Source organism: Lethenteron reissneri, chromosome 9 (assembly GCF_015708825.2).
Source record: "Lethenteron reissneri isolate LAM-NWPU_2019-01 chromosome 9, ASM1570882v1, whole genome shotgun sequence".
Taxonomy (NCBI): Eukaryota; Metazoa; Chordata; class Hyperoartia; order Petromyzontiformes; family Petromyzontidae; genus Lethenteron; species Lethenteron reissneri.
This window is the reverse complement of record NC_083787.1, coordinates 7,892,822-7,964,910: the sequence shown is the minus strand read 5'-3', so window position 1 is coordinate 7,964,910 and position 72,089 is coordinate 7,892,822. Positions and strand designations below refer to the sequence as shown.

The 72,089-nt window shown below is 47.1% G+C and overlaps 1 protein-coding gene across 1 annotated transcript; it reads right to left on the bottom strand.

The window, feature by feature from the left end:
* Window positions 1-32,269: 32,269 nt before the first annotated feature.
* On the bottom strand, window positions 32,270-65,219 carry LOC133340330 (iroquois-class homeodomain protein IRX-3-like). The gene is made up of 5 exons (XM_061548474.1): window positions 64,066-65,219; window positions 43,635-43,892; window positions 39,434-40,428; window positions 35,800-35,860; window positions 32,270-32,723 (listed from the first exon to the last, which is right to left on the bottom strand). Exons 1-4 carry the CDS (start codon window positions 64,480-64,482, stop codon window positions 35,848-35,850), a joined length of 1,683 nt encoding a protein of 560 aa, XP_061404458.1. The 5' UTR covers window positions 64,483-65,219; the 3' UTR covers window positions 32,270-32,723; window positions 35,800-35,847.
* Between the last annotated feature and the right edge of the window lie 6,870 nt (window positions 65,220-72,089).

Below are 72,089 nucleotides of genomic sequence, written 5' to 3'. Positions count from 1 at the left end.
CCACACACACACGCACTCCAAAGCAGCGTGTCCCTCAGGCTTAAGGAATAAGAAAGTTGAGCAGGGTGGCAGTGAAAAGACAGCTCTGTGACCTCCCCCCCCCCCCCCCCTTTGATGGAATTAGCCACCCTTCCAAAAAAGCCGCCGCAATAATACAGGCTTTGCCTTATTAATTACCACTCCGGGCGCTGATGTTCTGCTTCCAAGTGTGCGTCTTCTGTGGTCGTCGGCAAAGATTCACACCCCGGCACGGACCCACAATGAAGGCGCGGCGTCCCTTATTTAACCAGGTGAGCCCTCACCCCCTCCACCATCACCACCACCACCACCCCCGTTGTGATTCAGTGTCTCCCTTTGTCGGCTCGACCTGCGTAACCGTGGTGAAGCAAGGAGCGTTAATAATTGGATGTGGTTTTTTTGCTTGCGGGTTCATTAAAGTAAATAACAAATAAAATTCTGGGTTGAGACTTGGCACTCAATGGCAAACGCCTAAGAGTTGGGAGGACATCGCACCTTTTATTGTTTGCGTGTTTTTGTTTTGATGATGCTTGTTATTAAAGTACGCTTGTGACTTCTAGGTAAAATTAAAATATGTAATTTTACGTTTTCATGTGTTTAAATGCCGCGCTGAAATGTACACTGTTTATAATTTGCACGTCTGCGTACATGATTGTAGTTTCATCGTTTTTTTTTCGATTGTCTTGCTTGTACCTTTGCGCCTATATTTCTCCCTGAATTTTATTCCAGGTCTCCCTTGCGGAAGAGATGTGTCTACCGAGTTGACTTGCCTGCCTTAAATAAGTTGCTGTCAAAGAGTGGAAGTGTCTCCCTAATGAAACAGGCATGTGGTGGTGGTGCTGGTGGTCATATTTTCTGGTGGGACTGAAGTGGTTGAAATTCCATATTATTCTGGTGGGAGGCACTTCATACAGAGGAAAACATTTTTCAGTTTTCCACAAAGTAGTACTCATTTGACCAATACAGTAGCAGAGGGATGATGGGTTGAGTTAATGCCTGGCCAGGATGTGAACTCTAACTGCGATGTGAGCGGTCTTCATCAGTGCAGCCCGAATGTATGGATGAGTTCTATACAATTTACATCGATAAAGGTGACATGTCACAACTCTCTGACACCACGCACATCTCACGTGAGTAACCTACAGCAAGTCAACAGATCTGTGCGTGAGATCCTTCAAAGCTCTATCTTGCACAATCACTGGACTGCACTCTAAGGAATGAAAACTAGTGAGTGCTTTAACGGAGTGCCCATATTTTTATGTTACATATTCACAGTTTATCCTAAAAGTTTGGATAGGCCCGATAATGAAACGAATTTCAAGTGTTTTTTTTCTGCACTCATGTACAGTATTCCCTCGTTATTTGCGAGGGATGCCTTCTGGATATGCTCATGAATAGCACATTTCGCGGATAATGATATTTGCCTAGGAAAACCAAATTTTATAAAAATCAAGTATCTTAAATAAATACGTAAATAAGCTATTGAATACATGAACAATATAACAACAACAAAAATAACTATTGGTTATAATAAACGTCAAAGTATTCAATGATAGTGTATAAATAAACTTATCTTCATCTCATCACTTTCTTTCTCTCTCTCTCTCGAGATGCGGAAATCGTGTAGAGAGAGGTTCCAGGTGCGATTCGCGGAGAGCCAGAACACGTGAATGGCAAGTTCGTGATTAACGAGGGAGTACGGTCGCCATTGATGACCTGGGCCGATACCATTGTAGGCGTGTCAGGGGAAGGATTCCCACCAATAGGAGGAGGACTGGGACGGTGACAGGAGAAGGGGGAGGAGCAAGTGAGGAGATATAAGGGAGAGAACGGGCAGGAAGAAGAGGTCGGTTGGTGGGAACGAGATTGGGACGGCTGGGGACAGGTGTGGATGGGAGGAAAGGAATAAAAGACGAACCTCCTACGACCTAGTGTCGGCTCTCCTTTACAACATCACCCCCCCCCCCCACCCCCTGACACATGACGCTCTGGTGAACATTCTGTGGCCCTTTTCGATTTAAAGCTTTCGTGACTGCAGGGATTCATCTTCTTGGTTCTTTCGGTAAAGTCACGTAGAATGGAAATAATAAAATAATACAAATAAAACATAACAAAATAATTCTCACGACGTTTCGGCCACAACGCAAACAGCCGTCTTCAGGTGGAGAACAGGTCTGTCAAGTGGACAGAGTCTGTCAAGTAGACAGACCTGTTCTCACACCTGAGGACGGCTGCTTGCGTTGTGGCCGAAACGTCGTGAGAATTATTTTATTATGTTTTATTTTTATTATTTTATTACTTCCATTCTACGTGACTTTACCTGAAAGAACCAAGAAGATGAATCTCTGCAGTCACGAAAGCTTTAAATAGGAGTTGAATCATCGGGCTCTCTGAGTATTGTGTTCGTAAGAAGGACTCTCGTTCTGTGCCTCCACATATGAATAAAAACAAAAAATACTTGATTAACCTATTGGTTTTCCAGACCAATATTATCAAGCAGCATTTGTTTAAGTGAGCAAATTCATGATCAGCTTTGAACGTCTGGGTATCAATCAGCAGACTGATTCCTTGCTGCATTACCAGCTGTTATTGACAAGAGCACTCCGTATGAGCTCTGGTACTCCGTTAAAAATAGACTGGAACTCATCGATAACCTCTTACCACGGAATCTCTCTCCCACTTCAGCAAAAACATTTTCTTGCTTTGTTTTTTCCCACCTGATGACGATTGCTTCTGTTGCAATCGAAACGTCGTGATTTATTTTATTTTATACCTACGTGACTTTAGCGAAAGAACCAAAGAGTATAAAATATAAGTGTCAGTGAGTTAAATGTGGACGCGTATACTGTGGTTAATCTTGATAAATACGGCATGGCGTAGGCTTAAAATAAAAGACTGCAACGTGGGGCCAGGGAATTCACATCAACAAAAGTCACTTACAGCAAGGTCACAGAACCAAAATTAAATAATTCTCCGAGAAACACAAAACTGGATAACACAGCAGAATATGTGCACCCCGGGCAATTGTTGAAGGTGAAGTGGAATCAAAAGTATTGCATAGAGGGGCGAGCAAGAGCAGGCATCAATGTGCCAAGTACGTGGGTTCTCAAAGAGTGCTTCTTGACTGTCATTACATATGGATCGGAAACCTGGACTCTAAATAGTATGCAGAGAAGCGTTGAGAGATGCATGATTGAAATTACACGAGAGAGAGAGAGAGAAAGAGCAAGACATGGAACAGGAAATTAACACAAATCAAATGAAGAACAGTTTAATAGAAATGTCTTTGGCCAGGACACGTAAATAAAAGTTCTGGCAGCAGATTTAAGAGACTGGTGACAGAACATCAGCAACATAAGAGAAAGCGCCCAAGAGTACAACCGCCGTGGAGATTGATCTATAAGATCAGCTCATGAGCAGGGGTGAGATGGACCATGAGGTGTGGCGAGGGCATGGGACAGTTTCATCGAGAAGTAACTACGTCATGACTGATGATGATTTCCAGCGTTGACCTTGAGAGCCCTCACCTTGCCTTCGATATTGAGATGTCCAGCCTCTTTTTAGGCCTTTCGAGTAAAGGACTGAATCTTGACTTAAAGCTGTCGTGACTGCATTAATTCATATTTTTTGTGTCTTTCGGTAAAGTCACGTATATAGGTTAAAATTAACAAATGAATGTTAATTTTATTTTTTATTAATTTGAACCTATCTACGGGACTTCACCGAAAGACCCAAACAAAAGTAAAGGTCTGGTCAAGGTGTTGATATTCCCAATCGTTGGTCTAGGCTTTCAATGCCCCAGGCCTTTGCTTAAGCCTTCAGGTCTGGTGCCAGGCGTGGTCTTAAGAGTCGCAGCTTTTACCTTGGAGTTGGCCTTGAATGGAGCCTTGATGAAGCCTTCAGTCTTGTGGCCAGTTGTATGAAACACCTGAGGTGGTGTTGGCCCTCGGTTTGCCATTTGGAGGTAAGTGAGTTCAAGGGAAGTGGCCGCCAAAGTAGATGAGATACAAATATTTTATTATTATTATGTATATGAGTCATGTGCTCTTGTAATGTGTGCAACGTCATGGTGATTGTTATGGTTACTAGTGCCATTCGAATTTGTTGTCTGCACAGGGAAAACTACTTCACCAAAGGCGTTTCCATTCCTCGTTTTTCAATATTTTATCGAATCTTATTCCGCACTCTAGATGCTCTATTTTGCAATACGTTTCTCTAATCTTAATGTTCCCTTTAGGTTAAATATTTCATTCATAATTAAGTAAAATATTGTACATTTTTGTTTATTTTTTGACTTTTTTCAATGCTGTATTTATTGTATTTATAATCTTCATCTTCTTGGTTCTTTCGGTAAAGTCACGTAGAATGGAAATAATAAAATAATAAAAATAAAACATAATAAAATAATGTATTTATAATGTTTATGCGACCTGTTGCAAGCGTTGTGTTTTTAATGTTACAGTTGTTTTGCTGTGTTGATTAAACCCCATTCAAGAGCTTCTTAGCCCACAGGGCAATGCGAAACAAACTGTTCAAACTGTTCAATGGGGAGGGAGAGAGAGAGAGCACTTCCAAGGAGGCCGACCACGGCGGAGATGGAGCACTGAGATCGGCCGACGGTGCAGGGGCAAGAGAGGGATGAATCAGAATCAGAATATTTATTGATACTGCACAAATCCGATGAGCTGTGAAGCTCTTCTTCACATTCTAGATTTGAAGCTTTCGTGACTGCAAGGATTCATATTCTTAGGTTTTTTCGGTAAAGTCACGAAGGTAAAAAAATGTAATTAATAAAAGTAAAATATAAAATAAAAATTAAAATCACGACGTTTCGGAGGCAACACAAGCTTCCGTCTTCAGGTGGAACAGTCACAGCACTTGATACAGCTATCGTGCTGTGACTGTTCCACCTGAAGACGGAAGCTTGTGTTGCCTCCGAAACGTCGTGATTTTTACATTTTTTTTATTTTACTTTTATTAATTTTAATTTTTTACCTACGTGACTTTACCGAAAAAAACCTAAGAATACTCTTCTTCACATGTCCAGGATGATGGTACTGCCGTGGTGCTGTACTGTGAGGGATGGCGAGGGTGTGGAGAGGCCTTCATCGAGCAGTGGATAGAGAATGGCTGTTGACGATGACGAAAGGAGGACGTTTTCACCTCTGTCAGTTTTGTGCAATGCCAATTTCCCTTCTCGCCTGCAGGTACGCTGTACGCTTAACACATTGAAAAATTAAGTGCAGTGGTGAGTGGGAATATGTGCAGATGTTTAATAACTCATTACAAACATATTTTTAAAAAATCCTATTCTTGTTCCATTATATATCTTTTTTATTTTTGTATATATTTTTTATCGGTATGTGTATGTGTCCTAACATAACCAGTGAAGTGCTCATGCGTTGCATATTGCATTTTATATATAAATATTCATATTTCCAACTAATGTGCCTTCAACAAAGATGATAGGTTGATGTGCAAATATATTTATTCGGCTTTCTTTTTCGGAAAATTGTCAGAAGTAATTTAGATAAATCTGTCAATTTACAGCAGAGAGCGCTAGAAATACTGCTGCCACCGTACAGATGGTATTTCTGGTTAATGCAGCCCTGTGAATTTACTGCAAACATTATTTTAACTGCGATAAAACTATACCAAAGTTCATACAATTTCTACAGTAAAATCGCACAGTTTATGTATTACTATGAGCTGGAAACAATGTTCTTTTGTATGATTAAGGCTAAGCGACATAAAGCTCTACAGGAAATTAAAGCGTAATGATTATAAATTCCCACTTAAAATTATTGTGTTCTTAAATAATCGACAATGCATCATTCTCCCGGGTTGCCTAGCACAGTGCAGCTCACATCAAACTATTTCCTTTCTGCGTGTTATTACGGCAGTACATCCAGCCATGTGGCAATGTGCAAGTTCACATCCCGGTCAGAGTTAGACTCAGCCCATCATATCCCTCTGGGGTCGACGACATGAGTACCGTTTTGTGGACATTGGTTGCCCTGTTGAGACAGCGACTCCCACCATAGTAATGTGGAATTTCCACCAAAGAGTGCAAGTTCAAATCTCAGTTAGTGTTAGACTCAGCTCATGATCTCTCTGTGGAAATTTAAATGAGTACCATTTTGTGGGATCCCAAAAGTGGTTGTGCTGTTGATGACCACCGAAGCAACAAGGAATCTCCACCACTGACTCAAGGCCACCAATGCTCATTTATTTTATTTTTCATTATTATCACAGTTTCTGAGCACAGGCCCAGAGTTCCAAAACAGCCAGCAAGAAACATGCAGCCAGCAACAAGACGCATCCAGGACGCAAAGAAGAAAAAAATGGTTGTGCAGATTTAAAACATCTTTCCTACCGCAAATGCATCCATGTGTTCGGGAAGCCTCAAAGAGACACGTGTTTTGATGGAGACTTCCCAAGGCTCCGTTAGCATCCTGTAGCCGTAAAGCTGAACATGCCATGCTGTGCAATGTGTTTCTAAGGTGTCTGCAGTTCTCTGAAGTTTAAATTTGGCTTAGGGGGTCTCTGCTTGGCGCGACAGTGCTGGCCAGGTCTTGTAAACAAGTGACACACCAGTGTTAGCAGACATCATCATCGGAAACAGAGAGAGATAGAGAGACGCATTACATAATACAGCAGTGTGTACCTATTAACACGGCCGTGATTGTTACACAGAATTGTCACTCTGCAAGCACGTGTTTCTATGCATGCCAGCATGAGTATAAGAAGCGGTATTAATGGAAGGATCCATCTTCTTGGTTCTTTCGGTAAAGTCATGTAGAATGAAAATAATAAAATAATACAAATGAAGACAGTGTCTGACAGACCTGTTCTTCAGCTGAGGACGGCTGCTTGCGTTGTGGCCGAAACGTCGTGAGAATTATTTTATTATGTTTTATTTTTATTAATTTTTTATTTCCATTCTACGTGACTTTACCGAAAGAACCAAGAAGATGAATCCCTGCAGTCACGAAAGCTTTAAATCGAAATGGAAAGATCGTTACACGTCGAGCCAAAATCTGCGACGTGGAGTTTTACCGTCAAACATTCGGTGAGTCCACTGTGCTTCACACGACAGATTGTTCACTGACATTGGCAAGGTTAAAGGCGCAGCCCTGCAATGTCTCGCTCACGACAATGATGGCGGAAGCGCCCCCCCCCCACCCTCCACTGCTACGGTGGAGCTCTGTAGAGCCTCTGTAACGGATAATTTGGCCTAATTTTCCTACACTGGTCAAGCTTCTTGGAAGAGTTGGGATTACCCACGATTCAGCAAATAGGATGAATAGATATTCTTTGGGTCTTTCGGTGAAGTCACGTGGACGGGTTCAAAGAAAATTTAAAAACGACGACGTTTCGATCACAACACAAGCGATCGTCATCAGGATCGCTTGTGTTGTGATCGAAACGTCGTCGTTTTTTTGTTATTTTTTAAAATTTTCTTTGAACCTATTTACGTAACTTTACCGAAAGACCCAAAGAATATGAATTCCTGCAGTCACGAAAGCTTTAAGTCAATATTTAATATGTAACTCGTATATGTGTATAATCACATTACTATTATAACTATGATGTTTTACGATTAAAAGTATGCTACTATACTCCGAACTTAACTTCTCAGTCGACATTTTCTGCAATGCTGTTCGGCTGGAAGTAGGGACAATTGGCGTAAGGGACTATCACAAGAGTACGAGGAATGTCCATCCATAATTACCTCGTATTATTAAGTCCAATATTTACCCTATTATACTGTGAACTTTCTTAGGACTAAATAACGCGAATTGTAAATGTTGTGGGTTTACTCTCCAACACACCGGTGTGCTAGATTCATATTCTTGGTTCTTTCGGTAAAGTCACGTAGAAGGGAAATAGTACAATAATAAAAATAAAACATAATAACATTAAATTCTCACGACGTTTCGGCCACAACGCAAGCAGCCGTCCTCAGGTGAAGAACATGTCTGTCGAGAAGGAAACCAAGAATATAGTCACGAATCGGCACGTTCTGTTTACGTGACAAACCTTACTAATTGGCTGCATCGGGTGGTGGCGGGTTTAACGACACATTTATATATTTGCGCGATCTTACCCAAAAACCCCTCTATTGTGGACAAATACAGCGAGATGACCTTCACAATTCCCCGATCAGCGTTCTGGACCGATTTTGCTGCAATGCAGCACAGTTGACGCTGCACTATGCACGCGATGGTCCACGTGTCTTGTGACCCTCAGTTAATGGACCCCTATTAATATTCCCTTTGCATATTCATTTCTGTTTTAAATGACCTTACTTTTAAAATAATATTTTTTTACAGAATTCAATGGGGGGGGGGGGGGGGGGGGCGGGGAGGGGGGGCACAAGACACTTGGACCACCCTGTACAATGTTAAATACCTCGCCTGGTATGCAGGAGGTCGTGGGTTCGACACTGACGACTGTATATTTGGAGTTTGCATGTTCTCCCTGTGGTCGTGTGGCTTTTTTTCAGGGTCTTCCGGGTATTCCCTACACATTTAGAAACACGCGTTTAGAGTATTGAGCTGCTATAAATTTGCACATGATAAGCCACTTAGTCGAGATATTGTTATTGGCCAGGTCACTAGCTCAGTAGGCCTTACCTGGCAAAATAAAAATAAAATCTATTTTTTAAAATACAGTTTTAAACTATACTGCATAACGCATATATCAATTATAATCACTGAAAGGATATATACATAAACCAACGTAGTCAATCTCACAGTAAACCTAAAGAGATGTTATTTCACGAGCGCGGCAGCATTGGCCATCAGCCTTAAATTCATGAAATTGGTAAAAGTAGTTAAAACTCCATATCTACAAAAAGAAAAACCCCGTTACTAGCTATTGAGCTGATAAAATGTCATGTACTGAAAATGCCCACACTGATATGCTTTTACTCGTCAATATTCATGCAGCGCAAATCAATTCCTCTGCTAATATTTTCTATTACTAGTATGATGTAAATTACAATATTACTATGGAAATAATAGCAAATTATAATTATTATGATGCAAACAAGATACAGTCTCTGCTCCTTGCTTCACAGTGGAAACGCTTATGACCAGACTCATAGAATGAGCACCTCGTGTTTACCTCCTGTGATGGGTTCTGCGGTTTCAAAAAAGAGTCTTTCTAAGTCCGTTTCAGTGCTTTGACACATACTTATCTATTATTAATATTAATAACAAAACCCATGGTTGTACATTCTCTGCGTTCAAATCTCCCGTTGTTTTTTTTTCTTCTTAAAGATACCGTCATTTAACGGTATCTTAAATCTTCACTTAAAGCATTCGTGACTGCAGGAATTCATATTCTTTTTGGTCTTTCGGTAAAGTCACGGAGATAAGTAAAAAAAAACTTCTCGACAAGTCCACTCGAGTGCCCTCTCTCATTGCTCCGATGAAACGGGGGGGTAGGGGGGGTGCGTCATTGCCCCCGAAACGCGAGTCCATTGTAAACCCGCGCGGACGACGAAGACGGCGGCGGTGCGACCGCTTGTCGTGGTCGCCATGCTCGCTCGCCACCGCACAGCGAAATCCGTTCCGGGCTCATTGCTGCGTAAAAAAATAAAAAACCACCCCAGCAGCCTCGCTGTTCCCGCGAGCTGAAACCAACGAACGAACGACGACGAAGACGACCACTACTATGCGACGAGAGCGCTGTTTGTCCGAGCAAGTGTGAGAGGGTGCTAAAGCGGCGTGCTTTAAAGAGGGCCGCTGGTAAACGCGGCTCCCGTGCGCTCTTAGCCCCTTTAAAAAAAAAGGGCCCAAGCGATTTAGCAGATCAGCGCGGGTATCCATCCCCCAGTCGGCCCGCCCTGGTGCTGGGTTGTGTACTCAGTGTTGCGAAGCAGCGTTTAATATGTGCCCCCCATGAGATCCTTAGCGCTAGGCCCTCTGATGGAATTAGGGGTCGGATCAAAATCGGCTTACTTCTAAAGCAGTGGACACTGAGTTCAAATTACCTTGCCTTTTTTTTTATAAGATACAGGATTCAACTTTATTTATTCGGAACTTTTTCTTCTGAATGTGGTGACTCTCTATTTTTTTTATTCTCCCTCCTGGGATAAGCTGAGTAAAAAAAAAGAAAAACAGGCATTTCTTTTTTTATTTATTTATAAAAGCTTTTCATTCTCACTTCAGATTTTCCCTTATCCTCTGTGGATTTACACACCCACCCAGTCGTCAATCTGTATGCCTGCCTTGCCTGCGATGCTTCGGACCAGACAGAAGCCAAACGAGGAGGGAATATCGCTCACTTATTCACTCATTTCATTTTGTTTCCTTAAATTGCGACGCTATCATGCTCAAAGCATCCTGAGAGAAAACCCTCGCAAGGCTATTTTTTACCAAAATATGCAAACCTGAACGTTATCTTTAATTTTTTTTCTACATTTGACTATTCATACAAAAATATATACATTCTATTTAATGGTATATACACCTTCTTGGTTATTTCGGTAAAGTCACGTAGAAGGGAAATAATAAATTAATAAAATAAAACATAATAAAATTATTCTCACGACGTTTCGGCCACAACGCAAGCAGCCGTCCTCAGGTGCAGAACAGGTCTGTCGGGCAGACGACCCTTGGCTAATCCACTGCCGGATGAGGGCCTCTCCATGCCTTGTGGGGGGGGGGGGGGGGGGTTATTTGACCGTACTTCACCATGATGGCTATATAAAAAAACCTGCTGTTGAAGAACAAGTCTGTCGGATAGACCTGTTCTTCACCTGAGGACGGCTGCTTGCGTTGTGGCCGAAACGTCGTGAGAATTATTTTATTATGTTTTATGTTTATTATTCCCCCTCTATGTGACTTTACCGAAAGAACCAAGAAGATGAATCCCTGCAGTCACGAAAGCTTTAAATTGGTATATGCGCATTACGAGCAATTACACCAACAATCCCAAACCGTACTAGATGTGTGTGTGTGTGTGTGCGGGGAGCGGTGGGGCAGTGGTTAGCAAACTGCGCTACAACGCCGGTGATCCGAGTTCGATTTTTGCTCACGGCCAATATCGTTGATGAATATCTGAATCAGTCCTGTCTCTCCCCTAGGTCGACTCAGCCTGAAATTAGTACCTGATGTGTATGAAACATCGGTTACTGGGGAGACAAAGGCAGCCAGGCGTGGTGTTTGCCACCCACTCCCTCGTGTGCCTTCATAGGTGCTCGCTGACTGCACTTGCCCCAGCAGTCCGTTAAAGGCTTTCAGGGGATCTTTGTCTTTGTCTCAGGAAAAGTAGGAGGGGGTGGACCAGCCTAAACTCTTCACGTACAAAGAGCCAAATACTTTGAGAGCACTGATCAAATGTTTGTCTCAGTCGTTGTACAAACGTATAAATATGTTGTTGCTGATGTTGACGCCAATTAATGTTTACATTGTTGTTGTGAGATGGCTGAATATCTGGAGGTACTGGAAGCTATACATTTTATGCATTGTACGGTTATTGCTGAGTGCATGCAGTACAAATAGACACAAACGGCACTACGAACACAGACACCTAAGTTTGATTCCAGGCCATGGCGCACATGAGTGGCGAGTGACCAGCGTGGTGAAGTATGGTGAAAAAACCTCCATAACTGACATTGATTGGCAGGCCCGAGTCCAGCCGCTGCTTTAAAAAAAGACAAAGATCGCTGTAATATATAAATTAATATGATAAATAAAATATGTTATTTTTGTATAAGTTTATTCCTGGCTGTTCGGCGATGCGTGTGTATGTATTGCATACACACGCCTGAGTGGTCACACCAATGAAAGCACCACCCTTCTCTCGCACATTCCACGTAAACACAATTAAACACACGACAACAACAACAAAAGCTGCCACGACAAAGACTTCCCCGCCTCTACTGGACAGCTATGAAGAAGAGCTTCGTTTCTCATCGGGCTCCTCCAGGATAAAGACAGATTCCGATTCTGACTCAAAGACCTTATAGTCTTTAACAGACTGTCTCAGCAAGCGCTGTCAGCGAGGACCGATTAAGGCTGGTGTGATGAAGGCTGGTGTGATGTGGTCTGACGAAGGCTGGTGTGGTGAAGGCTGGTGTGATGAAGGCTAGTGTGGTGAAGGCTGGTGTGATGAAGGCTGGTGTGATGTGGTCTGACGAAGGCTGGTGTGGTGAAGGCTGGTGTGATGAAGGCTGGTGTGATGTGGTCTGACGAAGGCTGGTGTGATGTTGGTGTGATGAAGGCTGGTGTGGTGAAGGCTGGTGTGACGAAGGCTGGTGTGACGAAGGCTGGTGTGATGAAGGCTGGTGTGGTGAAGGCTGGTGTGACGAAGGCTGGTGTGACGAAGGCTGGTGTGGTGAAGGCTGGTATGATGAAGGCTGGTGTGATGTTGGTGTGATGAAGGTTGGTGTGGTGAAGGCTGGTGTGGTGAAGGCTGGTGTGACGAAGACTGGTGTGGTAAAGGCTGGTGTGGTGAAGGCTGGTGTGATGTTGGTGTGGTGAAGGCTGGTGTGGTGAAGGCTGGTGTGATGAAGGCTGGTGTGATGAAGGCTGGTGTGGTGAAGGCTGGTGTGATGAAGGCTGGTGTGGTGAAGGCTGGCGTGATGAAGGCTGGTGTGATGAAGGCTGGTGTGGCACACGAGGAGGTGGGTGGCTAGCATCACGCCTGGCTGTTTTTGTCTTTCTAGTGGCGATGTTTACACGTCACCAACACACAGAGACAAATAACACAACATGTGTACACACCATTCTTGATCTGTACTTGTATTGCCGTTAGTGCAATATCATCCTGTAAAACCTGATAATTTTAAGGAATAATGAAGCTAATATGCGTGCAGTAGGTATGCACAACTACGTGGCGGTGTGGCTGTGGGGGTTCATAATCGCCATGTCAGAGCATTGAGCCGGTACTCATGAGGTCCTGGCTTTGAATCCCAGAAGTCACTCAAGATTATGCCGGGTTCACAATTGCGGCGGTGAGTTGGTGTCCCAAATGGAATGTTTGGTGATCAAGAAAAACGTAACAGCATTTTACAAATATGACTTCGCTAAATGTATAATAATTATAGTTTCGTTTTTTTTTGTTAATCCAATTTGTGAGTTCGATTCCTGGATGGAGGTGAACTCATTTTGTGGCTAATGAAATGAGCACCTCCTTGTTGGAAGTCACCAGTATCAAGTTATTTCGTTTATTTAACCAGGTGTGAACTCATGAGACCAGGATAGTCTCATTTCCAAGAGTGACGTGGGGCATTAGTATGCCAGTAGGGGGCTATGATTGCTATGTATAATTCCAATTTATATTTTTTTGAGTAACAATTTAGGAACAGCGGTCATACAATGATCAACCTGGCCCCTGCTCCTGCCATAGGAATGTGGAATTTCCATTGGTGGTTCAGCTCCAGCAATATAGTTAGTATGAGTACTACCCATTGCTCATTGGACACTCTTTGAATTTTCAAGAGGGTCCCTTTTTGGGGTGTTTGGTTGAATCCTTCTTGAGTGTGGGAATAAATCCGAGAACCCAAAACCAGAATCGACACATAAAAGAGAGGAACACTTAACAATCTGGATACACAGTTCGATCATTTGACTTACAAATTAAGTCAAACTGCTGTCAATCATACAATTGATAGGCAATGGGCAAAAAAAAATCGGTTAATATTTTGCCATCAATTTTTCGTGTCAGCATTTAACGCCACTACTTTTATTCAAACATATATTCGCCTTAAAGCTTTCGTGACTGCAGGAATTCATCTTCTTGGTTCTTTCGGTAAAGTCACGTAGAAGGGAAGTAATAAAATAATAAAAATAATATATATTTTATTATGTTTTATTTTTATTATTTTATTACTTCCCTTCTACGTGACTTTACCGAAAGAACCAAGAAGACATATATTCGCCACCAACGATCACGGCTCCCCTTTCTTTGCCTCCCAGCAGACTTTTCGCCCCCCCCCTCACCAAATTCACGTGGATCCCCGCCATCCTTTGCCCCTCCACCCCAGCATCAAATGCAACGCCGGCATTGTACCTCTCACAAGCCAATTAGGAGCAGACGGCAATTGGACATGACTCTAAGGGGGTCCGAAAACGTGCGCCTGATGGATGGTGCCCAAGTTAATATTGTACGTGTCACGCCTGCCATATAGAATGTGATACATTTGCCACCGCAGGGGTATTCTCAGCAGCGCAATCTACATTATTACTCAATATATATTGCCTCTTTCTGCCACTCACTCAATATCGCTCCCAAAAATATACCGCATAATAAAGAATAATATTGGCTCTTCAAAAATGCATGAATTTTCGCTCTCTCTTCTTTTTTTTTTGACTCGTTGCTCTGAAATACTGGTGCTTATCTGGTGAGAGATACAGTTTTGCGTGTGTAGCAGAAAGGGAATCTGATTAAATGTGTTTATTGTCAGTGTTTGAATGATTTTTTGCAGACGCGGATGCGGTAATACATATTGATGTGGATGTGCGTGGGTGCGTGCATGCCTGCACATTACAAAGTACATACCCCTATGGTAGCGTAATATCTATACATGCATATTTCATAGTGTATAAGTGTACATATAGGGCAGCGAAGGCGCAGTGGTTAGCGCACTGTGCCACGAAACCAGTAGTCCGTGTTTGATTGTCAGACGCGGCTATCGGTCAGTGGCAACCGATGTCCCGAACTGGTTCTGGGTGGAGCCCCTCGGCCCTAACCCTCAGTGACCAGAGTGGTTAAGTATGGCATGGAGGGGGGCGGGGGGAGGTGGCGGTGGGGTGCTTCATTCAGCAGTGAAAGTATTTGCATGTTCATTTATATATAGAAAAAATACATCATGATTATATCGAATAGGATGTCTTAATCACAGAAATGTAATAATGTATCTGCTCCATAAGAACAAAATATGTTATAATATTAAGTAGTATCGCATGAACGTGCTTTAACTCTAATTAAATTACGTGAAATAACGACCGCATTGTTACTGCTTTTTCGCTGTAGTAATATGTAACTATTCTTTGGGTCTTTCGATAAAGCCACGTAGATAGAAACATAATTTAAAATAATATATCACGACGTTTCGATCACAACACAAGCAATCGTCATCAGGTGACAAAATATAGAGGAAGAGCTGCTGCGGTAGGAACAAATATTTTCATGTTCATTTTAATTTTATTATTTTTATTCTATCTACGTGGCTTTACCGAAAGACCCAAAGAATATGAATTCCTGCAGTCACGAAAGCTTTAAGTCAATATTTAATATGTAACTCGTATATGTGTATAATCACATTACTATTATAACTATGATGTTTTACGATTAAAAGTATGCTACTATACTCCGAACTTAACTTCTCAGTCGACATTTTCTGCAATGCTGTTCGGCTGGAAGTAGGGACAATTGGCGTAAGGGACTATCACAAGAGTACGAGGAATGTCCATCCATAATTACCTCGTATTATTAAGTCCAATATTTACCCTATTATACTGTGAACTTTCTTAGGACTAAATAACGCGAATTGTAAATGTTGTGGGTTTACTCTCCAACACACCGGTGTGCTAGATTCATATTCTTGGTTCTTTCGGTAAAGTCACGTAGAAGGGAAATAGTACAATAATAAAAATAAAACATAATAACATTAAATTCTCACGACGTTTCGGCCACAACGCAAGCAGCCGTCCTCAGGTGAAGAACATGTCTGTCGAGAAGGAAACCAAGAATATAGTCACGAATCGGCACGTTCTGTTTACGTGACAAACCTTACTAATTGGCTGCATCGGGTGGTGGCGGGTTTAACGACACATTTATATATTTGCGCGATCTTACCCAAAAACCCCTCTATTGTGGACAAATACAGCGAGATGACCTTCACAATTCCCCGATCAGCGTTCTGGACCGATTTTGCTGCAATGCAGCACAGTTGACGCTGCACTATGCACGCGATGGTCCACGTGTCTTGTGACCCTCAGTTAATGGACCCCTATTAATATTCCCTTTGCATATTCATTTCTGTTTTAAATGACCTTACTTTTAAAATAATATTTTTTTACAGAATTCAATGGGGGGGGGGGGGGGGGGGCGGGGAGGGGGGGCACAAGACACTTGGACCACCCTGTACAATGTTAAATACCTCGCCTGGTATGCAGGAGGTCGTGGGTTCGACACTGACGACTGTATATTTGGAGTTTGCATGTTCTCCCTGTGGTCGTGTGGCTTTTTTTCAGGGTCTTCCGGGTATTCCCTACACATTTAGAAACACGCGTTTAGAGTATTGAGCTGCTATAAATTTGCACATGATAAGCCACTTAGTCGAGATATTGTTATTGGCCAGGTCACTAGCTCAGTAGGCCTTACCTGGCAAAATAAAAATAAAATCTATTTTTTAAAATACAGTTTTAAACTATACTGCATAACGCATATATCAATTATAATCACTGAAAGGATATATACATAAACCAACGTAGTCAATCTCACAGTAAACCTAAAGAGATGTTATCTTGTAGACAGCCGTCTAGGTTGTGTGTGGGTTGTGTGCTCGTGGGCTGTCTCAAACGAGTTAAAACAAACTTTCAAGTACATTGTATGCGTCTTGTCGCAGTACGCTCGCATGCCATCACTGCGAGCTGCGCGCCTGAACGTCAATTCAAAGTGGCTTTCTCATTATCCAAGCTTTCAAACTTTACGCCCGGGACCCACAAATCTAGCTTCGCATCCACACGATCCATATCGGTGCCTTCGGCAAACCCACGCCGACCAGGGCGACAAAAGTATGGTAGAATATCCTCCGTGACCGCCAAGGTGTGGGGGGCGGGAAGTGGGAGTGTGGGGGGGAGGAGAATTATCCAGCAGTGGATGGAGCAGGGGACCTTCGCGTACGAACCGGCGTTCGTCGCGTCCCGTCGTGCAACGCCAAACCGAGCGCGCTTCCTTTGAACGGCGCAATCCACGCGAGAGGCGTTGTCAGTGCTCGTTTGGTAGCAGAGAGCCCCCCTCCCCCCCCCGTCTCCTCTGACTACGAGAAGACGGAGCCAATGCCCAGGGCGAGGCAATGGGCAGGGTGTAAGAATTTAATCACGCGGTTTTACGATTTAAATGAGTAGCACATCGCGGATTCTCCGCACTGTGGTGGCAGTGTAGCTTCAACACGGAGCACTCTCCTGCGTTGTGAACGCATTCCAATCCACGGGTTGGAAGTGTTCGAAGCGTCAAGCTCTGTTCGTCCGTCCCTAACGTGGGGGTTCACGTAGACACGGCCCAGCAGGGAACTAAACTGCCCTGTAGATTCTAGATTTTAAGCTTTCGTGACAGCAAGGATTCATATTCTTAGGTTTTTTCGGTAAAGTCACGTAGGTAAAAATTTTAAATTAATAAAAGTAAAATAAAAATAAAATAAAAATCACGACGTTTCGGAGGCAACACAAGCTTCCGTCTATATACAAATACTGTGTTCCTGAATTTCTCTCACTTGATACAGCTATCGTGCTGTGACGGTTCCACCTGAAGACGGAAGCTTGTGTTGCCTCGGAAACGTCGTGATTTTTATTTTATTTCACTTTTATTAATTTTAATTTTTTACCTACGTGACTTTACCGAAAAAACCTAAAAATATGAATACTGCCATGTAGAGTTGCGTTGTTGTTGTTGTTGAGGACTCCTCACCCAAGCACGGAGAACCGGCCACATTGGCCCAAACGGTTGTCCCGGCCCTCTCCGGCAGGGCCGGCCGACCGAGCCGCGTTGTTTCGCCGTGGCCTACGGACGCGCCGCCCTTCCTGCTGATTGCGCGTATGTTGAACTTCTTTTGCACCGTACGTAGCCGACCGTGCGAAACAAAACCTAAACGAAACTACATTTATTACACGCTTTCTTTGACCTCACTCTGTCTGTTGTTGTTGTCGTTGTTGTATCCTCAAATCTTGTAACTCAATTGTAACCCACTTCCCAATGTGCTATCGTCTGCAAACTTGGTATACTTATGTCATACTGATGACAATACTATATTCTATCATAAAAAAAAAAATTACATTCTTTTTTATATGTTGTGTTTCGGCTTGGGTCTAATTGTCCACAGTCAACTGACGTTGGCTGTAATTGGCCACGGTCCCTTACGTTATGGCAAGCTTCGGGGCCACTTCCTGGAGTCGTGGAGTTCTGCCATTACTAGTATTTCATAAAAGCGTGTTTAAAAAAAGTTATTTTTAATATTACTTATTTTATTTTACCAGGCAAGGCTCACTGAGCGGCTATATCGCGACTTTTCATAAGTGGCCACAAATGAGAGCTCAACGAAGTGGCTTAACGCGATGTGAAAATGAATATCAGCCAAATGCTCGACACACATGTTTCTCAAATGAGGAAGGGTACAAACCGGAGGGCCCCGATAAAAATCCACGCGACCACGGGGAGAAGATGCAAACTACAAATATACAGCATCAGGGTCTGGATCGAACCCACGACCTCCTGCATACCAGGCGAGGTAGTTAACATCTCGCCACCACAGTGCTAATCGGAGGTGCGGGATTAGATACCTCCAAGGCTCAAGGCGATTTGGGAAGCATGACAGAATCCATGCGTATGCAGAGTTTTTCTTTCCTTGTTTTGTTTAGAATGTACGCACCTCGAACAACATGTGTGGTTGGTCCAATAGTTTCACCGTTGATACCCACGCTAGAATTACGCTTCCACTGCTGCTCAGAAATCATGGGTTCAAATCCCAGGTTCCACGTTTCCTTTGTGTGGCGAGTTCGATGTCTCAGCCCAGTCACTCATTGCCTGTGCACGTGGTCACATGCAGAGACAGATATCAAATAATCCCCCTTCAGCAGAGGTCGCAACCGGGTACCCGATACCCGTACCCTATCCGATACCCGGCTACCCATACCCGGCCAGGTCTCGGGTACGGGTACCCGTTTGCGACCCTGGTGCGGCCGGGTACGGGTACGGGCAGGCCGTGAGTCACTGGTGAGTAACCATTTGTCACTCATTTCGGGTAGGGTACGGGTATGGAACGGGTACCCGTACCCGGCCGGGTACGGGTACCCGTACCCATTTGCGTCGCTGGTGCGGCCGGGCACGGGTAAGGAATCAAAACCCGTTTGTGACCTCTGCTCTTCAGCCTTGGGGATTGTAGGCCCAAGTGCTGGGCGCTAACACCTACAAATGCTGCTACGGCAAATGAGGGAATGTCGAGGCGAGGTCCGTGCCCAGCCACCTTTGTCTTCACAGCGCGCTCTTTTCGCACCACATCAGGTGCTCGTTTGATCACACGTCTCTAACGTTGGTGACGAAGATCACATGGAACGGAATAATGGTCAATTTAGAGCCCAACCAACTATGCGAGCAAGGCTGATTTAGGAAAATGTTTGTTCTACCGTGGGCCATCGAGAAACTACTACCCCGCAGAATTTGTAGATTGTGAAAAAAACCCAACAACATTGTATTGAGTGGACATTGATACAGTCACCCAAGCTCCCACAAATCGATAGCAATAACTGTAGGGAGCCCGGGACACGTTCAGATAGCACTTGCCACTGGTGATGAGTATGGCCAGCTATCGAACCCTGTTTGCCAGAATACTAGAGAAGTCCACTAATCACTGCACCACCTCTCCCCCCCTTCTCCATCCCCAGCAGCCCCCCCCCCCCCGCCACTCACACACTCTCACTTAGATGGTATTTTTTTTCCCTTATACTTGGTGCAGTCAGACCCAGCAGTAAAAGCTTATTCAGCAAATAGGCTGAATAAACTTTCAATATGCAATTATTTGTCACGCAAATAAATATTATAGTGATTTCCACTTCACTGAGTCTCATCACTGAGTCAGTGCAGTGCTTTCCACTGCACTGAGCCTCCTATCCAATGTAGCTGGGTAAAGGTGCAGCCCTGAAATGGCTTGCTCACGTCACTGCTGGAAGAACGACCGCGACTAGAGGAGACTCGAGAAAAAAAAATCTCTCTCGAGTGTACCTTGGCCTACTCTTCCACACTGGCCAGACGTTTTGGAAGAGGTGGGAGTCCCCACACCTTAGTTCACGATGCATGACCTGCTATTTCTACTGCTGAGTGGACAGAGGCATCGGGGGAGAGTTTAGAAATCAGCACCATTGTTTCAACTTCCACGCCGGGAGATCAAATCAGCGACTTCAGGATTGCAAGGCCAGCGTGCAGACCATTAAACCACTGCAGATTGTTCACATAGATGCTAGAAAATTAAACAGCGGCAAATGTACTGTACAGCTTAAACCAATCGCACAAGCAAGCCTGATTTCCGAAAAGTTTTTCTACCTGGACCACATACATCCTAATCCAGAAGATTTTGCAGATAATGAAAACTCATTTGATCCAGAGAAATTGATGTAGTAGAATATGTGCCTTGTGTACTCATGCTTCCTCTTGTATTTTTGTTGTCATTCCTGTTTATATGTGGGGGGCGGAGATGCGGCCCAGAGGTTCACGGCTCGAATCCAGCAAGCCGCCCCGGTTATTACCATGGGTTTATTTACCGTGAAAAATACGACACACCTCATGCACGTGCTCGCCGATGTAGCAGGATGCACCGGAGATGTCTCGGCGGTGGCTCAGTGGGCTAACGGCAGGCGCATGCCAGCGTGCGTGCCAGTGTGCGTGCGTGTGTACCCACCGAGCGCTGCAGACTGTGATCCTGGGCTTGATCTTGGGTTCAAGTTGTCACATTCTAAGAAATCGCTCCTTTCAGAGATGAAACCAGGTTTTCAAAACGCTGTCAACATCCCCTGCAATACCGACACATTATCATTATTGTAGCGTCGTTGTAATTTATACCGCTCCACCACCACCTCCTCCCCAACCTCCTTACTCACAGAGGGCCCCATGATGTCTATCTCAGATCAAGAGGGTGTAAGATGCAACAAATGTGCGCTAATTATCTTGATGAAGATGAAGCAAACAGTTCTAATTATTTTTCCACTTACATCCAAGGCAAGCCCTTTCATTGCTCTTGGATGTTGCCTTTCGTGTTCAGCCGTCAAACATGCGCCGAAGTCATCTGGGCCGATCGTGGTAACGCTGACGGGTGGATGAACACACGGTCAGGACAGACGGACGGACGGACAGATATACAGACAGGCTGCTGGACGTATAGCCGGCTGGATGGATGGACAAACACGCGAGTGGACAGAGACGGCTGAACCATTATGGAGGCAAAAGGTTAGGCTTCTCTAACGTGCATAATTTGTCATGAATACAATTGTAAATGTGTTATTCGTGCCATTCTCTTAGCACAGGGATATCATGAATGTGCTGTGTTTCACAGACGGATATAGTCTGCCAGTAACGGACAATGTTGCTTTGTGTAATTCCACTTGAGTAATTTGCAGGTAATTTTTTTCAACTTGGCAAATTGGCCTACTAATTTTTAACGACGTCAGTCAGACCTTTAACGTCCACTGCGCAGCGGACGACGTGTATTGGAATGACTAATGAATACATCCGCAGTATTTACCAAGGGCGGCCAGCCGGACTTGGAACCGCGAACTATCTGCAACAAGTGGCACACGCTCTCCCGCCGGGCCACATCTCTGTGCTACCAGCAAAGCCATTGGGGGCAGCCTCCAAATACGCCAGCTATTGCTAAGAAAGAACTTAGTCACCAGCGATGAGCTGTCACCGAGCGATCAGTATGCTCAGTACTGAGCCAGTGTAGCGCAGAATTGGCAGTTCATTTCCCACAGCTGCTTAATAATTTCTTGGTGGAAATTATGATTTATTAAATGTATCGTCCGGATGTTCAAAAAGCTGCAAATTAATTAGCAACACTTCATTAAAGTCAGCGTGAGTCACATTTTCCAATATTTGAAGAAACTGCCATCGTTTCAAATGTAAAGGTGCAGCCCTGCAATTGCCTGCTCATGCCACTGCTAGCGAACGGGGCCTCCACTACGGCGAGCTCCAGAGAGCCCGTCTAGTAGGGTGTTTTGGTCTACTCTTCCATCCTGTCCAGATTTCTTGAAAGACATACAATTACCCACATCTTACCCCACCAAACACAACCTGATGATCGACTAAATACGGTGCACCCATTTGTACTTCTAGGGGGACAGAGGAGGTGTGGGCTGCGGGGGTGGGGGATTTAACAATCTGAACTCTTTGTTTCAACCACCGCGCAGGGAGATCAGATCGTACCGGCGACACCTGGATTGCAAGTCCAACCCGCATGCTGACCATTACACCAGCGGCAGCCAGCGTCCTTCCATCGCGTGAACGGGTTTCCAATTATCAACGTGGGCTGTATCACAATTGATCAACATACGAAGAAGCATCGATTCGTTTAATGGACTGGATTTGCCAGTGTGAATGACTTTTTTTCCCCCTCCGGGAACACACTCGGGCCAGGACATTCCTTCCCTCTCCTGGACACACAATCGCAAACTGCTTTTTTTTGTTGCACATTAACCTCGTTGGCAGGTTGGCCAAATGCAGGACGAGGTGTTTCGACCGTCCTCTCCCCAGCTCACGCGATTTCACACACAACGTGTTAAATGGAAGCAGATCGTGGCACAACACAGTTTTATTCCATCGCAAAGAGCGCCCTTTATTCGCGGACCAGATGTTCGGTTTTGGCGTCGATTCGTTTTGTCTTTAATGTGTGATCGGCCGTTGTAGCGAATTAAGATTTTTTTTTGGGTCGCCTTTTAAGTTTTCTGCTTGTTTTTGTATCCCAATTTAAGTCATGTCCAGGTCACGTTCACCCATGTAAGAAGATGCTGTTACTTAAAAAATAGTACAATTTGTGGACGAATTGTCCAAAAGTAATGTATCTATCACCCACACTCCATTTTTGAGGATGCGTGAAATCTACTTGTCAGCAAAGCGCAGGCAAACACACCAAATGCGATCATTTAGACGGGAACGTGTTGAAGCCCGCAGTTATCGTCTCGTCGAGGTGAGATGGATGTGCCAATCACAAAGATCGTAGCGGCACAACGATCCCAGTGCAGCAGTTTCCCATAAAACGAGTCACGTGGATATCCTGCGTCCCTAACTTGTGGAATTTGTTGTGGATCGAGACTCACAAGCGGCGTTTGTTCAGAGTGCACGTTGTTCTCTTCCCAGTCAAATTTACGATGTTGTTCGCTAAACTCCGTGTCATCCAGAAATATACCGAAATATACCTATTCAGCATCCATAAAAGAGGGTTGTTTTGGGTTAGATCGCGTAAATATATAAATGTGTCGTTAAAACCCGCCACCACCCGACACAGCCAACGAGTAAGGGTTGTCACGTAAAACAGAACGTGGACAATTCGTCACTAGTACAGCACACCGGTGTGTTGGAGAGCCAAGGCACAACATTTACAATCTGAATTTTGATTTAAAGCTTTCGTGACTGCAGGGATTCATATTCTTGGTTCTTTCGGTAAAGTCACGTAGAAGGGAAATAATAAAATAACACAAATATCAAACAGTAAAAATTCTCACGAAAAATTTCTTGCTGTGGATTTCACACCTGATGATGATTGCTTGTGTTGCAGTCGAAACGTCGTGAGAATTTTTATTGTTTTATATTTATATTATTTTATTATTTCCCTTCTACGTGACTTTACCGAAAGAACCAAGAATATTTACAATCTTGAGTAGCTACTAATTACAAGGCCACGTGTTAAACCTATTTAGCAACTGACCGCACATACCGATGAATAAGAAAAACAACGTAAAAAAGTCCACATCTTCAAATGTACTGCGAGGCACTGGCTAATCTATGTGGCTGAAGGCTCCACAGTGTTAGGGGCCGTCCATAAATGACGTCACGCGATTTTGGACGATTTTTGACCCTCCCCCCCTCAGTCACACGGCGTCACGAAAAGTCAGACCCCCCCTCTAATATGACGTCACAAAGCTCTGCCCCCCCAGAAAAAAAACATGCTTCAAATCGCTTTAAACTATTGTCATTGTAGTGCGTATTTAATGTGGCGCTGTACTCTGATGTTGTAGGAGAAAACATTTATTAAAAAGTCTATTTAATTAAGTAGAACGTGTTGTCTGAATTTATTTAAAGTTGCGCATTTTGATGTGACGTCACATTTCTAAACCCCACCCTCCCTCTCGTCACACATCGTCACAAATGTCTGACCCCCCCCACCCCCCCTAGGTGCGTGACGTCATTTATGGACGGCCCCTAAGGAGCTGAGTCGACCACCAATTGGGATTTGAAGCGGCAACCTGATCGTTTGTGGGTGTCGAGCGCTTTGCCAACAGCGCCACGTGGTCAGACATCCTGACCGAGTGAGTCTTGAGACACTTGCGAACACTTCCTGCATAGTTAATGGGCCGTGAGGAGTACTACGTCGTATAGTACTGTACTGTGTTGTAAATACAGAACAGCAAAGTCGGATATCCGCCCGGCCCAATTATCCGCCCTCCCCCTAGTGCGGCATTCGTGTGCCCGGTGTCAACTGTCAATCCACAGATGTCCCACATATCCAAACTTTTCACATATCCGCCTACACCTCAGCCCCGAGCGAGTCAGACGCGTGTGTGACGTTGTTAATGCGCTCAAACCGGAGAAGGGAAAACGTAGCGAGATGCATTCCATTGGAATGGCACGGAGAGACAGGTCGATTGTGAATCAAGGTCCGCATGGTCGGTGGGTAGGATGCGTGGCTACAAATAATAATGATTGCCGGCGGCGGTCAAGGCCAATTGCAGAGTGGCAGCCCGAAGGATGGGGATGCGCCCGAGAGAACCCTCCGTCAATGCAGCCACGATATCCGCTCACGAGGAGAAACAAAATGTGGGTTTCCACTGAGATTGACATTACTTACCGAAGCGCGAGAAATCGGGGCTCGGAGAACGTTCAACAAGTCACTGCCGCAACAATAATGGCCCGAGCAGAGAAAGGGAGAGAACGAGAGAGAGCCGAGGAGGGAGTTTGGGGAGCTGAAATGAGAGACGCAGGACAGATGAGAGAGACATTTTCTCTTGCCCTGCAATTGTCTGCTCACGCCACTGCTCACAGAAGGGCCTTCACTGGAGGGAGCTCTAGAGAGCCCCCCCCCCTCTAGTGGGTATTTGGCCTACTCTTCCACACTGGCCAGACGTATTGGAAGAGGCGGGGGATACCCACAATTCATCCTAGCACATGCGCGATCTGCCGATCGACTAACTGTGGGTGTCCACATCTATACAGCTGGGGTTTGAGGGGTGGGGGATTGAAACTCCCTGCCGCGCCGGGAGGTTGACTCTTGCATCCAAAACGTGAGAGCTTCTCATGGAGACCGCGCGGCTATCAGAGGCTGTCCCGTGTGCAGCCACGTGACTTCAGCTTCATCGCGAGCAAATAAAATAGATTAGAGAGAGAGAGAGAAAAAAAAATCCCCGATGGGTAAATGAAACAGGGATATTTATCAGACCGGTTAGTGTAATACAATACAGACTTTAAACAGATTGATACAAACACAGTTCTGGAAATAAAGCATGCATAACGTCGGTGGAAAATAAGGTAATAAATAAAAAAGCAATCACATGACATGAAGCATTGTGTAGCCTTGAGCTGTGTGTTGCTGGCGAGACGGCTGACCTGTTATAGAAATAGATTTTTTTTCTTCTGAAATAATATCACATCAAAAATATCATCGTCGTCATCGTCGTCATCATTGGTAATTATTAAAGGGCACCGTCTGGTGTAACTTGACCTGCTTTTAAAGGGAGGGGTATGCGCAGCTCATGGAGGGGGGTGGGGGTGGCAGCATGACCCAGCCGATGTTAAACAAACTTTAAACAAATGTTAAACGCTACGCAGAATGGGTAACGATGCGAGATCCGCCTGCGTATTGCCGTCGCGTGTTCCGCTCTGGCTCTCATCCGCTGTGTACACGAGTGGGGGCGGCCTGCTACTCACATCGCTTCACGGCCACTGGTGTCAAATATAGCAGATGGAAGTGAGGGGGGCTAAGCCTTCCGCAGGGAGGGGGGGGTGTGTGAGCATCCTACGGACCCCCAACACCAATACCATGCCACCACTCCTGGTCATCGCTTCCTTCATTTTGCCACGTTCAACAGTTGTTGAAAACTTGACATCAATCCTTCTGATGTACGCACTTAAATGCTATCTTGCCATCTGGTATCCCAGATTCAGATTTTTTAAATCCTGGATAGAATCCCAGCGTCGAATATCCCTCCATCTGATATCCCACCATTTTGCGTCCCATCATCTGGTATTCCACCATCTGGTATTCACCATCCGGTATCTTACCATGCGAGTTCAGATCCTTTCTCTTAGCTACTGACCAAACCATTCTGCACGCTGCATTGAGGCCTTTGTTAAATTAGGGATGCATATTATTGAAACAATAAAGTGTCTACTCATTGTGCATTGCCTGTAGTCACACTCGGATCAGGCACGTGGTCAAAGGAGATAGAACACAAGCTGAAAAGTGCACAAAGCAGCACGGAGAGATGCGTGTTTGGAATTTCACAGAGTGACAGGATGGCGAGCACGTGGACCGGAAAGCTGACAAGCAGGCTGTGCACTTCACCTTGACCGTTGAGAAAAGTGGGTTTGGCCAGGACACGTCACTTAGTCTAAGTGACGATGGTGTTCGAGACCTGTGATGGAATGCCAGCCAAAGGAGAGATGATGATGATGATGATGTCAACCACGGGGATGGAAGTATGAAACCAGCTGGCGTGCAGGGGCTCGAGATGATTGTTGCAATGGAAGGCCGTGAGTTATTCCCACGACTTGATCCAGAAGTGGATAGATCATTGCCCACTATGATTAAGTAAAATTTGTTCTGAGATGTCAAACAACAAATTTCAGTGTAGACATAGGAGCACATAGGCCAGGGAACAAAAACAATTTACAGCAATAACACGTTTACAAAAGTGTACTTGGCTAAGACATCACTACAACCACACGCATCCTTGGATAGACAGCGTGTAGGTTACTATGACCTCCCGTTTAAACTGAGCCACAATCCTGCCAGACAGCATTTCCTGGGCAGGCACGTTGATGATCCGAATGCAAGTACTAGCACCGGGGGATCCGTGGTGCATATTGTGCACACACACGTCCCTCTGTCTAAGTAGCCAAGGGTGGTGTACACACGTGGCGCTTGGCTCATTCGCATGGTCGGGAGTTCAAATATTGGATGAAGTTCCACTGAGATTCGTAATCCTTCTGGGATCGTTGACACGAGCATCGCTGCGTAACGAAGTCAACAGATCTCATCGAGAATGTATATGAAGCGCTTTCGTCAAAGCGCTTTACAAGAATTCTACATTGTTAATTAATTCTAGATTTGAAGCTTTCGTGACTGCAATGATTCATATTCTTAGGTTTTTCGGTAAAGTCACGTAGGTAAAAAACATTAAAAAGTAAAATAAAATAAAAATAAAAATCACGAAATCATGCCTCCGAAACGTCGTGATTTTTATTTTTATTTTATTTTACTTTTTAATGTTTTTTACCTACGTGACTTTACCGAAAAAACCTAAGAATATTGTTAATTAATATTGGCCGATGGGGGAACAATGGACGGGGTTTGAGTGTTGAGGAGGCGAAGGGGTGGCAAGAAAATGGTGACGATAGGGAAAGTGAGATGCGAGGTGAGGAAGGGGGGGGGGGTAAAGATTTGCAGGACAAGGACAGGAATTAGTAGAGGGGCACGCTCGAGAGAAGAGACGAGTCTTAAGGGAGGAACGAACAATGGTGATGCCTTGTCAAGAGGGTTGTCTGAGCAGTATCACGAATATTGTTTGTCGTGAATAACAGCACTCTGGAGCACCACGGCTGGAGGCCGTACGTCTTTGTCGATGTGCATTGGCTATTGCTCAAACCTTAGTAGCTGACTTGGTATTTTCATTTTTTATGTTTTTTAAAAATATATATTTTAGTCCATAATAGTTCAAGTAAACCTGAAAAGTTATGGATGCATATTGTCAATAACTGTAATCTATTTACACGCAAAAAAAACCTACGTTATATTGGAATAACCTTTGGAAATTGAATAACAATAACAAATAACTGCAAGTGAATGTAAGTACTCGCACATGTTATGGCAAGTGTTGTTAGTGAGCAGCTGTTAGGGCAAGCATGTCTGACGCGGCACACAGCGGGTGTTATGGCCAGCACCACACCCAGCTGCCTTTGTCTCCCTAGTCCTGATATTTACTCACCGTGCATCATTCATTGAAGGCGGGCTCGACTTCGGGGAGGTACGAACCTCCTCACGCATCAAGGGCGTGGCGTGGGGCCAGCATCGCACCAAGCCGCGTTCGTATCACGAGTGCAAATGTCTAATCGCCGGGTTCGTAGCGCAGTGCGCTAACCACTACACCCCCCACTCCCAGCACACGCACACGCACACATAGCCACACGGGATAGGCAGTGTTACTTTAATGGGACTCTATACATGCGCAGCTCTGGGTGTACGCGAATGCTAAAATTGCTGCGTACTTACAAAATATATGGTCAAATCCGTTTCGGCAAAATTGCTGGGAAATGATATGTAAATGCTGCGAATAATGTACTTCCGCATTACACTCAATGCGCTTCGCAACCAGCTTATGTTTGCATTAAAAAAATAAATTACTTTATTCATATTATACGGTGTGTATTGAATTAATATATAACACGTAATGGTCTGTGTATTTTAGAAAATTGAATTTATTCCAAAAGTAAGTACGTTATTTAAATTGTGTTTGAGAGGCTTAGGCAATTGCTGGAGGATATATAAAAGTGCGTTGCCTTTTTAAAATTGTGCAATTTTGTTCAACAAAAACATTTTGCTGCGTCCATGATATGAAATGCAAACCGTGCTTGTGTTGGATTGTTATAGCCTCCAGAAAGGTGCCGCGAATAACGCGACGCATCGTGTTCAAGCTCATATGCAATTCATTAGATAACGGGGGGAGGTAAAGGTGCAGCCCTGCAATTTCTTAATCACGCCACCGCCGGTGGAAAGAGACTCTGCCCTCAAAGGGAGCTCTGGAGGGCCTCTCTTAAGAGGGTGATTTTGGCCTACTCTTCCACACTGGACAAACGTATTTGAAGAGGTGGGAGTATTCACACTTTACGCCACGGTGGCTAGGAGATGTTAACTACTTCGCCTGGTATACAGGAGGTCGTGGGTTCGACCCCGGCCCTGACGCCTGCTGTATATTTGGAGTTTGCATGCCTCACTCCCCGTGGTCGCGTGGATTTTTCTCCGGGTCCTCCAGTTTTCCCCGGCACATTTAGAAAAATGTACGTTTAGAGCATTTGGCTGCTATACATCTCCACGTGTTAAGCCACTTCGTTGTGCTGTCATGTAGCCAGGTCACTTCTGCAAAAAGACCGACACAGCTCAGTGGAACCTTACCTGGTAAAATAAAACAAAAATATTTGTTTAGTTTTACGCCACCGAAAGCATGACCCGTCTATCGGCCGACTGACGGTTGCACCCTGCTTACACCGCAGGGAGGGGGCATTTCATAATCCTGCCTTATTGTTTCAACTGCCGTGCCGGGAGGATGAACTGGCGATTTCTGGATTGCAACTCCAGTGTGCTGCTGCTGCTGCTCATCGTCTACACCGCGACAGCTTCTAAAACTTGACAAGGGCAGGGCGTTTATTTGTAACAGTGTATACGTGTGTATGTGTGTGAACGTACACATATGAATACATAATCAATATTTAGTCATAGTTATGAATATGTAATGACAGGGTAGTGTGCTCTGGTTAGAGTGATCAACTCGCAATCAGGAACAGGGGAATTATCCCCTCTTCACTCGAGGCTAGACGAAATAAACACCACTTTCTAGATTTGAAGCTTTCGTGACTGCAAGGATTCATACTCTTTGTTTTTTTCGGTAAAGTCACGTAGGTTAAAAAAGAAAACAAATACATTAAATCACGACGTTTCGGAGGCAACACAAGCTTCCGTCTTCAGATGAAAAATTGCTGCAACAGCAAAATTGCAGCAATTTTCGGGGGGGAGGTTTCACCTGAAAACGGAAGCTTGTGTTGCCTCCGAAACGTCGTGATTTAATTTATTTGTTTTCTTTTTTAACCTACGTGACTTTACCGAAAAACCCAAAGAGTATAAACACCACTTGCCTTGAGTGGCGGTGCTATGCGCGAGCTGGCCCCTGCCATGGTAATGTCGAATTTCCACTGCTGGCTTAGCACTACCAATGTTGATGAATACTAACCTATTTCTCACATGCACAAGGGGATCCCTTTGCCCATACAGTATACACATTATCATCATCATCAGCCATGGTCAATCCACTGCTGGATGAAGGCTTCCCAAAGGCACTGCCACCTCTCTTGATCTTGTGGTAATCCACCCAGCACCTGCACGAGTTGATTTCATCGTTCCATCTCCCCGGCGGTCGATATATTTTAATTGTTTCATTCCATTAATTACATGCGAATGCTATTTATTTATATATCGTGTAGACTATTGTAACAACCGCTGGTGCTGAGCACCTATTCAGACCAATGGTGCCTGCCCACCGTTGTTTCCCAGTTCTGTTGCTCTTGACAACGTGAACGCACACCTTAATCATTTAGGCCGAATCTACCTAAAGGAGGCCCAGATGCACCCAGCTTCAGATGCCACTCTCCACTCGTGAATTGCATCCTGGTCAGGAGTTGAACCCACGTTGAGTCGATTGTCGTGCAGTCTGCTGACAAATGTACCAGCACTACACCCCTATGTATATATATGCGTACACATTCAATAAGTTAGATGCAAACGATACATATTTTATAAGGGATAATTACATGTAATAGGTGCTGACATTTGACAATGTATTAAATTAGAGTGTACATATGCATTGTCTCATGTATTATGTATCTCGTGTGTGCACTTCCATTTATAAACAAAATGCCGCACATGACATAGCGTGTGATTTATTGAGATGTACAAATATATTGCACGTAACATGAGGCTGAATAATACATAATGTATATCAAATTTGGAATGCTTAATGTTTAACATTCAAATTAGCTCTTGAATACGTAGAGGAGAAATACAATATTTAGCAAATTTACAGTCGAACATATTTACTTAATGTAATCGATATTCTGTCTTTAAAATGTGTAGCCTATCCCAATCCTTCTCTAATTGTCCGGAATGATGGATATTGTTTTAGTTGAATACATCGACTCTCGAGACGACATTTCAGGAGGATCCTGCCTTGTTACGTGAAGCTATTTTCCAAGTCTGCGTGTTTCTAGCGTGTGGCATGCAACCACAGTAAAAAGCTAAAGGTGCAACCCTGCAATAACTCAACCCGTGCCACTGCTGTCCACAAGGGCCTGCACACGTGACCTTCCTCATCGACTTTGGCATGTCCCTTCATACCGCTAAACGCCTCCAATCGAGGCTATTTGGCTTACTCTTCCATGATAATTGGTTTTTTACCCTTTTATCTGGCAACAAAACTGACACCTCTTTTAACGAGGAGTCATGTTTGCATAGACCACAATACCTGCGCAGTCATAATGCAAACAAAAAACATAACTTCTGATAATGTATGCACTGTCCTTGAAGTTGATTGGTCCACACCCGAGACAGCTTTCCTTAGAGCCTAGTCTCACATGGATTGGACCAGATGACGCCAAAAGGCGCACAACTCAAAGACAATGCACCATCAGAGTATGAGAGCTCTGGGTAAGCATTTACACCATTGGTACTTAATTTTCCAGTAAAAAAATATGATAATTGGTTTTTTACCCTTTTATCTGGCAACAAAACTGACACCTTTTTTACGAGGAGTCATGTTTGCATAGACCACAATTATCATATTTTTTACTGGCAAATTAAGTACAAATGGTGTAAATAACTCTTCCATGTCGGTCAGACGTTTCAGAAGAGGCCCCACCCTTCATCCCACCGCAAGCGACCTGCAGATTGATTTCAATGTGGTGTACCCATGTGCTAAAGCTGTGTGGACAGTAGTTGAGATTTACGAAACCCGCGCCACCGTTTCGACTGCCCCACCAGTAGACGGAATTGAACCAGCGACCGCCTCAGGATTTACGTGCTCACCATGACACCGTGGCAGCATCTCGCACGTCGGCCTACTTGCTGTGCTGCCCTCCGAGCACCTCGATGCCTGTTGAACGCATCTGTGTATTGTCCACCAACCCTAGCTCCAAACGGTTAGATTAAGCGGTGGCTTACGACTGCTCCCACAGTGGTCACGCAGGCCATCGAACGTGTGTCTTGTGTTTGTCTCTCGCAGATACAAAGCACGTATTGTCCCTCTCGAGCGGGAGGCATTTTAATGTTCCAGACAACTTTATTATAATAAAAAAAATAGATATACATTTTGGCACGGGACTGCCTTTCACCCTGCTATAAACACAGCACAGACGGCGCTCCATATACAAACAACGTTCTCACAGGCTTCAAAATCACTTGCACGTCAACTCCCGTCATCGTGTTTTTTGCTGAATAATCACAATTTTTATTGTATTTTTTTCTTTTTTACATTTTAACAAACAGGCGTCTACGATTTATGCTAAGCAAAGTCACAACAGCAAACATCCTGAAACGCGAAACTTACAAATGCTTTAGAAAATATTCACACTTGAAGAAGAAGAAGAATAATAATAACAATGTCATCAGTGTCGCTTGGTCGATGCTTTATATATATATCCTCCGGCCGTGACCGCGTTACATGGGGACGATGTCGTTTCTTCTGCACAGGTTTTCAATGGTCGTGACGTCGAGGTGCGGATGAAATCTGCGGAGGCAACGATACACGCACTGGGGTCAGCAAAGTGCCGCTCAACAGAAAGACTTTCGTCGGCGAGGGGGGTGGGTTTGGTGGTGCGGCAGCAGGCTGCGGCGTGGACACCGTGCAGGAGAAATTCGGAACGTGCGCGGGAAACGTCAGCATCGTGCAAACGCATCACAAAGCACGCTAAAGCACGACTTGAAACAAATACATTGCGAGCACAGAACGCGCTTATACGCGGCGTGAAACACATGCAATGCTAACAGTGTTAACTAGAGACTTGGTCACGTGATCTCTCTGTGTAATGTGGCCAGGGTAACCTGGGTGTATAAGGGGGCACGGGGACCAGTGGTGTAATGAAAAAAATTAACCCGTAAAAACAAAGTTTTTCACTATAAATCCTTTATATGCGTGGCGGCTAGAGTCCTCTCGTCCTCTGGCTTGAGATGGCTGCCACCTATGGGTCAGATGATTGTCTGCCAGCATTAAGCAATTGGTAATTAAATATATATATTTTTTCCCTAAACAGTGTAAAATTTTGGGAAAAAATTTTCACGAAAATTAATTGTCACGCACAACGAGTCTGTGTGGAAAATGTCAGCTTGATTGGATCACGGGATGTGGGTTAAAAAACGACCGAAAGATTTGCACGGTCGTAAGCAAGCAAGCAAGCAAACTTAATATAAAGGATTTAAAAAACCCCCGAAGCATTGTCTGCACGCTCAAGTCGGCTCGTGTGTACGTGCTGGGTGGACTGACACGCCGCAGAATCGTGAGACACGTTACAGACATTTAGGGCTGCCTTCATTCAGCAGTGGATTTGACCACGACTGATGATGCAAGGGGAAACACAAGGTGACCGTTTGTGCATTCCAGCTTGAAGAGTTTCTCCCGCCACGTTTAGACTTCCGGAACAGGCTGCTTTGTAAAATACAGAGAGGCCTTTGGGGCTTCTACACCGAATTCTAAGAATCCCAATTGTGCCAGCGTGGCTTCGGGACATCGTGACGATCCGGGTCGGCACTTGTGCAGCGCTAGCGCTAGCACACTGTCTGCGCTAGCGCTAGCACACTCTCTGCGCTAGCGCTAGCGCACTCTCTGTGCTCGCGCGCTGCAGGTGTGGCCCTGGCTACCTTGTCCTGAAACAGCCAGATTACGTGGCGGTGCCGCCGCCGCTGCCGCCGCCGCTACTGCTACTGCTGCTGCATTGGCAGTGGCGCACAATGCACACGTAGCCAAAAAACTCTACACAGTCGTCAATGACATCGCGGCCTTAAAATGACGAAGTGTATAATAGGCGGCGTTCAGGACAATGCCCCTTCTTCGTAGCACATTGATAGGCCAGAGTTGTCAAGAGATGGGATTTGATAACGTGCTCATGTCCTTCATCTGTATGTCCACTCTACCTCTCTGGCCCTCCCGATGATGCTGCCAAGAAGCGCCATTGCCTAAAACGTCGCCTATTAAACACTCTTGTTAAATCTGCAATGTTATCGGCGAAAGATGGTTTCGCCCCTTTTTTTTAAAATGAAGCCCTTCACAAAGAGAATTGTAGGTGTCTGGCTGATTGAGCGAGTGCTGTGAGTGAACACCTATTACGGTTGGGCTATCTCGGATGGGCAGGTCGTCGGGGATAGCAATAGCACCAGCATTGGGTCCTCAGTTTAGGCTGAGTTGACCTAGGAGAAGCCCAGGCCAGATTTGCCAACCAGTTTTAATTAAACCCCAGATTGTTGGGCTAACAGAGCAGTGCGACCAGCCATGCTGCTCTTAACTTCCGCTGCTTGATAATAAAGGGCGATCCATTTACAGTTACCCCACTGATTAATAATGATGCTCTGGACTTTCTTCTGAGCAGCTGATTGGATATTGTCAAAGCGATGGCTCTGTAATCGTAGATGTGGAGGAGTTTTAACTTTTTTATGCACCCTATTCGGATTCATCAGAAGGACGTAGAGACTTTGAAATGAATAAATGTTTTTTTCCCTACGCAACTTCATTCATATTATTTTAGGGAGGTTTCTTGTTCATGTTTTTGTTTGTTGCGGTTGCACCCGAGTCAAGAGCCGCATGGCTTACATGGTTATACCTAATAAAGGCAACCGAAACTGAAATGGAACCCCTGGTACAACGAATAAAATACCAACCGCCTTAAACCGACAGTCACATCACGGTGCCGATATATATTGCAATGCCGCAGCAGGTCATGTAACCCAATGCTAAGGCAGAGGGCACGATGTCGGGAGATACCTGCACTGAACTGTTACCGACAAAGCCTTGCCCAATACACCCGCGTTCGCTAATCTCCGCGTTCGATTTACTGCCACAGGCGAACACATCTGGTGACGTTTTCCGAGTTCTCATGAAAATTTGCCGGGCGCATGGCAGAGCGCGCGTGTGGCAATGCGTGCCCTAATTCGCGGGGCATTTGGGGAAGTGAGCGTGGCAAACCTGAACGTCTTCCGACTTTAGCGAGCGCCGATTGAGGCCAACGTTACATTACACCTGGCCACCTTAGTCTCCCCATTTGCTGTTGCTCATCGATTGCTGTTGCTCATAGACCACCAGGTAATCATTTAAGGCAGCGTTGACCCAAGGAAAACTCAAAGCATGTTCAGATTCCAGTCACTGTGCTAGAATTCTAGCGCAGTGGGTGAACCACTCCATCTCCTCACCCCACTCCCCTTGTCACACACAAGGTACAGACAAAGATCCCCCGTGTAGCCTACACAGGCTGTTGGGGAAAATGCTGGTAGTGAGCACCTATGAAGGACACACGAGGGAGTGGTGTGGCTTCCAGTACGCCCAGCCATCTTTGTCTTGACGATGCTGATGTTTACACAACGTACCAGCTACTCACTTCAGGCTGGATTGACCTATCGGAGACCCAGGATCGGTTCAAATAATTGCCAAGAATGTTAACTGTGGTCAGGAATCGAACCCAGGTTACCAGGTTTGTAACGCACTATGCCAAAAATCCACCCTTGTAACTTACAGAGGATGGTAGGGCAAGTGCTGTTGGCAATGCACCGATAAAGGCCATACACACACTCATGAGAGCACACACAAAAGCAGAACTCACTTTCTGAAGATGGCATGGAGAGGTTTTGAGTCATTGCTGGCTTCTAATTCACCGTCTCGTTCTGAAATAGACAAATATACATTGGTCACTGTCAATGTGAAACGGTGTGTTGTGCTCACAATAACTTGCACACAAAGACAAAGATCCCCAGTATAGCCTTAACAGACTGTTGGGACAAGTGCTGTTAGCAAGCACCTATGAAGGCCGGCACGGTACACGAGGGGGTGGGGGGTGGCCAGTCCCCACACCCGGACGCCCATGTCTCCCAAGTGGCGATGTTTACACACCGCACCAGATACTCATTTGAGGCTGAGTCGACCTTAGGGGAGGCCCAGGACCGGTTCAGATAATCATTACTGGTGTTTGGGCGTGAGCAGGAATCTGAAGTCGAGTCGCCGGGTTTCGTAGCGCAGTGTGCTAACCGCTAGACTACCGCTCCCCACGTGCACACAGACACACCACACCCACGCAGACAAATATCCCCTTTTATATCTATAGACTGTAGGCGCAAGTGCTGTTAGCTGGCCACCTTTGTCTCCCCTGTGCCGACGATGACCACACTGCACCAGTGTAATAATGCCTATGGGCAAGTCCAGACCTGGGTCATGTACATCTTTCCACGTGGTGATGCATCATGAGCAGGGATCGAACCCGAGTAAACAGGGATCATAGCACGTGGTACCAACCAACTTGTCAATTCTGCAGATAGCCCCTACACACAATGGAATCATCGTTGTCTAGAGAAAGCCATTGTGATCGCGTGTCACAATCCAAATTCCGTAATTACCCATGTGCAAAGTGCAAAAACACACCACCTGTCATTATGTGTATAGAGTAGCACAGAACCGTATTGCAAAAGAGATAATTGATCTTAATGAACTCTCGGCGGGTTTAGAGAAATGCAACTCAAAAGGACGAATGGCTCTTGTAGAGACACATCTCTAAGTGCTCCGCTGCCCCACGAGACTTTACAGCTTTGATGAAGAGAGAAAAAAATATAAATTAATTTTAGACGACTTTCAGGTGTGCCGTCGCAGCGCGAAATGTCACTTCGAGACTCCGCCCAAATGTTTCAAAACAACGTGAATGGATTGACGGCACAGGAGCGCTACGGTGGAGCGCGTGACTGTCCTGGTAATTCATGAAGGAACATCACCTGGACTGTGTTAGACGACCCGGGACATTGCCTCGGTGCATATCCGAGAACCGTTTGGGGGGATTTCGGTGGCGTGCTCTCTTCCTATAACGAAGGAGCAGTCACGCGCACTGCGCTACGAACCCGGCACTCTGAGTTTGACTCCCGTGCCACGGCTAACGTCAATCGCGTGCAATATGCAAAATTGTCCTGCACCTCCCTCCCCCTTCATAAAACCCCAATGACCAGCATGGTGAAACATGGTCAAACAAGCCCCATTACTGGCACTGGGTTGGAAGGAATGGATCTAGCAGTGGATTTACGAAGGGATATAAATTATAATGTTTAAAAGTATTATTATTAGAGTATTATTAATATATAAATTACGTAAATTGGACCTTCCGTTTCATGGCCGATATGTTCATACTCACAAGTCGACACTGTGAGCATCTCAAAGCAGTCGCGTCTGACATTCTGCAATTTAAGTCGTGACCAATTTTAAAAATTGCCGTTTGAGTTGCACCGTGCGTGCGGCTAATGGTCCTACCCTCGAAAATTACGTCGCCGTTTTTAAACGTCCCTTTCAGAGGAGCGCAGCGTAATTTTGCTCTTCCCCGATCGTAAACAGAGGTGGCTCAGTGGCGAGTGTGCACTGGCAACTTGGGCTATTTAGCTGCGCAAAGATCGGCCATTGACCCGTCGTAAGCAGAGCAAACCCTGCTGGGCGAAATGCCTTTCAGCATTACTTAAGGTGCAGCACTGCAATTGCTTGCTCGTGCCGCTGCTAGCGGAAGGGTCTCCCCGCAAGAGGGTACTTTGGCCTACTCTTCCACTCTGGCCAGACATTTCGGACGAGGTAGGAGTACCCCACCACGCTCGATTTGCCCACCGACTTTGGTGTGGCTGGTCACACTTCTGGTTGGACACAGGTGGGAAGGGACTGAAGAAGCTTCCAGCAATGAATATGCTTTAGCCCTTATCTACTTAGACATGCAGTAAAACGCAGAGGGGATAATTATGTACGTACGCATGTACGTATGTTAAACAATTTTTCTTGCACTGTGGTGTGGCCAGTGCCATCCGTGCCTAGCTGTGTTCGCCCCCCCCCTCCCCCCAGATTTGACGTCGGCCGGCAATGCGCCACCCGTTCGCCGTTTGGGCTGAGCCAAGCTAGAGGAGTCCCAGGCCACATTCCACGTTGAGAATACCACATGTTTGCTGAAATTCGTGCCAATGACGACATTCCGGCGAAAGGGTTCATAGTGAATTTTGACAGTTCACTTGACTTCCGCCCATCACGTTGATTGACACATAGTACTGTGTAACAGACAATGCACAATAACATGCAAGCAGCTGCAAATAACATAAATATTACAATGTCAATTAGTAATCGATTAAATTTTGTCTGCCTTTGTACCATCTTTTTTTATTTGTGTTCTTTTAAAATGTATTCTTTGTACAGCTTTATGTACAGTGACGTGTGCATATAAATTGCACGTTAATCTTGAATTGTAATGTTTACCAACAATACACTGAATTGATCAATTGTATCAATCGTCAGATCTGATGAGGGCAAGGGGCCCAGGTTCAGATATAGATGCAGTAAGAGCCGCCATTTGCCACGATGACATCACCACAGTTCTCGTGCCAGGCTATGTGCACTTGGAGTACTTTTTACTTCACTTTGCCTCCAAGTACAGTTACACATGTACATACACACGCTTGTGTTGCGCCCGAAACGTCGCGATCTATTTTATTTTATACCTACGTGACTTTACCGAAAGAATCTAAGAGTACTCTTTCTATAGTAATATATATTATCAAGATATTTAGATGTAAACATATAATCACTCCTGTTGGCTTCTGGGAGGGTAAGATAGGCTATTGTTATTACTACTACAGGTGTCGGAGCGAAGAAACGAGGCCTTGCCGACTGAAGGACACTTGGAGGAGTGTCAGTGTGCACACTGGCAGTTGACATTGCCCAAGCCCCAACATGGTTGTGTTTTGCAGAAGTTGGTCAAGCTCGTTAGTCTGGATATCATCTCAAACAGGCACGAAGCTAGACCTAGAGCTGCAGAGACAAGTTCTGTCAGTGAGCACCTACTTGGGCTAGGACTGCACAAGCGGGGGATGTTGTGGCCAGGACCATATCAAGTCACCTTTGTCTTGCCATTGCTGATATTCCCACACCATAATAGGTTCTCATTTAGTGCCAAATCAATCTCGGAGAGGTCCAGCACAAGTCTCAGATTCCAGCTGCCACCGTTGCAATCCATGATAAGGAATCGAACCCAGGGCAGTGGTATGAGAGCAATGTGCTGTAATCACTGCACCACTGCCTCCCAGCAACACGAACTAGCAAACGCACACATGGTGCAGCGTGCACCGATGAACTACGAACAAGGGCTGGCGTTTCCAGCACCGTGCTTGTACACGCACGTACACACACACATACAGCACACTGCCAACATCGCCAGCTCACGACGAGTCACTCACCCGTTGCTCTTCCACATCGCAGGTCTAGCGAGCGGCCGAGAGGGATCGGCAGGAAGGCAGCACGTCTCAAACGCTGCTCGCTGCTGTTGCTGTTGCTGCTGCTGCTGCTGAATCCTGATGCTGGCGCCCCACGGTGCGAGCCGTGCCGGCCCCACGGGACAGGTGAGCTGCAGTGGTCGTGCGGCCAGGAAGGCCGGGTGGTGGTGATGGTGGTGATGGTGGTGGAGGGAGCCGTGGTGAAGCTGCGCCGCCGCCGCCGCCGCAGCCCCGGAGCCGCCACCGCCGCCGCCACAACGCAGCGGCCTCGGGGAATCCGGCGCCGTGGCCGTTTCGGCCAGCGACCAGATCTTGGCCTTGCAGGGCGGGTGCGGCGTGCGCTGCCGCCGGCGCCTCTCGTCCTCCGCCTCGGCCTCGACCTCCGCCGCCGCGACGGCGGCGGCCTCGGCGCGGCCGCCCTCGCGTGTCACGGGCGACGGGGGGGCCGGCGGGGACGCCGACGCGGACGGCGCGCCGCGCTCGGCCTCCCCGGGCGGGCCCCTCCTCCGCGGCGGTGGGGGCGACCCCGCGGCCGTCGCGGCCACGGCGGCGTCCTCCGGCCCGCCCGGGTGCCGCTCGCCGGACGACCGCGCTCGGTCGCCGCCATCGCACCCCGCCTCCTCCGCCTCGCTCGCGTCCAGCTCAAAGTCCACCTCGTCGTCGTCGTCGTCGTCCTCGTCGTCGTCCTCGTCGTCGCCCCGCCCCCTGCCCCTCTCCGGGGTCCCGGCCCACGGGGAGCCACCGTCTCCCCGCTGGCGCGCGGCCGCCCCCGCCGCCACTGCCGCGGCGTCACCCGACCGGCTCTCGGGCCGGCCGTCCCGGTCGCCGTCGCCGGGGGCCGGGGGGGCGCCGCCGTCGTCGTCGCGGCCCCAGGGCTCCCCATCCTCGTGGTCGCCGCTCTCCGGGCCCCGGCTCTCCTTCTTGAGGCGGCGGCGCGCGTTCGCGAACCACGTGGAGACCTGTGGCGGCGGCGGCGTGGGCGGCACGGGCGGCGTGGTTAGAGCGGCGCGCTCGGAGGACACACGGCGACGCGCTCGGAGGAGACACGGCGACGCGCTCGTCGTGACTGCGGGAAGCTTCGTTTGTCAGAATTCAACAACACGCCGCGATGTGCGGCATCGCACACGTAAACATTCACAGCCTTATCCAGACCACCGGGTCAATAGAACTGAACGTGCGGCCGGTTTGTTGTTGAGACCGCCAACTCAAAGTGTCGGTGAGGGCCATCGAGATACTCGCTGCACTTGATGGATGGTGGCCCACTCTAGAGATTTGAACCCAGGATCACAGCTGTGCTGACTCAGCACTTTGACCTTTGAGCCACCCAGCCATCAGACCTTCGACTAGTAATTCGTCTAAATGGTTTCATAACCAGCAAATGAAGGGTGTTCGAGCATGCCAGGCTGTGGAGTCCTATGAAACCGTGTAACGTTGAGAAACGTGCACTGCAATTAACTCTTGTAATTCATTAGCTTTCCACAGCTGCGTTCAGATCGTGTGCAACTGTAACACTTAAAACTTGGGGCCGTTGCACAATGGATGGAAACGCAACCGAGCTGACGGGCGAGAGAGAGAGAGAAAAGGACACGCGTTTCATCTCGGCTTAACTGCACCCATATCGAAAATTATAGGGGCGTCAGGAAAACTAATTTTCTCGTGGAAACTAAATATTAACCTTCTTAGGAAACGGTTACATGGTTGTCACACTTGCAAGTGGATTGTTTTGTCTAGCCTTTGAGAGTTATCCCACCATGATTGTCTGAACACAATGTATAATTTACAAATTAAATAAAACGCGGTCATTCTCAAGCCACCAACGGCCGAAGGACTCGATCGTGTTCTTTCTTTCTTCTACTCATCATACTTCACTACTCTGGGCACTACATGCTAGGGAAGGGAGACGGAGCCCAGGACTGACCCCGGCATTACTCGTCACTGGCGCTCACCTTGGCAAGGAATCAAACTTATGTCACCAGCTTCGTAGTGACGGTGTCTCCCTATCCAAATGGGCAATCGGACAGCGGGCTCACCTCCGCTGTCGACCCTGAGGCAGTTGTGGAAAATTCCACATTGCTGTGGTGGGTTCTAGTCGATCACCCGCATGCCTATTGGGGGTACCAGTCTTTCCATGGGACAGCCACCAATAATGTCCTCACACAAATGAGTATATATTTTAAACACATTCCTGCGGAGGGAGCTGGTAGGAACGTTGGGTTGCTCGGTCAATGGCCAGGGTCAACGGCGGCGTGGCGTATTCCTGCAAATATGCCCGAATGTGAGGGCGGGCACAAGCCGGCGTGAGTAGGTTAAACGTTGAGTTTTATAAGGGCACCACGGGGTGACCAGCCCATCCCCACCCAGCCCCACCCTCCCCACCCAGCCACTCCCCACCCTCCCCACCCAGCCCACCCTCCCACCAGCCCCTCCCCCCTCCCTCTCCACCCATCCCCACCCCTCCCATTTTTGGATGCACGACGGACGGACAGACACAATAATTCCCCTGTGGGCTGGTGTAACCAGGAGGTTCCTACCAGTATGACCCTTTAGAAATGATGAGTAGAGTGCTCCGAAGATTGCAACTTGAATTCGCAGTATTTCAATCGTCAGTTGGGTGCACACTACGGACTATAAACTGTAATTAACCGCAAGAGGTAATTTGCGTAAAAATGTACAAGCCGCATTTTATTTTCTTGCGTACATTTTCGCAATGCGGTCTCTTTCAGATCATGCGCGTATGTATGCGCACCGTGTGAAATAGTGTTGACCGAAATTACTTTTAAAAGACGAAAACCCGAATAATAGCCGGACGTTTTACGTTTAAGAAAACTTTTCCAAAGGAATCATGTCGACTGAAATGTCCTTAAAGTCACATTGCAGGATGGGTTTTTATTGATATGTGGTGGTTACACACATCCATTATTATTCACTCGGAGAATGCGATATAGTTACAGTGTGACTGACATTGTGTTGCTTTAGGTATATGAATTAACCTTCATTACACACTAATACGTGTTAGTATTATTATAACTCAGCAACGCAATGCATGCAGTCTCACTCACACATGCCAGCACATCATACAGAGCACAACGAAATCACTCCATGTCCATTGTACTTCATACAAATATCACCCATTTACTGTCATCCATGATTAGGAATCGAACACTCGCTAGCAAGTGTCTATTAAGGCCACAAACAAATCAAACACAATATATACAAATCAAAAACAATGTATCCTTACACGCGTAATTTGGCGGGCGTAATTTGACACGCATGGCATCACGGTGCTTGCACCAGCCTAGGTGCACTTTGAGGTGATGTGAAGCATCAAAGGTTTTGCTGGCAGGAGGACACGGGACAGACCCTAGTGCCATGGGTTGATTGACTGAGCTGAGTGGCAGATGCACCCCCTGTGCTCCCCACTGCGCCAACTTTCTGCGTTTTAGCCGCCGCCCGGTGCTCCGCTCGTTGTTGTGAGCTGCTCTCCGTTGTTGCCGGAGGACAACTGCCTCCAACTGCTCGGCAGTATCCCTTCACAAGCCCCCTTCACAGCTGACGGAAAACCCACTTGCACCACGTGGTGTGATGTGACCTGGCCGAGCGGTGGTGCGTTTGCTGAATTGTCGCAGGAGTTTGCGGTTCGAGCTCAGCAGGCTGCCCTGGTTAATACTGCCGGCGTACTAACCATTGGTACAATGCACTGAATTGTTGTTGCGACATTCGAAAAAAAAAGTGTAGGCCATGTGTGCCGGCGTCGATATCCAAATTTGAAAATTACTCCCGAATTTACTTTGATTAACACACCACACACTGTGGTCTGTGAAACAAAGCGCCTTTTGCAATCGCCTCAAGTTATAAGAACATGTACTTGTCAAGAAGATGCAGACAAAAACCCCCCACCCCACCCCGTATAGCTTTAACAAACTGTTGGTGAACGGCACCGCCTCGAAAATACTTTTGGGGCAAGTGCTGTTCGTGAGCACCACACCCCTACACGCCTTTGTCTCCTCACTGGCGATGTTAACCTAGGGGAGGCCCAGGCCCAGTTCAGATACTCCATCACTGCTGTTGGCAGCGAGTGGAAAACCGAACTTGGGTCACCGGGTGACCCAATGCGCGCGAACCGGCCACTCCGCACGTGCGCGCGCTCTCTCTCAGCACCACCAACCTGGGTGAGCGTCATGCGCGTGATGATGGCCAGCATGATTTTCTCCCCCTTGCTGGGGTAGGGGTTCTTGCGGTGCTCGTTGAGCCAGGCCTTGAGGGTGCTCGTGCTCTCGCGCGTCGCGCTCTTGGGCCGCGACGGGTCTCCGATGCCGTAGGGGGCGTAGGGGGAGGCGGCCGCGTAGCCCCCGTAGAGGCTCACGCCGGGAGGCACGCAGGCCAGCATGGCGCCGTGTGGCTCCTTGAGCTCGTACGGCGAGCCCTGGACACACAACACAGGCGCTGTGAACACCAAGAGAGCGACAGGCGGACACGGGGGTGAACGGCCCTTACGCGGCAAACACGGCAGGGAAGGGGGCGACGCTGGCGGGGGCAGGGGGGGGCGAGGGGGGGGCGAGGGGGGGGGGCGTGGGGGGTTAACGGGGCAGCCAACCAAACTCTGGCCCCAGCATGAACTGGCCATACCGGGCCATATGTATGTTGATCTTCTTTCGCACCGTACGTACCCAACAGCAGCGTTAACGCTCACAAACTGACAGTAACCGGACAATATGGGTATGTTGAACTTATTTTGCACCGTGCATGCCCAACAACAGCTTTAACACTAACACTATCAATATCATACAAAAAAAATCGGAATCAAAACATTTATATTTTGGAATATGTATTTATACTAAAGGGATCCGATGAGCTGTAAAGTTCTTTTTCACAGATGTCCAGTAACAAACTAACAAACTGACCGACCGACCAGACACGAGTCCTAACCCTAACAAACGAGTGGTCTGTTTTATATTCATCGTTCTTACATGTGTATTGTTGTTGTTGGTGTGTTTACACTTGTATAGGGTACATGTAGGGTGTGCGTAGGTGCTGTGTTTGTAAAATGGGTCACATCTGTTTGGATGCAGCGCTAGTAACTGGGCTTTCAATCGTGAGCATCAAAGCCGACAGGACTAGTCAGTCAACTCAGCCAAACCATCATCATTATCATCACCACCCTCCATAAGTATTATAAAGAGTACCCCATTGTAAGAAGTAAAAGGTGGTTGTCATGCTAACGATACACTTATCCATTCCATAATAATAATGTAAAGCCCAGTAAACCCACTGCTGGATGAATTACTTTCCAAGCCACGTTTGCCAAGGGGGTTGTTTGGACCATACGTCGCCACGTAGGTTACTGTGAGTTGGTGAAAAGCATGGGGGGGGGGGGGTGACCTGGTAGCGGTTCAGGTGTCTCTCGCACACGGATGTTCGCCATGGCCGGTAATCAAACTCAAGCCGCCAGCGTCACAATGCAGTGCACAATTCACGAACAGCGATAGAGTGTCAGCCAAGGATCTAAACGCGTCCGAGAGAGAGAGAGAGGACGCCAACCGTGGAGATGGAGCTGTGATCGCAGCTCGTGCGTGAGCGGCTCGGCAGGGTTTGACACCGCAGGATCGGGACCAGCAGCTTGGGGAGGAGGCCTTTGCCCGGCAGTGGATTGACCACTGCAGATGGACGATATATTTGTATATTTATTTTTTAAGTGATTTGTTTATCTTTCCTATACCTTTCTCTCCTATCGTGTTTTTGTATTGCTTGTTGTTGTAACGTTCTACACCCGCTCCTACTACTGGGCATCCGTGAACAAAATAGCTTCATAGCTCATCTGGTTCCTCCAGCATAAAACACGTTCCTTCGGAGTGGGCAGGTAGGAACTTAGGTTGGACAGACAAATATGCACGACAGACAAATAATCCCTGGTGGGAAGTGTGGAACCTGTTGTTCTCCTACCTGTATAAAATATTCTGATTCTGATAATGACGAGCCACTGCCTACCACCACCACCACCACGCCCGACTCCAGCGATGTGGATTCTCAGCCACCGCCTCTCTGCGCCATCGACAGCCACTGCCACGCAACGCCCCGGCAGGAGAGGGCATAGGTAAACGTCGAGTTTGAGAAGCGTGGTTTATTTTACAAGGGCACATCTTGTCTCGGCGGAATGAACAATGTTTTTACAAGTAGACTCGTGTTTCTACTTTAAAAAAAAGATACGAGCCGGAACAACTGCGTCAATCATGCCAATAACCGTAAACTGTTACGGCCACGTCAAGACGTGTTGGTACAATATCTAACACCGGCGGCAAATTAAGCGATGGGCGTCGCATCCTTTCTCTCGGAGCAGAAGGCACGATAGACACACGCAGATCGTACTGTTACTCATTCTGTTTCGCAATTAACAATTGTTTAGAGTTTAACATTGTATGTTGAGCATGTACGTATGCTGAACTTCTTGCACACCGTACGTAGCCAACCGTGCTAATCAGAGGTGCGATAATGGTACCAATGCTGCTGACGATGGTGGTGCTGATGGTAGCGATGATGATGGTAGTGATGGTGAGGATGGTGCTGGTGCTGGTAGTGATGATGGTAGTGATGGTAGTGATGATGGTGATGATTGGCTTTGACTTCCCCCCCCCCCCCATCTAAGTTTTTTTCCACCCACCCCTCCTTAAAAATGTTCACGCTCGAGTGTTGCATAGAATTAGTAGTACTTTTTAAAGTATAGTGATGATGATCCCCCACCATAGAAACGTGGAATTTCCCACCACTGACTTCAAGGCCACCGATAGAACCGACATGAGTTGTGCCCCACTGCTCGTGTTGAGCGGGGAGACACACGATCATGTTTGGAGCCGACAGATCGCAGGGTGCGCAAGCCCAAGCCAAATACGGAGGTTCCGAGACACAACGAGGTGAAACACGCCAAGGTGATAGGTGCCGCGGTGGCGAGATGTTAACTACCTCGCCTGGTATACAGGAGCGCGTGGGTTCGATCCCGACCCTGACGCCTGTTGTATATATGGAGTGTGCATGTTCTCTCTCTCTCTCTCCGTGGTCGCGTGGATTTTTCTCCTGGTCCTCCCGTCTTTCCCTCCACATTTAGAATCAACGTGCGTTCAAAGTATTTGCAATAATCAGGTCACTTCTGATGAAGAGCTATGAAGTGAGCTCAGTGGGCCTTACCTGGCAACATTTTTTAAGTAGTTTTTTTGTTTAGTTCAAGTCATGAAACCGAACTTGCAATACCTGGTCTACCCCAGCAGAGTGCACATACAGACAAAGGGCCCTCGCTCTATAATTAAATCACAACGACGATGTCACCCTCCGTCTCAACGTTACTTCACACTCTCGCAATGAGGTTTCTCGAACGAGGCTTCGCTTCTGCCAGGGGCTGTCCGGGGGCGCTGAGCTCCAGATAATATTTCCTCTGTTGGAGTCTCGGTGCTGGGCCCCTCCACCTCACCAACTCGCATCGACCGGCGTGGTGAAGTATAGTCAAACGAGCGACTCGGTGTGGGAAGCCCCTCATTTAGTAGTGGAATGACAAAGGCCTGGAAATTATTGTTGTTGTTATTAGGATTATTAAAACGTAACGACACATTTGAGATTGTTTTTTTTGTCCTTCGAACAGTGATCAATCAAAACAAGTAAAACAATTGAAAGCAAAATGTTAAATGTAAATTTCGATTTAAAGCTTTCGTGACTGCAGGGATTAATCTTCTTGGTTCTTTCGGTAAAGTCACGTAATGTAAGTTGATAGCAAGTAGCCTAGCGTAACGTATTCAGCTTATCCCGACGAACATTTATTAAACCAAAATTAGAGCTCCTGCAAAGAGAAGCTGGGATAAGAGAGACCTGGGGCCTGTGGTTACGTAGATCATAATTGCTATCATTATAGTATTGTTATTATTACGATTTTGCAATACGGGAGCCAACGATTACAAGACTACACACACAGTGGCCTACTCTTGCAAATGAAGTCACAGGGTCTTAAGATATCCAAGCGCGTAATAGCCTGCTGGTTTTAAACGACGTCATGTAGCGTGATTGAGACTCGGGAACACAATGGCCTACATTTCAGTATTACCGAACGGCTATTTCACAAGGACGCGGACTGTCACCGGGTGGCAAACTGCAGCGGGTATCGAACCTTAGCATGCGCTCATGTCTGTTGGCACCCCTAAGTGTGGCAAATTCGACGTTTCTTTGGGCGAGGGCCAGTGCATCCATTGGATTGCCACTGGTTGCCTTCCCACGAAGTGGTACTCGTTTTATTGACCGCCCCACACCTCCCCAGGGATGATGGTTTCAGTCGACTCCCCGCGAGTCGTGCTTTCTCGTGCGGTAGTTATCATCAGCCGTGTTCAATCCACTGCTGGTTGAAGGTCTACCCATGCCGTTGTACTTGCAATAGACCCCGTCGCGTGCAGTAGTTGTACTCCGAGCACAACGTCGCACGGAATCCGTGGAATATTTTCCTGGTTGTTCCAACCCCCGTCCCCCCGCACCAAACGCAAACCCGGTTGCTCCCGTCGAGACAAAAGTGTCTACGGCATAGCTTAAGGTGCGGAAATATTTGACGGGGCTCAGCCTACAGGGCAGCTCCCGGCCGAAATTAAGCCTGCTGGCTTAACTAAAGCAAGGGCTTTGATGACGGCGATGATGACGACGATGCGACTTGATTTTCGGCGGTCGGGTGTCGATTGTACGACAGCTTCTGGATCTAGCGGCAGGATAGGAAGCGACGGGCGAGGTGTGACGGCGTCAACGGCATTGGCCATGATGAACCGGAATTACTATAATCTCCAGTCGCTATCTCTTGAAATGTATGCGAATGCCTATGCGGTGTAATGCCGTACCGACCACCATGCGCATGCAGTTTGAACACAGAATCAAGTTCCATCGCACCTCCGATTAGCACGGTTGGCTACGTGCGGTGCGAAAGACGTTCAGCACACACACGTACAGGCACTGACATAGCAACAATATGGTTAAATACATGCAAGTATTAAACATATTTCATTTAAAACGTGTCATTATCCATTCAACAGATTTAAACTTGGACGTGTGATTTGCACATACCATACGCTCGAGAGAGAGAGAGAGAGATCATCCATTCAACGCAGGTGTGTAGCGATCTATAAGTAAATGACCTATTTTGTAACATGACGTGCTTTTTCACATCGACCACACAGACGACTGCATATGCCACGATTGAGCGAGAGTTAGCCTCAGTGATTAGCGCACTACGCGATCTCAACCCGGCCACCCAGAGTTCGACTCCGGGCCACGGGCTGGCATCAGTGGCAATATCTGCACCGGTCAACGAATGCACAATTAAGTAGATAACTAAACATATCGGTACTGTCCTCAAATGGACGTGTTTAATTGAACACGTGCACAAAAAGTACACAACACAGGCGTATTTGTTAAACCGTCTTACATTGTTATATTTAGTCATACACACATGCATACGCAATCTTTGCACAGCAATGTTCTTTAATTACGATGTGGAAATTCACGTGCACGTACACACCTGCAACTCAGGCCTACAGTTATCTGGAGCACGTGATCCACACTTACACATCAGCACACAAACACGATGTGCACCGCCCTGCGAACCAGGCGGCCTGAGCTCGAACCCTATAACACGGCGAGAACATCAGTGGCGATTGACATCTGAACCGCTTTAAAGAAGGGCTTCAAAGGCCGACGTGGCGTGGAGAAGCATTCATCCAGCAGTGGATTAAAACAAAGGGCCGTGCACGATCGCATTCATTATTAATACGCGCACGCACAATCCGCGACGCAATGGGTGATATCAATGCAGCGATGTGTAATTGTATACACGTAAATAGAACCATAGGAATACCTGCACAGGTACTGAGCGGCTGTTTCGGGGCAAGTGCTACTCGTAGTTTTTTTCGGTAAAGTCACGTAGGTAAAAATAAAAATAATATAAAATAAACTATTATTTTATTTCTATAATTATTTCTATTATTTTTATTATTTATTTTTATTTTTACCTACGTGACTTTACCGAAAAAACCTACGAGTATGAATCCTTGCAGTCACGAAAGCTTCAAATCTGGGGCAAGTGCTATTCGCGAGCGCCTGTGTATATTGCACACATACAAAGATACACAAAGACAAAGATCCCCCGTATAGCCTTAACAGACTGTAGGGGCAAGTGCTGTTAGCGAGCCCCTATTAAAGGCCGGCACGGCACACGAGAGCGTGGGTAGCCAACACTACGCCCGGCCGCCTTTGTCTCCCTACAAAGATGCACTTACCACTCATGCATATTTTCATACGTACATATACAGTACACGAAAAGTGCATGTACACATACCGTACACACGACTGCGCATAAACCCCCCTCGCTTATCCGCGCCGTTTAATTGTTCAATAAGCTCACCCTTATCAAGTATTCATGCATTAAGAAGAGTGGCGGGTGATAATAATATTATTATTACCACCATGATTACAATATACCACGACACGCGCACACTGGGCCACGGCGAATCGGGTTATTGTACAACAGCTCCTTCCTGTCGATCCACTGCTGGATGACCCCCCCCCCCACCCCCACAATCAGCACGACAGAGTTATTTTACCATTCTGATAACGCCGGTCAGTGAAGGAATTGCTCATTGTTCAAACACCGACTAAGAACAGCAGTAACAACAAGAACCCCTCTGCTTAGACTCGAAAGATCACCCAGAGAGAGGAGAGTTCTGTTTGCGAGCACCTATTAATGTCCATCACGGTGCACTCGAGGATTTGGAGTCGTCAGGAACTCCATGGCCACCCCACCCTGGCCACATGTGTCCTGAACACTGACCACACGGCGATATCGCAACACGCATTCATCTTCATTTTTTTTAGGGCTAAGTCCACCCAGGGGAGAATCTCGGGGGAGATTATCTGGGCGGGTTTTTGTTTTGTACTGCACGTGTCGCTGCTGATGCGTTCTTATAATAGCCAGAGGTATCGAATTCCATTCGTCGCATCTACAGGTGCCATATATGTCCACACAAACCGTATATGTACATACAAACCGTATATGTACACACAGACCATATATGCACACACAAACGTACTCGACCGTAACCAGTACGACCACAGTACATAACACATACACGACGCGTGGCGAGTGTTGGCGCCCTGGCAAGAGGTGAGCCAGTTACACCCAAAGTTCGATTCCGAGGCCACGGCTCACATCAGTGGCGAGCGATAGCGACGCCACCTCTGTCTGTCTGTCTGGGCTCTTTGCCCCGAGTCTTCACCAAACCCGCTCTGGACCAGCGTGGTGAAGTATGGCCAAGCAACCCCGGTTGCAGAATAACGACGACGGGTGGGGGAGGGGGGAGAGAGGGGCGGGGGGGGGGGGCTTCATCCAGCAGTAGATAATGGACAGAGGCGGATGGCAATTTTAACGCACACACATGCGTGGCGATTGGAACATCAATACAGGTACATGCATATACGTACACACTATGCACAAACACGTGTAAAGCTATAAGTCCACATACACATGTAAACACTGCAATGTATACACTTTTAGGAAACGTATGGCTTACGTAAATCTTACTGCTGTACAAACACGTAGCGTACATAAATATACAAAACGATACGCGCATTAACATACGTGTACAGTACGTATACAGTGCATGTCATTCCACTGCTGGCTGAGAGCCTCCCCACGACTTTGCGGGCCCGTGGGGGACTATCTGACCATACTTCACCACACTGGTCGGCTACAGCACACGCGTGTACATCCGATTACAATTGCACGCACCCCATCGCATAGCCTTAGGAGGGCTGTCGGTCGGTGCTCGTCATAGCCATCACCCGACGCACACGCCCGGGCCGTCTTTGTCTCCCCAATGCCGATCGCTTACACACCGCAACGGCTATCCTCATTTAAGGCCGAGTCAACCTAGGGCAGGCCCATGCAGCACCTGTTAGACAACGCCACGGATGATAGCCTCCCCTCCCCCGAGGGCAGGAATCGAACTCGTGGGTTTCGGGTTCGTAGCGCGGTGCGGCTAACCACCGCAAAGTCAAAGATTCCCCGTATAGCCTCGACAGACTTTTGGGGGCAAGTGCTGTTAGCGAGCGGCACCTATGAAGGTCGGAACGGCACAAGAGGGGGGGGGGCGGCCAGCACCCACGCACGGACGCCTTTCGTCTCCCCCAGTGGCCATGTTTGCACAAAGCACCAGGTACTCAGTTGAGGCCGAGTCGACTTAGGGGAGGCCCAGGACCGGTTCAGATAATCGTCACTGGTGTTAGTGGCCGTGAGTGGGTTAGCGCGCTAACCGCTGCGCCACCGCTCCTTCTCCACACAGACACATGTGTGTGTATATGCATGCATGGCACCGCTGCTATTTATCAAGATGAGAGTTGACGTCTCGATGTGTTAAACGTAAGGAGGAAACATTATTTTTCCAAAACCGCCAACACGAGCGGGGCTTAACCTCGCGCCGTACTGCGGCGGCGTTCGGGTCTGCGCCATCCACAGCAATCTCGCACCCCGCACTGCTGCGTGCGTGCCGTGCGCGAATCATCAAGTCATTGGCTGCGTACAACGCTCAACGACATCATCATCCATCGGCCACGGTCTCAATCCACCGCTGGGTGAAGAAGGACCTCCTCCCCAAGCCGCCACAGCAACAGCAGCAGCAGCAGCAAAACTCTCACGATGCTTGCGATGCACCCGGTCATCACTCGCCCTAACGACACGGCGAGCATGATTTACTCGCTCCGTCTCCCCGTTCGCTGCTCGGTGTTGCGACCGTTCTCTCGAACGGGTTCAATTCCCTCGACTTGCCGAGTCGGTGTCGGGGGAGTGCACTCGGGAGCCGGTCGCAACTTGCCGTCCGCGGATGTGTCATTGAAATGACCAGCCGCTTAATTTCGCAGTAAGATCCACGACGTTTCCGAGTTTCTGATGACGTTTGGCGCGTGATCCTTTAGTTCACAGGGGATGTCTTCACGCGATCGACTTTCATCGAGATTTAATACAGGCGACCCCACACGCGATTTCATCGCTGTATATGCCTACACGTACAATTCACCGTCGTAGAAAAAAATATATATTACAGCTACTGCGAACGCTTATTCACAACTATCTTTGAATATGACTTCCATGGAGAGGTGTGTTAGTACAGTACATCAAAAGTACATTTAAATTATCTTTGCGCTCATGTATCGATAGTTGTGTTGTACTCAAGTGACTGCTACTCGGCTTCATATATAGATCTATTTAAGCGGGGCTCACACGCGAGCTTTTACAGATGGTTGAGATTCATGACAAAGCACCTGGGCCACGCATTCGACTACGAATCGCTAGAAACTCCGTTTCACCTTGTGTATTTATCGCCGTGACGTGTGGTACGTAAACTGTCAGTAGTCGTCAGTGGCACCCACACGTTTTCATAGACGTTGACAGACCTCTCTCCTCGTGGTCAGAGAAAAAATCTAAACAACGAAACCTGAGGCCACTGTTATATCGCCCACACCACCAGGCGTTGCACTTATACCGTATGCTCCGGATTATAAGACGCACTGCACCTCCCCCCTCCCCCACTATGCCCCCTCTATGCAAAAGCAATGGGTGGGGTGCGTGCCCAGATGAATATCGCTTTTTATTGACACCGGCCACAAAGTTTGGAGGTGCGTCTTATACCCAACCATCACAGGCGTGCGCCGTTCCTGGCTTTTCAAAAGGTGCTCGCTAACAGAACTTGCCCCAACAGTCTGTTACAGGCTACACGCTGGGGGAGAGAGAGAGAGAGAGAGGGGAGAGGGGGGGGTAGTTGTCCTTGAGACCTGCAGTGTACTCGAAGACGAATCGGTCAAGTCTGGAAGATCGAGCGAGTCCTCGACACGGAAGGAATGTGGCAGAGTTTTTGTTTGTTTGTTCTGTTTTGTTTCGCGTTGCTTGTGCGCCACAGTCCCCCCCCCACACACAAAAAAACCTCTTCAACGCGATTCCACGCAGGCGGAGGGTGTCGCTCTAATAGGAATTCAATGAAGGGGGCCCTGGTTAAGACATCAAGCTTATTGGTTTTGCGAATGTTCCTCCTCCCGACAGGGCCTCTGCGCCGCTGGGCATTCATTTGGGTTCGGCCTTTCTGCGCAGATATTTCACACGATTTAAATACAGGGGGGGGAGGGGGGATGAGAGTGGTGGCGCAGTGGTTAGCGCACCGCGCTCTGTGCCTGGCGACCAGCAATGAATAACGAATCCTTTTAACATTTGTCTTTCCAGATCAACAAGACAAAAATCTTAAGTATTTTTTATTTTTGTACACAACCCATCGGCCGTATGGCCTTCTGGGAGCTGCATCTCATCAACAGCATCGGTTAAATACAAGCAAAGTTTCGACAATGCATGAGATTCGTATTATAACATGAAAATCAAACATTCCCGATCCACCAATGAATGCCTCCTCACGCCATGCCGGCAATTATGGTGTTTTTTCGGACCATACTTCACCACGCTGGTCAGTGCGGGTTTGTGAAGGAGGCGGGCAGAATACAATGCTGATATCACGCGCACCGCTGAGAATAGAAATCGGTTTGGCCAGGCCCATCGTGCTGCGTGCTAACCACTGCACCACCTCTCAAAGCCGACATCCGTGTTACGTGATCCTAACACGGGGGACTCCACTCCACGCGATCCTGTAACGCAAACGACACACGGTACACATCCCTACAGTTTTGGAGGGGAATTATAATTAATTATAATAGGAGTGGTGGCGCAGTGGTTAGCGCACCGCGCTACGAACCCGGTCAAACAGAGTTCGATTCTCACGCTCACGGCTAACATCAGTGGCGAGCGATATCCGGTGGCGAGGAATGGCCAAACCACCCCCCATAGTACAGCATTAGGATGGCCTTCATCCAGCAGTGGAGTGACAAAGAGGCGTCATGTGTAGCTGTTCTCACACGCCGGGTGGGTACCGCTTGACGTGTACAACAAGCCGATGTCGCAATGTAGTCCCGCCTATTGCTGTAATATAGACACGCGTGCGTGCGTTGTGCGCGCGCGTGTGTGGGTTAATTAGAGGGGAGCGGCGGTGTAGTGGTGGCTAAGCGCACTGTGCTACACACCCGGCTAACCGAATTCGATTACCGCCTACGGCTAACATCGGCGGCGAAGTTCTGACCCGGCCCTAAGACGCTCCCCTAGGTCGACTCAGCTGGGCGTAGGCCTCGTCACGCCACACCCCTGTGCCCCGAAATAGGAGCTCGCTAATAGCATTTGTCCTGACAATCTGAAAAGGCGAAACACGCGAGGATCCGTTGTGTTTAGTAATGATCGAACGCGCTCTTAGGAATAGGAAGAAAATAATGTGTAACCCATGTTCGTTGTGTAGTTTTCAATGCGCATCGCGTGATCGTGAGATATTTCGGCGGCTTGGGGAAGCCTTCATCCAGCAGTGGATTGAGTATGGATGACGATGAGATGTGAAAAGTAATATTATAATAATAATAATATAATAATAACAATATATCTTTACTATGTCGACTGATAATGATCTCGTTCGATTTCCTTCATTTAATTGTGCTCATTGTACGAATTTTTACATTTGCGTGGGAGAACTTTTAAGCGAAATACGGTCAATCAAAACGATGATTTCGTTTCAATTGTATTTAAAAGACAAGCATTGAATGTTTAGCATTGTGGGTTGTTAGCGAGCACCTGTTAAGTCTGAAACCACACACCGGGTAACACAGTACACGCCTACACAAGCCCAACATTTATCATCTTAAATAAGTGTATAGAAACAAAAATGTAAACAAATATTGACTTTTACTTTTTTTCAATCGTGCTTTGTCAAGCGCAAGTCGGTCCCAAAATTACGAAACGCCAAACGGGCAGTAACCAGCAGCACTATTATAATAGCTCGCGAAATGTATATGAATACATTGAGAACAAAACACGTTTGAATGAAAACAAGAACAACACATCACACGTGTCACAAAAAAGACAAATCGATGTAACGTGTTTCACCAAGCTTACGCGTATTGTACGCAAACACTACGTCAATCGCGTTCACATTTAACATTAATTCGAATACTGCATCAAAATAGAATAATTGGTTTCTATATAAACACCATCGGTTATGTTTTCGTTGTATTGCGATACAAATGTAGTTACGCATTGTGCCCTTTCAGCGAATATATATATAAATTCTAAACAAACAAAAAACAACGATTCATATTGCAGCCGAATAATTACAAAAGGAACCAAAAATACACAAACATAGATCGACGTTTCGCCCCGTATAGACTGTCGAGATAGATACAGAGCAGTACTGTTGTGAGGTGGGAACGAAAAACACACACACACACACACACGAGTGTAGACTGCACGTACACATATACTGTATATATATATATATATTTGTTTTTAATTGTAGGGTTTAGTTGCCAACACTGGAATTATAACCCACTCAAAGATCTGGGAGGAGTAATGCGCGAATTATTTACGACTTAATAATCCGATTATTATTGCGCAAACTATTTGTATTAAAACAGGTATCTGAAAATATAACGAACACGCACGTATACATACTCAAAACCATCTTATAATATACACGCACACACCGCGCACAAATACATTGATTTATACTGTAATGTTTTCTTTATCTGCGTTTTACATAACACGGTAGATGACAGTATTTATTAGACGTTCGCAGACTTGCTGAATCGCATGCGGTTGTTTTCGCACGAACCGTGCATTTTATACGACACGCGATTTTGAACGTAGAGTCACTCAGCCTCGTCAAGTGTGTCGCGTCAACGCATTTTGTTTCGCATTTTTTCGTCGTCCCTTGCAAAACACGACGATCGCTTTAAATCGCAACCTCGCACGAAGCGAGACGAACTCAACCTGCAGGCCAAACCCGCGAGATTTATTTGGTATCGATTCCCGCTCACGTCCAGGTACCGGTGGCGAATAACTGAACCGGTTTCTGGGTCTCGCCCCGAGGTCGGCTCAGCCTCGAATGAGTAACGTGGTGCCGCGTGGAAACATCTCCACTGGGGAGACAAAGGCGGTCGGGCGTGGTTCTGGCCACCCGGCAGCTCATGCTTTAGGGGGGGGGGGATCTTTATCCTTTGGGCTGATTGGTACATCGCAAGATCGCCAGAGCTGGCAGCGACAGTTCGTGGGAGGCCTTGGGGTGGGGTGGGGTGGGCATTCATCCAGCAGTGGATTGGCCATGGCTACTGCTGATAATGATGACCAGATAATTATTGTTGTAACTATTTTTTGTGGTTTTTATACCCGCACGTGAATACGTAACGTGGGGGAATAAAACTTCGACGCAAATTGCTCCCCGTAATGTTGCTGGGCTCACGCATGCCGTGGTGCGCACACGCGAATGGATATATGCGACGCATGCCAAACGCTTAAATTGTAACGAAATCAAAAACTAAATATATTTAATACTCCCCCTCGCTTTATTTAAATCATACCGCGTTTATTTAAGACTCAATGAGACGCACGCAAACGAACGCGGAATTTACGTAAACAAGTAGGTGAAAACTAAAATAAAACACCGGCGTCAAATGTTCAACGTGTGTGTGTGTGTGTGTACACTGTGAGCAAAGCAGTGGCACGCAGCGTGTGCACCTTATAGGAACACGAAACGTCAGGACGCGTTCTTTACGAATACCACAATTTAACTTGTACCGGTCAAACAGCCTCTCGTCTTCACATTCACCATTTCATATTATTGACTAATAAACTGTTCCTTACGTTCGAGTAGAGTAGGTGGGCTATAGAGTATACGCGTGTGTGTATGTGTGTGTATATGTGTACACACACGCGTATCGCGTTACATAACGCGACCTATGGCCAATACACGTTGCCTTCCCGCTGCGATGCACACGTGCCACGTGGGACCGTCTGTCTGTCTGGGGGGTGGGGAGGCGGTAGCGTAGTGGTTACCCGCACTGTGCCGTACGAACACAGCGGGGCCCAAGATTCGATTCCGGCGGCGAATATCGGAACTGGTCCTTGATTTGACCTCCTCCCGCCACCCTTCGCCTAGGTCGACTCAGACTTAAAGGGAGTGTGTGGCTGAGACAAAGGCATCCGGGCGTGGTTCTGATCACATCACCCCTTCGTGCATCGTTCCGGCCTTAATGGGTGCTCACTAACAGCGCTTTCCCCAACAGTCTAAGCCCTATACGGCATCTGAGTATGTGTGCGTAATATGTGTGTGTGTGTGTATCTGTATTTTGAATGTGCGTGTGTATAACTATATGTATGTCCCTACACTGCGTGTACGTATCTTCTGTACTATCTGTAGAGATAGGCACACGTGTGTACCGTATCGGTACGTGCGCGCTTCTACGTGTGTGCATATGTATGTGTGTATGTATGTAGCTACGCGTGCATGTTCGCGTACGTTATTGTGCGCATCTAGATACGTATCAGTATGCGTGCGCGCGTGTGTATCTGCAATATACACGGCTGTGTACGCCACGCGTGTGTGGGGGCATGTGTGTGGATGTAAGTCTTTGTGCATGTTATGTGTCTATTGTGTACGTTATGTGTCAATTGTGGGGAGCGGTAGCCCAGTGGTTAGCGCACTACCCTACGAGTATCTGAACAGGTCCTGGGCCTCTCCCCTAGGTCGACTAAGCCTCAAATGAGTACCTGGTGCGATGTGTAAACATCGCCACTGGGGGAGACAAAGGCGGTCGGGAGTGGTGCTAACCACCCACCTCGTGTGCCGTGTCGGCTTTCATAGGTGTTCGCTAACAACGCTTTCCCCAACAGTCTGTTTAAGGATATGGGTGGGGGGGGGGTCGTTGTCGTTATGTATGTGTGTAGTGTGTGGTGTGTGTGTGTGTCAAGATTAACTAAGATTAGTGTGGAAGCGCTTCCGACACGGCCAGGGGTGGAAGAAGAGGAAGAGGAGGGGGGGCACAGCGCGGTTGACGCAGCGCGCGCGGACGTCAGCAGCGGCGGGAGTCGCTGCACGACTCGAAGCGCAATTAATTGACTCGCGAGCACAATGCTGCATTGTGCCTGCGAGTGTGTAAGGTTATGTACACATTACAATCATAGCGCGTGCAAGCGCCACGCGCGCGTGTGCAGAGTGGGGAGCGGTAGCGAAGCGATCAGCGCGCTGCGCTACGAACCCACCCGCTCACCGGCAGACGCCAGCGATGGATCATTCGAACTGATCCTGGGGCCTACCCCTAGGTCAACTAAGCCTCAAATTAGTAACCGGTGAGAGATGTAAACATTGGCCCCAGTCCGTTAAAGGCGATACGAGGGAGGTGCGTCTTAGTGATCGTTGCGCGGAGCGGCGCGCGCTCTACGATACCCGCTCCAAACGGAGCAAGATTCGCGACGAAATATCTGAACAGGACCCGGCGCCTTTCGCTAGGTCGGCTGGGCCTTAACATGTACCTCGCCACACCACAACCCTTTGTGCGCTCTAACAACTCTCATTGCTTTGCTCGCTAACAGCACTTGCCCCAGAAATCCCTGAAGGCTATAGGAGCATCTTTGCGTGTGCTAGTTATTCACAGTCGGTCTAAGTGTCAATGACCTAACCTTCCCTTTGGCAACACACACTCACCCGTGGTGCCATGTACATGAGACGCACGCTACACGTACAACGTACAACTATACGGTCCAGGCACTTAGATCTACAATCCCTTTGTCGATCCACTGCTGGATGAGTGTCTCCTCCCCACGCCGCTGCCGCACGGGCAGCGGAGAGTTATTTGACCATAGTTCACCGCGGTGGTCACTACGGCTTGGTGAAGGCTCACAGCGGAGACGTGTGAGAAGTATAGTACAATAATTAGATCACATACACGTGTACTCGTATACAGATGCGTTTCGCTCGTTTGACACATATACGATGCACACACGTATATAAAGTAGAAATGTATCACGCATTACAATGTACACTTGCCTACACTATCAAATACAGCGTGATACATACATACCATAGGGTACACACACGAAATATGTAAAATATACCGGTAAAGTTATATCAATTGCTAGTTTATGTATATGTGTAGTTGGTTATTCAAACGCATCACCCGTTTACCGTAGTTTTTGATTCTCATTAATATCAAAAATTATATTTATATAATAATAATAAAAAAATATAAATAGTGCACGTAAAATACGCACAAATACACCACTCAACAATTGATACTAAAACGCACACACTGGTATACAGTATATACACACAAAGACCAAGTTTCCCCGTGTAGCCTGTAACAGACTGTTGGGGCAAGTGCTGTTAGTGAGCACCTATGAAGGCCGCCACGGCACACGAGGGGGGGGGGGGGTTGGTGGCTGTCACCACTCCCGACCGCTTTTGTCTCCCCAGTGGCGATGTTTGCACACAGCCCCAGGTACTCATTTAAGGCCGAGTCGACACACACACACCATAAAACACACACACACCATAAAACACACACGCGCGCGCTTCATACGCGGTCGTTAATAATGTCATTCATTCACAACTCTATTCTAGCATATCATGCCAATGTCCAGGGATGTCAGATGCCAATGTCCAGTTGTGCTCGCCACGACGAAAGGACTTCCCTTCTCGAGACAATAATTCGTGTAGTTTTTGTTTGCTACCGATCCGGACTTTGTGTTACAACGACTTTTGTAATGTGAACAAAAATTGCTTTGAGACCCCCCCTCCCTCCCAGTGTTTATTGATTCCGAGGAAGTGAATAAGAACAAACTCGACCGTATCCCACAGATACAATCCGATTCGTCGAACCGAAGCACCCATTTTTACACGGACGTGTAAACACGCCAGCGTGTGCGTATACGTAGAGTTATATTCGCATAATCCACACGTATACATTAAAATGTTGGGTAATGTATGATATAGGTTCTGTGTATGCGTGCATGCGCGCTGAGTTACATAGGAACCACGTACACCGACACGTTAAGCACACGCAGTGCACACAGACAATCTGGCGTAATCCACACGTATGAATAATACGTGTGGAAGCATGATGTAAATTACGCTGAATGTGTGAACGTATGCTGTTTATATAATACACACGTATCTATATAAAGTTGTATGTACAGGTTGTGATACGTATATGTATATTTACTGCAGTCATGTGTGTGTGCATCTTTATATCACGGTTCAAATGTACTTTTTAGAAATTTGGATGCACAATGAACCCCCGATGCATACATTTTCAAATACACAGATTGCGTTGTTTACGCTCACGTACACAACATACAGCCTTGGCTTCATAGACTTGTGGGGCAAGTGCCGTTAGCGAGCACCACGCGCCCTGCTGCCTTTGTCTCCCCAGTGGCGACGTTTACAACACCGGACCGGGTACTCATTTGAGGCCGAGTCGACCTAGGGGAGGCCCAGGACCGGTTCAAATAATCGTCACCGGTGTTGGCCGTGAGCGGGAATCGAACTCGGGTCGCCGGGTTCGTAGCGCAGCGCACCAAAAGCACTACACTACCGCCCCCCCCACACACGTACACACACACAATCACACGTACACACACACAGATAATCACACGTACACACACACGCGCATGTATAAATGTGTACGGCTTGGCTGATGCGCGTGGGAATGCAGCATTGCCAATGCGTAAACAAAACACTTCGTGTTCTACGGCTGACACACATGACAAAGGCGTGCAATTACACATCTTATAATTCACATATGTTCCTGCTCACGGTAACATACACGGCATATCGTCTATCATAATACAACAACGCGATTTTAATGTATCGCATGTACAATAAACAAACTGTAGCGGTGCATCATCATAATTATTTAGCACCCGCAACTGGATTTAATTCTTAATTCGCCCTACAAGATGACCAGCGGGGTGAAGTATGGACAAATGACCCCCACGACTCGCATTGGCGTGACTTTACCGAAAGAACCAAAGAGTAATTCCTGCAGTCACGAAAGCTCCAAATTAAGATTTGCCCCCCCTCATCCAGCAGTGGATTGACAACACGGGTGGTAAATATATTACAACATCCTATTAATTTATCACTATGTGTCCTGTATTATACACGCGGTGTTTAAAAAAATATATATATACCGTGTGAGATAGATTAATCGCGTACACATATACGTACATCATCAACATTATGTAACTCGATACATTATATAATGATGCTGTACGCTATGCGCTCCCGTAACCTCCTACGTTTCGTGACACGGCATTGACGTTAACACACTGCCATGGCCGTGTTCGTGTGAACGCTAAATCATTTTACAACCAATTGTCTGTGCTGTGCGAATTCTGTGGATCGTCAAGCCCGTCAGTTCTTCCACGTGCACGGCGCTATGCACGGGATTAGCACGAGACAAACCGTGGGTGCGGTGAGTGCATTCAATTGATGTGCGTCCGAGTATGGTGACGGCACTTGCCCCGACAATCTGTTAAGGCTATACGGGGGATCTGTGTCTTTGTACGTACAGGTGAGTTTGTGTACATCGCCTGGTTTGATTCGACAAGGAAGCGGGCATGCGTTGTCGTGTACACGGTTGACATGGTTAACAAAAGCCGCATTAGTCGCTCATTCGAGACGCAACTCGTTCGATCGATCATTCACTCACTCAGATTCACGATCGATAATTCACTCACTCACAGATTCACGATCGATCATTCACTCACTGGCTCGCTCACTCGCTTGCCCGCCAGTGAATTTGCTCATTCAACCCCCCCCCCCCCCCCCAGAATTCACTCACCCGTTCTCACAATTCACTCCCCCCCCTCTTTTCCTGTCAATCATCTACTCACTCACACGTTCGCCGTCACTCATCTACTAACTCGTTCGCCAACACATTCCATTCGTTCTTCAATTCGTTCACTCGGTCGTGCAACCGCCGTTACTATAACTCGCGCATAGAGACAAAGATCACCCTATAGCCGTAGCACACTGTTCGGACAAGTGCTTAGAGCGAGCACACATCAAGGCCGCAACGGCACGTCACGCGATGGGGTGGGCACACCCGACCGCCTTTGTCTCCCTCGCGGCGATGTTTACACACCACACTAGGTACTCATTTGCGGCCGAGTCGACCTAATTCGAGTACACACACGCGACACCGAACGCATGTACGCGCACTCGGTCATTTACGATTCTAGTCCACACTCCATTAGCAATGAATCATCACATCTGCCGCGCACGTGAACACACTCGCTCATCCCCCTCTCGCAAACTCATTCTCGACGTAATTAGTACACTCGATAATAATACACGCACATACGCGTACACTCACTCCTGCTATTTCACCCACGAACTCAATTGCTCACCAATTCGCTTGCTAATTTACGCGCAAACCTGGTCATTCATGCGCTCGCCCAGTGATCAATACTCTAACCCATTAACTCACCAACGCACACGCGATCATTTGCTCACTCACTCTATCTCACTAATCCACACACGCGCCCATCTGCCGGTTCACTTAATCAGCCATTCGCTTCCCTTTCCACCCATCAACTCACACTAATACCTCACCCACACTCATTCATCCACTAAACTCATCGATGGGCTTACCCACTCGCACACTTACCCATATATTCACTCGATCACTCGCACATCTACCCACTCTCACTCATCTACCCAGAATGCAACTCACTCGCTCGTCCATCCATTTACCAGCTCGGTTTGCTCATTAATTCACTCAACAACTCGTTCACTCACTCAACTGAACCATTCACCCACTGCCTAACCCTTTCCCTCCCCCACCACTTAATTCCGTCAACTACAAACTATCTCACTCACACGCTCGTTGACCTACCTTACTCATTCACTCACCCACCATCAACTCGCTCACTCATCCAAATGTTCAATCGCCTATTCATCGACTCATTCGCTCACCATCCACTCATCAAGAACCAAACCCATCAACTTGCCCACCAGCTTACTCCATAACCACTCCCGCCAACTCAATCTTTAACTCCCCAACTCATCAATTAAATCACTCGTGCACTAACCAACTCAAGCTCGCATCAACTCACTAACCAACTCAACTAATCATTCAGCAACTTACTTAGTAACTCACCTAACTCACCAGGTCACTCATCTACCAGCTCACCAACGCACTCACCTTCCCTCCAACTCACCCACCCACTCACCATCTCTCACTCACATAATCACACTCCCATCAACTAACTTACTCAGGTACAAACTCTCCCACTCACTCGCGTATCCACCGACTCACCCTGGTATCCCCTCACTTACCTACTCCCTCACCAACTCAACCACACACTAACTAAACCACTCACTCACTAACGAACCAACCCCCTTACTCAACAACTCAACCACTCACTCATTAACTCACCCACCCAATCGCTCACTTGCTCATCCACTCACTCACTCACTCACCCACTCACTCATTAACTCACCCACCCAATCGCTCACTTGCTCATCCACTCACTCAGTCACTCACCCACCCACTCGCTCATCCACCCAACTCAGCCACTAACTCATTAAACCACTCGACCAACTCGCTCACCCACCGACTCGCTCACCAACTCACCCATCCCTTCAAACGCACGCACGCACGGACCCAACCCACCCACCCACCAGATGCGGGAACAGCCCCAGGTCGGCGCCTCCGATGGGCCCGGCTGCCGGGTAGGACATGTAGTAGCCATGCGCGCCGTACGAGCCCGCCGCGTACAGGCTGAGCAGAGAGGTCGGCGGAGGAGGAGGAGGAGGCGCGGGCGCCGAAGTCGGCGGGATCGGGTGGTGCTGATGCTGGTGATGGTGGTGGTGATGATGGTGGGATGGCTGCGCGGGGTTCTGCGGCTGAGACGACGGCCGGACGGGCGAAGGAGGAGACGTGGCCGACCCCACGGCGGCGGGAGGAGGAGGATGAGGCAGAGGCAGCGGCAGTCTGTCGGCGATGCCGGCCAGTCCCGCGTAAAGCGAGGGAGGAGAGCCGGGCTGCTGTACAAATCGGAGCTGATATCCTTGCTGCTGTTGCTGTGAGAAGGCCATGTTCTTCTATGCGCGGATGACCGCCTCGCTATACGACTTGATCGTTGTCACACTCTTTAAAGAGCCCACGCCGACGATGCGCACGCAACGCACGCACCGAGTTGTCGGCAAAGTCGTGTTGGCGCAACGCGCGACGTTTATCTTGGGCAGCGCGTCTCGCTTTTGTTCGCGTACTCGGCAGCAGCTGTTGGCGGCAGCTTGGAAGAGGTTGCTTCTGTTTAGGCGTTCGCCTCGCTTTCGTTGCCTTGTTGGAAAAAAGCAAAAGTGCCCGCCAGAGGGGAAGGAAAAAAAATGACAAGTCCAGATGATCGTAGTGTTTACAGAACGCGTTCTCTCCGTGTAGTCTACAGCACGCCGAGTGGACTCACTCTGGGCTAATCTCGATGTAGCTTCTCTCTCTCGCTGCGTGTTCTGATCAAACTTTAATACGCGTTCCGCAGGTGAACGCAATCTCGCAACGACACTCGCTACCCATGCACTGGGGGCTCTAACAACAACAACAGCAGCAGTAGTAGCAGCACGGCGCGCAGCGTGCCATACGCACGGGTACCACACCACTCGCAACAGCACCGCCTAGGCACCAGCAGCACAGTAGCAATGTAAAGTGTTCCTTTAAGATTCCGTTTAGCGCGCTGTGACGGCCTCGCTGTAGGCGATATTGATTTCTGGAGGAGGTCGTGAAAGGTCTCAGCAGGTCGGCGGAGATTATTAGTTTTGTCGGGGAATGACGAAGTCCTGTTCGCTCTCCCCTCCCCTCGTCTCTCTCTCTCCTCCCTCCCCCTCCTCTCTCTCCTCCCTCCCACTCCTCTCTCTCCTCCCTCCCACTCCTCTCTCTCTCCGCCCTCTCCTCCTCCCCTTCTCTCTCTCCCTCCCCTCCCCTATCTCCCTCCTCTCCGCGCTCTCCACTCCCAAGCGTTCCTCGCTCGCTCTGTCACTCCACCCTCTCTTCCCTCTCTCGCTCGCTCGCTCCACCACCGCCCGCTCGCCCGCCCTCTCTCTCTCTATCTCCTGCCTCGACTCGGGTCTATTCTCGTCTTTAGATTTGTTAACACGCCCCTCAGATTGTCTTAGTTCAGTGTGTAAGTAGCTCTGTCTACTCTTACCCCGACGGTCTGTCCAATTCTCTTTCTCTTTTTTTACGATCAGAGGAAACAAGAAGATGCTCGGTGTAGTCGGTACTTTGCTTCGTTCATCATTTCGGGTTTTTTGTGTTTTTTTAATGTTTTGCTTTATGTGCCCCCCTTCCTTTTTAAATGAAAAATTTCACAAGATTTCACGCTCTGCTCTCCTCCTCTCTCGCTACGGGGCTGTGTTGTTGGTCTTTCGCCCTTTGTCGCGCACAGCCACAAAGACCCGATACGCCCAGCGGCCAGCAACACACAGCACCATTAAGCTTGTACTGTGTACGAGTTCAATAAGTACGTTTGGCCACGTATATACTAATTTTCTTGATAGTAAGGAAGGTATCACTCCTTCTCAAGCCTCCTCCGTCATTAACACCTGCCTAGTAATAATAACGTGAGATTATACCGCAGGCTTACGTGGTTTCTGGCAGAAATTCAAAACAAGAGGGCACACGGATTGTTGGCTTCAAGTTTGTGCCTATCCCCCCCCCCTCCCTCCGTCGCCTTGTAACTCTCCAACTGGCTTATTGTTGACGATCTCAGCCATCTAACCCCCCCCTCTCTCTCTGTTAACCCATAATTACCTATACCTCTCGCTTATATTTGCTAGCCCCTCCCTCCCTCCTCACCCTCCGCATTGCTGCACGCCGAGTCACAGTGATGTCTTAGAACGTATCTTCAGCGCCTTGCAAATAAAGCGCGCGTTGTTGTGATTCTGCGCTTGGCAGTGGTGCACGAGAACTAATGACACAATGAGAACAATTCATCACGTTCGTCAAGAGTACTCGGGCAATGCTATTTACAAAGTATAAATATACCCCCCCTCCCCCTGCGGTTCATCTGTGGGCTATTTCGCCGTCAGCTATCGTTCACTCTCATCCCCCGTCTCCGTATCTCGCTCGAGCAAGAGCGTGATTAGCTCCTCCCTCGATGTTAATGCGCTTGGACAATTGACGAAGGGGAGATGCTTTGCGCACGCCCTGTCCCGGCAGCCGAGAGCCAATTACAAGCACGCGCCTTTGGGCTCATCCTAATTTGTATATTAACAGCCCAACGCGTGTACGTATCAATGTTCCAATGTATGTGTCACCATTAGCCAATGCCTGCCGCGCTGATGAATCTATCCCCCCGCCGCCCCCCGAGTGCATACTGATGTAACGATCATCGATTAATAATCATTGTTAAGGCACACGGTTACGTGCGTTGGATAGCGTGTGAGAACATGTTTTATGTATTTAATCAAACCAGAGCCAATCCACTGCTGGCTGAAGGTCTTCTAACCCTCACAAAATCCACAAAGCACCTGCTGCACGGAGTTGATTTAATCGCTCCATCTCCTCTGCATGACGTGCTCGCTCGAGAAGAACGCGGTCCATTTGCTCGGCGACAACTTCTCGGTCACGTGCACTGCGGTGTGAAACCAGTGACTTGGGTTTGATTCCTGACCCTGGCTGTGATCTGTGGCGAGCGATATCTGAACCGGTCCTGCCCCCTTTCTTAAGGGGACCCGCATTGACCAGCGTGGTGAAGTATGGTCAAACAGAAGCACGTGACTGACACGGCGTGGGGGAGGGCCTCATCCAGCAGTGGTTTGCTAAAGGCCTTCTCAACGTTATTGCGTGAATATACATCGTTGCGTGCATTTTAACTTCATGCAAATGAAACGCTGTTGCATCTTGAGAAAATTGAGCCAACAAGACTGGCACAAACGAGACAGAGAAAACTCACAAACAAGATCAAGGTGACAGAATTGAGCCAACGAGACTGGCACAAACGTGACGGCGAAAACCCGCAATGCATAGAAAGGTGACGGAATAAAACGAGACAATATAAATAACGAGCGCATCCAACATCACGATCATAACACGCCGTCAATATCCCCTTACTTCATCATGCACTCCGATTGCATTTAATCGACAGATATGCCACCCCTGAGGCGGTCTGCCTATTTAATAAGCGTATGCTCACCATATGTAGGCAACATGAGCAGTATATTTTAACGCGTTGATGCTGTTTAATAATCATTACGAGCGCTTACAACAGGAAAGAACGGGACGATGATAAGAAATGCAGCCGAAGGTTTGAGCGATGTCGATAGCCGTCTCCACAGAGTTCCCGAGTCTCCTTGAAGTGAACACCTTGAACACCTTCGATCCACAACGACCCAAGGCTCTCTCATCCCCGGACGGAAGAACCCTCTCCGTCTCTCGCTCTCGGGCTGTGCGCGTCCTCCAGAGTGTTTAAAGAAGCTCCCCATTCGGCGGCACGCGCAGCGAAACATCAGACATCGTGCCGATCGACGCGTCGTGACACAACCGGAACACAAAATAAGTATAACCCGTGTAAACAAAGTTTTTTACTATAAATCCTTTATATGCGTGGCGGCTCGAGTCTTCTCGTCCTCTGGCTTGAGATGGCTGCCACCTATGGGTCAGATGATTGTCTGCCAGTATTAAGCAATTGGTAATTAAATATTTAATTTGTTTTTTCCTAAACAGTGTAAAATTTTGGAATTTTTTTTCACGAACATTAATTGTCTCGCACAACGAGTCTGTGTGCAAAATGTCAGCTCGATTGGATCACGGGAAGTGGGTTAAAAAACGACCGAAAGATTTGCACGGTCGTAAGCAAGCAAGCAAGCGCGCAAGCACCCAAGCAAGCGAACTTAATATAAAGGATTTAAAAACAACCGAATCGGAGAGGTGTACCATCGTCGGCAGCAATTGCCACGACGAAGCGGTGTTTGTGGTTGTTTGTTTAAGAACGTGGGAAGCCACGTGGGGCCGGGTACGCTGAGGACGAATCGTCTCCACACTCCTCTTGGCTTCTATCCCCGTTTCCTGCAGATGTCTCCGTGTTCAAAATCGGCGAGAAGATGTATTTCCCACCGACTTAATCGAAGCCCACTCACCGGATAGGTCGAGGCAATGCTCCCCGTGCGATTACTCCTTTCTCGGTGTGTGTGATCTGATTATCGTCGCTTACCGTATATTTGTTGATTACTGTTTATAATTACCCAAAAAAAAATCAATTCTAAATGATTATTGCCACGCGCTTTTCCGTTGTTGTTACCCTGCTTTTCTGAGCAAACACCCGCAACACACCGCGCTATCTAAGGCACAACAGGTCGGTCAATACGTTTACTTACATTTGCTCAAGGTTATGTACGAATTTGAGCGCTTGGGTTGTTGCAAGGAAGAGAGAGAGAGAGCAACGCTCAATGGAGATCACGCCACAAAGCTCGAGAGCGCGTGGAACATTGACACATCGTGTTGTTTACGACCAAAGCAGCTGGAATGTGCTCGGCCACAGCTCGTATGCTAAGCAGGTTTGAGTCTGTTTTGTGAGCTTGTATTCGAGACTGGCTGAAACAACAGGCGTCGTGGACTTGGGCTGCGAGGTGACCAGGATACGGCATTACAGCACTGGATTCTTGAATCTATCTGTGCGGAGCCTGAAGGCTTCACCCGGTTAAGTCTCACGAACAAAACACTCCAAGGTCCCACACTGCAGGACCCACCTTAAAATCAGAATCGCAATATTGATTTATGCTGGAGGAATCCGATGAGCTATGAAGCTCTTTACCCACAGATTTCCAGGAAGGACGTTACAACAAACAAACAGCACAAAAACACGATAGCAGTGCAAAGTACAAGAAAGGTAAACACATCACCCAAACTCAAATAAAAGGAGACCATCTCAATCCTACCAGGCAAAGCCGACTCAGGATAATAAAGGTGTCTTGGGAGCCAGGGAGGCTTTCCGAGGTAAATGTGGTGAAATAATACTCGTGTTATTTCAAATTTTAAATTAAACAATTTTAGTTTATATGTAATAATATCATAATGAAACGTAGTCTAGCATAATCATGGAATGAAAAAATATTCGAAAATAATGACCAGTCAAGTGGTGTCATGATAGCCTTCATAGGTGTTAATACATTATTATATCTACATAAACATATACCATTATTTTTAATATAACATAGTATAGGGTTACATTCTGTTACTTCTAGCCCTTGAATGAACAGTAACCGGTGGTTAGTCCCTACCGAAATAGTCCGGAACGCGGTTATGGGAACTATTTTCATAATCCACAACCATCACGGGCTATTTTATATGGCACGATAATATATGAGCATGGATAGGCATAACGTCTACTCTGATGGTAGTGCCTTAAACCGATAGTCCATACTCCGAGCCAGCTTTAGAAGCAGCGTTCCAGAAATGATCGAGTGGGCCGAGTCGCTCGCCCGCTTAAAAAAAAAAAGGATGCACTGTTTGCATAGGAGTATTGTGAGATCGCGTCAATGCCTCCAGATGTGACCCAGGCTGATGTGCAAAGATGAACAAGATGTGAGCGTACCCCACACCCACACCACCCCCCACTGTGAGAGCAACGCGAGCTCCGTGGCTCGTCTGTGCGCTCCCGCGGATGAAATGGCGTGATGACACACGATGTGTGTCAGCGCAGCGCGCCAAGCTCCCTCTCAATGACACGAGCGTTCTCGCCACGAGGCTTGCCGTGCGCGTGCCCGAGCCGACGTGTTCTCGATTGCTGGCCCACCTCTGGATTGCAAGTCCAGTGCGCGCGCCATGTGCACCGTGGCAACATCGCAATGTATTATTTGATTTCGATTTAAAGCTTTCGTGACTGCAGGGATTCATCTTCTTGGTTCTTTCGATAAAGTCACGTAGAATGGAAATAATAAAATAATAAAAATGAAACATAATAAAGTAATATAATATAATGTTTTATTTTTATTATTTTATTATTTCCATTCTACGTGACTTTACCGAAAGAACCAAGAAGATGTATCATTTGATGTTGAATGTTTGCCTTGATGCGTGGTTCGCGAGAAATGGCGACGCGTGTTTTGCCGATGTCGTATGTGCCTACTTAATTCCGTGGATATGGAATTGTGAAATCCGCTTGTGCGTTGGTGATCGATGGGACGTTGCAAGGCCAGGAATTGATCCGAGGCGACGAGGTTTTTAGAACTGTGAGCCAACAATTTACAAGCACGCCGGACTTAGTTTCGGCCAGTGCAGTCCGGAACGTTTCATCCATGGCGCCTTATTTAGCATGGAAATTTAATGAACCTGTTCAAAACATCATAAGAATATAAGGGAACAAAAAAACAGTTTAATAGGGTGTACCCTGTACTCGAGTGGAAGTGCCTTGCGCCAGGATATCAACATTCTGGAAAACATCGACTGAGACATTAATCCGTGACACCACTGCTCTCTCTCACTAGGCATAATTACAATATGCTTACTCTTTTCAATCTGAATGTGTGGTCATTAACAGAAACTGTACGAGCTATATTTTTGAACAGTTTAACCTTTATTATGGATCATCAGTACAATGTTGCACCGCTGCCCAAAAGCCGTGATTGTGCCGAGGCCCATTACATGGAGCGACCTTCCCAATAAACTGTGGAGCCTTCATAAAAAGAGGAATTGGCAAAGTATAAAGGCTTGTTAAACAAGCTATAATCCTCTCCAGCTGATGAGAAACCCCATCAGCTGGACAAAACATGTGAGCACAAGCCAGAACAAATTGTCAAATTATACACGCTAAGATGAAATATATTTTGGCTGCACAGCATTATGGGAAAATTCCGCACTACCTATTAAGTCCACCAGAGCGCATGTAGAGAGTGCACGTTAATTGGCCCGTATGTTCAAGTGTCGGTAGTCGGAATGAATTTTGGGATTTAAACATTTGGGATTTTTCAAAGTTCAAACGCCCATGGTACGATAGTGGAAACAATGGGCAAGTTTATTATTTAATCACCCCCGACCTATGCAACGTGTGGATATTCTCAGCTATTCCAAGACGTCTGGCTCGGGCCAAAAAGTAGGCCAAACAATATCGTATGGGGCTCTTTACAGCTCAATCTAGCGGATGTACTTGTCATAAATTGCAGGACTGCACTTATATTAGGAATTTTTTTTTCACTCAAAAGTAATGACGAAATCTATATTTCCAATATATCATAGCCATAAGTCAAAGGATCCCTTATGTTAGCATGCATATATGTTTGGAGTAAATGCTGTCAGCAGGCACCTATTAAGGTTAGAATGATACACAATGGGGGCACAAGGGGATGGTATCTGACAACATTCGACACCTTATGGTTAATTAATTAATATCGGCTTACCTTATCTAATGGAGGCGCAGTCTACGTTTAAGTCACACATTCGATTGGTGTTGTGCATGGCCAGGAATTGAACCTTGGACATTGTGATCACATTGAACAAACATTTATCCAGGTATGACACACTGATGCCTCAGTTTGGCCTTATAGAATATCAGATCACTGTTAGAGAGGCCCTAATGAGGTTTGACTATGGCACGTGAGTTGCTAATGTGGCCAGGGCCGTGCAATATCACCGGCACCACACATTTGTCTTTTTATCACTGATGCGAACCACAACGCCTACACCACCACACCAGATTACCATTTGAGGCTGAGTC

Excerpts from the sequence above, each read along its gene's own strand:
- LOC133340330 (XM_061548474.1), bottom strand. The coding sequence starts at position 64,482 with ATGGCCTTCTCACAGCAACAGCAGCAAGGATATCAGCTCCGATTTGTA. Across the intron at positions 43,893-64,065 it reads TGGGGCTGTTCCCGCATCTG|GGCTCGCCGTACGAGCTCAA; the intron begins GTGGGTGGGTGG and ends TTGTGTGTCCAG. Across the intron at positions 40,429-43,634 it reads CGCGCATGACGCTCACCCAG|GTCTCCACGTGGTTCGCGAA; the intron begins GTTGGTGGTGCT and ends CCGCCGCCACAG.